Source organism: Spea bombifrons, chromosome 11 (assembly GCF_027358695.1).
Source record: "Spea bombifrons isolate aSpeBom1 chromosome 11, aSpeBom1.2.pri, whole genome shotgun sequence".
NCBI classification, from domain to species: Eukaryota; Metazoa; Chordata; class Amphibia; order Anura; family Pelobatidae; genus Spea; species Spea bombifrons.
Genome location: NC_071097.1, coordinates 18173560 through 18245648, shown reverse-complemented (window position 1 = coordinate 18245648; position 72089 = coordinate 18173560). Strand labels below are relative to the sequence as shown.

General features: G+C 40.1%; 4 protein-coding genes across 4 annotated transcripts; 1 reads left to right on the top strand and 3 right to left on the bottom strand.

The window, feature by feature from the left end:
* Window positions 1–3149: 3149 nt before the first annotated feature.
* KIFBP (kinesin family binding protein) lies at window positions 3150–8172 on the bottom strand. Its single transcript, XM_053451060.1, has 7 exons — window positions 7765–8172; window positions 6920–7018; window positions 6375–6454; window positions 6004–6187; window positions 5265–5358; window positions 4591–4703; window positions 3150–4256 (listed from the first exon to the last, which is right to left on the bottom strand). Exons 1-7 carry the CDS (start codon window positions 8155–8157, stop codon window positions 3384–3386), a joined length of 1836 nt encoding a protein of 611 aa, XP_053307035.1. The 5' UTR covers window positions 8158–8172; the 3' UTR covers window positions 3150–3383.
* A 4616-nt stretch (window positions 8173–12788) lies between these two features.
* On the bottom strand, window positions 12789–21444 carry DDX21 (DExD-box helicase 21). The gene is made up of 17 exons (XM_053451058.1): window positions 21287–21444; window positions 20755–20877; window positions 20007–20207; window positions 19711–19887; window positions 18915–18990; window positions 18573–18748; window positions 18310–18427; window positions 17620–17805; window positions 17060–17205; window positions 16330–16482; window positions 16066–16227; window positions 15532–15651; window positions 15107–15180; window positions 14524–14683; window positions 13682–13816; window positions 13365–13409; window positions 12789–13221 (listed from the first exon to the last, which is right to left on the bottom strand). The coding sequence occupies exons 1-17, from the start codon at window positions 21338–21340 to the stop codon at window positions 13003–13005; spliced, it is 2325 nt and encodes a 774-aa protein (XP_053307033.1). The 5' UTR covers window positions 21341–21444; the 3' UTR covers window positions 12789–13002.
* An 11575-nt stretch (window positions 21445–33019) lies between these two features.
* STOX1 (storkhead box 1) lies at window positions 33020–50512 on the top strand. The gene is made up of 4 exons (XM_053451054.1): window positions 33020–33463; window positions 47257–47409; window positions 47521–49723; window positions 50299–50512. The coding sequence occupies exons 1-4, from the start codon at window positions 33166–33168 to the stop codon at window positions 50453–50455; spliced, it is 2811 nt and encodes a 936-aa protein (XP_053307029.1). The 5' UTR covers window positions 33020–33165; the 3' UTR covers window positions 50456–50512.
* A 2385-nt stretch (window positions 50513–52897) lies between these two features.
* CCAR1 (cell division cycle and apoptosis regulator 1) lies at window positions 52898–71583 on the bottom strand. The gene is made up of 25 exons (XM_053451073.1): window positions 71437–71583; window positions 69052–69169; window positions 68277–68455; window positions 67575–67619; window positions 66666–66698; window positions 65089–65282; window positions 64693–64807; window positions 64379–64577; window positions 63570–63699; window positions 62696–62857; window positions 62283–62508; window positions 61942–62055; window positions 61286–61452; window positions 60434–60644; window positions 59419–59502; window positions 58858–59043; window positions 57999–58190; window positions 57683–57913; window positions 57323–57431; window positions 55807–55898; window positions 54679–54825; window positions 54448–54568; window positions 54140–54325; window positions 53547–53752; window positions 52898–53082 (listed from the first exon to the last, which is right to left on the bottom strand). The coding sequence occupies exons 2-25, from the start codon at window positions 69125–69127 to the stop codon at window positions 53029–53031; spliced, it is 3459 nt and encodes a 1152-aa protein (XP_053307048.1). The 5' UTR covers window positions 69128–69169; window positions 71437–71583; the 3' UTR covers window positions 52898–53028.
* Between the last annotated feature and the right edge of the window lie 506 nt (window positions 71584–72089).

The window sequence follows — 72089 nt, the reverse complement described above, 5'->3', positions numbered from 1 at the left end:
TAGTATTTTTCTTTTTTTAGGGGTATTAATTGTTCATATACCCATTTGGGCACTTTAGGGCCAAAGATTGAATAATAAGAGTTACGTTTTATTGGGATACACATATTCCTGAGTTTATGTATCATTATTCTGGGTTAAACCCTAGTGTGCTCTTTTAGGCAATTTGTTTGGGTAATTGTGATATGTTTCTAGATGACACTTTATATGGTTACCAACATACTGTTGGCTTAAAAAAAAAATAAGTGAAAAAGAAAACAAAAAAGACCAGCTTATTAAAGCAATATAAATAAAGAAAATAGTTGAAGGTGATCACAATGGCAATTTCCCATGTATCTGATCAAAATCAATACGGGTGAACAGTTGGTGGGGCTGAATGAATGGATAACCTAATTCATATGAGGTGTAATGTGTGCATGGCACAGTATCTTCACCTATAGCTTATATATTCAGAGCAGATATGGTACAAATGCAGTGATCAGCAGCAAGATTCGTTGGTTATTAAGGTGATTGTTTCCACTTGACAGCAGAAGTGCTCTTCATACATAGATACATACATAACCCTACGATATCTCAGATCATATCCTTATATTCTTAATGCCGACACCAAGTATCCCACACAGTGCTGATGTGCTTCTTATTTGCCAGTTTAAATATTTGCATACAAAAAGCACACGCACGCAACAAGATTTAGAGAAGAAGCTAACGCCGCTGAAGAAACTGAAGCTTAGCTCACTGCGTTGTTGCTTCATGTATGTAACATTTTAATATTTTTATTTGACTGTTATACAAATATTAAGTAGCCTATGCAAAAGGAAAAAGAGAAATAGTCCAAAACATTTGATGATAAAAAAAAAAAGAAAAAAGGAGTCATTTATGTCCATGGAGACTGGGCAACACAAAAAACGTAGCAAGGGGAGAATGTAACTTCTAGATCAGGGGAAGAGGGTTCATGTAAATTATAATAGGTTTCAATCCAAGGACAGTAGTATAAATGATGGTTATATGTGACTTGGCTCCAGTAAAGCTTGTAAAATGTTCTTGCTAATTTCCCTAGCAATAAATCCACTTTTCCTAGGAAAACATAAATCTCTTTCAGGTTTCGGTGGCAGAAAGAAGGCAAAATAAGGTCTTCATAATAGTTGCTACAGTTACTTACTGTTTTATATAGCGCGCTGTACAATGGGTAGACAGGACATAACAAGTAGTATGTAACATAACAATATGACTTACAGAGACAACAGGTGAGGAGGGCCCTGCTCAAACAAGCTTACAGTCTAGAGGGATTTGGGGTGTATTACACAATAGGTAAAAGGTAAAAGTGCCACTGCTAGGGATGGAACAGCCACGCTAGTAAAAGTGTTGCAGGAGAGGGACTAGGAAGGGAGGGCTAAAGGAATATGGGAGAGTGTTAGTGTCCTATGTTAAACCATGATATGTTTTTCAATAGAGTCCTGAGAGTGATATGTTTATAACCACGTTTTATCAGGCACCCTGGCACCTCGCAATGGTAAATTTGGCCCTGCTAATATCTTTCTGGACCACATGTTGTCTTGTGATGTCCGCTCCCTCTTTCTAAGGCTGAGGTCAGGAAGCCAGAATTGAGAATAGTCATGGTTTAGCGGGTCTAACACAGGAGCAGAATAGCAATATTGTACACTGAGACAGGATACGCTATGCTAAACACGGGTGCAACATGGAAAGGAGCCAAATCCGAACGTGTTGCGAAAAATTCAGAGTTATGTCACCGGGGACATGTCTTCTACCAGCAGCCATCTTGTGCATGGCACGGTTGCGTGCAAGACAGCAACCGGTCACTGTAGAGGGAAGGCACTGGAGGAACCACCGTTCGTAGCGTGAAACAGCACAAAGCCCTACCCTGATGGCACAGCGGGGGTCCCTGCATCGTGGAGCCAGTTGGGAACCTTCTCCGTCCGCTCCATGGAGGAACCCACCCTCCACAATGCAGGTAGGTAACAGTCACCTTTTGTCTCTCAGTTGTGTTATGCTATGCAGTACATTGTATGTCCCGTTTACCTACTAGACAGTGCTGCAGAATGTGATGTATAAATCAATAATAAAATGAAAGTAAAGTTTTCCAGTCAGTATTTTACCCTTAACATGCAGCAGGAACAACCAGTTTTTTGTTGAGATGCCCAAAGTGTAAAAGAATGGAGTAGACTACAGCATCGAGAAGACAAGAGCTAAAATGTCTGATTCAATGCCTTTCCCAGCTGTCTCTGATAACAGGCACCCTTTGAAATCACAGGGTGTTACAGTAACTGATGTTTATATACCATGCATGCAATTGGCTGCTACTACATCCACTGGAGTCAACGGGACCTCAGGCCCCACGGACTTCAATCCGGCTTATACGGTACTTCCGGGCTGTAGGAAGTCATCCAGGTAATGTGTTACATGAAACAGAAGTCTCATTTTCCAACTCGTTACTAGAAAGAGCAAGCATCAGATTGCATGCAGAAAACCATCCACTGGATTTCATACGAAATCAACTCCCAATCGGTGTATAAAAATACTACTAAATGGCACTTATCCAAAACGTGCATTGTGTGTGCACCATTACATGTTAAGATTGTGAGTTCCTGCCTTTCCAGGACAGGTCTACACACCAAAAACAAAGTTAAAGGTGAGATTGCAACACACGCATCAGGGTGCATTAAATACATTATTATCCTGTTTCTATACATCTATAAATTGCAGTGACTACTTGGTCCATTTCTTTTGCGTTTTGACTTAATATTTTGTACAAAGTAAATAAAAAACTGAAATATAACAATCGGAAACTTTAAGAGGTTTATTAAAATATTAAGCAGCTACATTGACACATCACATTGAAATTCATTATGTTTCTCTGCAAAAATAACACATGATAAGTCTAATGCTCCATTATTTGTCCCCACATGCAAGACATGATTTAACTTAGGTAATGCAAATATGTTCTGTGCCTAAAGTGAACACTATGCATCTTTAAAAGAGGCAAGAAGAATGCAGAAGCATGCAGTATAGCCACAAGAAACCAGAGTATGCATGACATATAGAGCTGGCACAGGTCTTAAAATATTGCTGGGACAAAGACTGTGTGTGAGAATATTATATTATATATTTTATTTTTCTTCTCTACACACACACACAGCTCTGACACTGCCAACACAAGCCCATGGTTATATTTTTTTTGTCATAGACCAAAATTGATTATGGCTTTAGTTTTACAGCAGCCACATTATTACATGAAATTCTTTACAATCATTGCTGCTTTCATCCTTTCCCATTCTAGTATATGATGTGTGTGATATTTTAACTAGGGTATTGAGAGGATTAATAAATATGTCAGGAAATATTTTAATTCACCACCCAAATGCATTGCATTAGGAGGATAATTGCAGTCTTAACCTTTCCATTCTTGTAGGAAGAAGAGCCACCATTTCCTTACTAAGTTCCAGTTCTGTTTCAACAGATTTGATGGCTTCTTCGTATTTTTTGCAATAATCTACCAGAAACGAATAATAATTTAGAGACTTCTGAATATTTTCTAGCTGCTTCTTTGGATCGGTTGAAATATGCTTTCCATAAAGGCGTGCAATGTGAAATTTGGCCACCATGGCAGGACGAAGAACATCATCATCAAGTTTCTCTGGGAACTTCTTGTCTGGGTTTCTTAAGGAGTCCAAAAACATTTCATAATAATTAATTGCTGACTGGGCTAAAGTATTGATTTTTTTGATTGTGTGCATGTCCATCTCATCCAGTTTATTACCGATGGCAACTTTTAAATCCATCATCTCATAATACGTATCAGCCAACTCAAACTGGATCTGCCTGCAGACCAGGAGATAGTACTGCGGATTCAGCTCTTTACATAAAGGTTCTAACATATCTACCCTGCGTTTGTGCATTTTACAGCGCCTTTCATAATCCTCCTCAAAAAAGGCTAGAACCTTAAACAAAGCACTATGATCCTGTACAATTTCAATGTGATCAGTGACATGTCCGTCCAACTGGAAGAACTCCTTTGCTTCATTGATATAGTTTTGCCCAACGAGGAAAATCTCTCTTGCTTCTTTAAAATCCAGAGGGTATGAGCAATCAACCTTTTCTTCTACTGCCAAGATGGAATCATAGACATCACTTGATCCGAACAGAACTGCCTTCTTCCGACCTTTTTCTTTCTCATCAATTTCTTTTTTCCTTTGAGCTTTAAGTTCATCTTGAATATCCACATCAAGTTCGCCAATATTATCCTAGGATGAAATTAAGACGTATTTATTTGTAGCACGGCAAAAAGTACATTTTCTGTATTTAACACAACAGAAAATTGACAGCTACAGGCCACTTCTATACAATAACAGCTACTGTAATTTCAATGTCACGAAACACCTTGCTTAAGGAGCCAACAGATTGGCAAGAAACTGATAGGGGGGGTTTGGTATTTTATTTATTTATACATCAATCTTCAGTCTCTGCTGCCATCTATTGACTCTTTAATATTTTGTTATATGCCACATGTCTGTTAGTGTTTTTACCCCTAGTAGGAGCCATAAACATTCAATATTTGAAAGAAAAATGCAGTTTTACCTCAAGCTTTTTCCGTGCATCCTGCAATAAGTTCAGACAGTACTTGACCCAACATCTTGCTATTTCGGCTTTCTTTTGTCTAACAAGATCAAGACGTTCCTGTTCAGTCTCATCTAATAAAGGAAGGACATGGAGCGGTGTTCAAGCTCTTTGAGTCAGCTCAACACAACATACAGCAAAACTGTCAGTCACAGAACATTCAGCCTGAAATACTGAAATTCTCCTTGTATTAAACATTTAATTACAAACAATATTTTCTTACATACTAGCAGTAGACCTGCATCCCAATGAAGATATAACAGCGGATGAGAATGATCTGGCTTAGTGTTTGAATTGCCTTCCAATGCCAAGTGTACATCTTAGACAAAAAATACCTAAGGATTTTAATGCAGCCTCGACAGCATATCTGGCATCATTTGAAGATACCCTGCTTTATGTTTCATGATACTTTGCGACCAGATTTCTAGATACTTACAGAAGGATAAGGCCTATGAAAGTTGGACTTTCTGGGTCTACACACAATCTGACCCTTTCTATAGCCTAAATATAAGCATTTAAACTATACACTTCTTGTCTGGAACTTGTGCAACCTTTGTTTAAAAAAATACTTCCCTATCGAGCTAAAGTATATACACACATCGAGCTAAAGTATATACACATCGGGTAAAACATACTTTCTTTTGCAGACTCGGGAGAAGGGACGTGTTCAGCTTTGCTAAAGATGACATTCGCTGCGGCCAGGCAGTGTCTGGATTCCATGAAGCATTGCTGTGGGGCAGGAAAAAAAATATATAAAAATCAAGACGGTTAATAAAAAGGTTTCTAATAACAAATCTCAATTCCTCCTGAACTGACACGCATAACACTAAAACACTTCTCAGACCAGAAGAAATAAGGATGCTACTGATAGGACTCCAAAACTACAGAGATCCACAGGACCAAATTTAAAAACCAAGATAGATTTAGATGAAGATGTCTGTGCATCACTTATGATGACCAGATGTAAAATGTGCTACAATTTTCACCTAAGTTGAGCAATTTGCAGACCTTAATATATTATAATCAGTCACCATTGATACATGGATAAAAAAAAACCAAAAGCAAATGATATAAAATAGTTATTATGGCAACATTAATTATTTTTATTCTTCACAATTGAAACTCCCATGCCCCTTGTATTGTGTCCCATAAGGATTCAGTTCCGTAGTGTATTCCCCGTTGCTTAGTAACAAGAGCTGATGAAAGGTGGTTGTTTACTTTTTAACTTAAATCGTTTTTGCTTTATAACGTATGGGTTTCCCATTATAAGGCAAAAGCTTAGTATAGCCAAAATAGAATGAGTCTCCCAAAGTTATTTTGTTTTATCTAAAAATAACCCCTAGTAAGGATGAGAACAACGATGGGTAGACTTACCTTTCCCAGATAGTACTGGGACAGCGTGGCTGCGTTGATTGCCCACTCCATTGGATTGTAGCCATCGTATTCCAGTTGTCTCTGCAGTGTTGTGTGACAGTACTGCGCAGCCTTCTCATCCTGTTTCAGGTGTTTGTAGACTTGGGCTAGGTAGTACAACGTATGGGTGTACACCCTCTCAAACCTGAATTGACATGTCAAGTAGTCAATAGAAAAGATTAGAGTGTGAATGCAACTATTTCTATAGATATTTAAAGCACAAAGCTAAACACATACACACACACACAAGATTTTAAGCACGGGTGTATTTAGAAGTGATGCTTGACACACATCGGTCTTCATGCATGGTGCAGCACTGAGGAAATACTTACCTTTTTGACCGCTCTTGTTCGGTAATCTTTTTTTCTTCAGGTGAGAAATGTTCATCTGGTTCCATAGGGGGTTTGCCGATCTACGAGAGATAGTCAGATAGGGCAGGCCGTTAGCATGAACAGTGTCAAGCTTTGAGAACCATGCCTAACGGCCCCTTTAATTTACCAAGCCTTGGCTTTCATCAATATTTTTACGTCAAAAAGCTTAATAAACAATGTTTGGTATAAAAAGTCTGTTAAGGAGCACCGGCCTCATGTTCCCCCTTACATTCTACACCAGGGGTGCCCAACCTGCGGCCCTCCAGCTGCTGCAGGACTACATCTCCCTCAATGCTCTTTCAGCTAAGGGGCTGGCTGAGGAGCATGGGAGATGTAATCCTGCAGCAGCTGGAGGGCCGCAGGTTGGACACCCCTGTTCTACACTATTTTTGAACTTTGGGGGCAAGAAAGGTTTTTCTTTTAGTGTATATTTTCTAGCAGGAGGGTCATGAGGTTTATTTATTTATTTTTATTATTATTTAGTATGTTTTCCCCTTCCGACTCACCTCTTTCATATACTGATAATACAAGGACTCGGCAGATTCCAAGTAAGCCTGCGCCACTATTATCTCTCCTCGGTCGGCCCAGAGAATTCCAAGATTATTCTGAGAACAAACATGTTTTTGTTATTACACATTTTCTACCTTATTGTGCAGTTACCGCATACTTACAAATACGGCATTTATTAAATCTGAAAACGGCACAATCTGGTTAGAACAGATCCGGAGCTACGGTCTAAGCATAACTTGCACACTCTGGTCTCAATTAATTGAGCCACAAAACCACGCAAACTGTAGAAAAAACCCAGATTATGAGATCATCTAACTTTGTAACCGATTGCTACAAAGCGGGGGGGGGGGGGTGTTACATGTTATCAATGAATGTTTATTATAATCAATATTTTGTTACTTGAACAAAAATAAATCACGGAAAAACAAATATTAAAGTGAGACAAACACGTTTATAAAAATAACAGATTTATATGCACTGAGCGGTTTCATGCATTACTAGATTATGTACGATGCTGCGTCTCCATGGTAACCCTGCGCCCAATGCTGCAGAATAAAATACTGCATAATTTTATCAGCGCAATGAAAACGGGTTCCCCACACATACACATATATATACACACATATACATATACATATATATATATACACACACACACTCACCAGGATGCATATTAGATACACACACACACATTATACATCTATAAACACACATTGGGCCGGGATGCATGCATACATACACATATATATATATATAACACAAACAAACAGACAGACAGACAGACAGACAGAGGGCCGGGATGAGCGCACACCCCGCACTCTCGCAGTAGACGAATACCCACCTGCGCCTGGATGTAGACGGACACGCACTCCTCCGTCAGACGGTACGGCTCTAGGATCTTTCCGGTCCTCACCAGATGTTCCTCCCCCGCAGACATCTCCTCCGTCTCTGTATGATTTACCCCGAGACGGAACTCGATTACCGCCAGGCGAGCCGCCATGAGTCGCTCCTCATCCCCCGCCGCTCCCTCCAGCCGCTCCTCTGCCTGCTGCCGCTGCCCGCCGTCATCCTCCTCTTCCCGGGGTCGCAGTAAGGCCCGCGCCTCCTCCAGCAGCTCTCGAGCCCGGTACTTGGAGCGATAGGGCTCATTCTCGGGATCGTTTCGGGACTCCACATCAGACGCAGTAACAGCCCGCTGATACGTCTCACACAGCAGCTGCCATCGGCCCGCCATCTTCCTACTCTGCTGTCAAATCAATGGCTCACGACAGGGAACGGAGCAGCCTGCTCACACACGACACAGCGCTTTACGGCAGCAGCCAGAGCTTCAGACAACGTAACAGCGGTTAGGGCAGGGCGCCTGCGGTACTGCAGATGGACGATTACAACTATGTATCCCCTGTCTTTATATCCGCCATAAATACGATGACCATTAGTTCTGACAAGCAATGTCTAGCCATTAATATTACTAAAACGGTAGGCCCTAGACCAAATCGCACCCCGGGGAGGAATAGTCACATTATACGGTTAATGTATAATACTGTGTTAACTTAGTATTATTACGACTTTTGGGGCTGAAAAACACTAAAACATTCTGAGATCTTAGCAAATATGGTGAAGAAAGGACCCAGTGGAGCCAGGAGTGTGACTAGGAACCACAGGGCCCCAGATTGCATCAGGGACCCCCAACTTCACCGAGCAACATGTCCCACAGTGCCACCTTTGCCCCAAGCAGCTTATTGGTGCCACCAAACAACCTGCCTGTGCCATCTTTGCTCCAGCTTGTCTGTGCCATCCTCCAACATACACTTTGGCACCTATACATACCAGGTGAAGCACCATTTCTCTGGGTCAAGACCCAAATCCTCCTTGACACGCCCCACTCCCTGCCCATTTTCCTTTTAAATGGGGGTGTTTCCGGCTGCCGTCATCGGGAACTCCCACTGACATCAGTTGGAACTCCCACTGACATCAGTTGGAACTCCCACTGACATCACTTGGAATCAACATCACGGGACCGCCCCCTGACGTCAGTGTGCAGTCCTGGCCGCTTCCTGCAAGGAAAGGCTCCGGAAAGCCGGAGCCCAGAAGTTCTCAGGTATGCACATATATACCCACACAAACTTAAAAATGCAAACACATACACACACACTAATTCATAGACATTCATGATCGCATACACTTATCCATACACATTCATGCTTATGTATACGCATAGAGACATCCTTGGTCATATGCGTACCTCCTCACCTCTCCTGCAAATGTCTGTCTGCTGCTCGCACAGCCTCGCTTTCACTGTGGGGTCACATGACACAACCTGCCAGTTAAAAATTGTTTAGAAAGGGCCCTTGTGACCTGAAAGAGCATGGTCCAAGTCAGAAGGGTCCTTTCTGAACAATGCCCTTGGCCTCCTGGAGAGTAGTGATGTCTGGATCATGAACGAATCGTTCATTTGATCCGGTTCTTTTTAGTGATCTGGATGAATCGGTTCACTAGACTGAACGATTCATTTGTAGCGGTTCAGTCTGTGAATCATGCAGCTGTAACCTGATCCTAGAGCTGTGAGTCATCTGCAGAGCACTCAGACACAGACTCTGGGGTCAGGTTACAGCTCATTAATTCACACAGGAACGATGACTCATAGAGTCAGAGAGTCGTTCAAAGAGTCGAATGATCCGAAGAGTCGAATGAACCGAAGAGTCGAATGAACCGAAGAGTCGAATGATTCGAATCTTACAGGGATCCGGATCTTACAGAGATTCGAATCATTCAGAGAATATTACTGATACCATACTTTTATAAATAAATACATTAATAATGTTCACACTGCCCCCAGGATTTAGATTCCCCTGAGTTTGCCCCCCTTTACCTATAACTGCACCTACAGTTAACTTTATTAAATTAATTAACTTAACCCTCAGTCATCAGCATAAAATTAACCCTTATACCCCATCAACCATAACTGCCCCTGAAATTAACCGTAAAGATCCCATTAACCATAACGGCCCCTGAAATTAACCCTAAAGACCCCATTAACCATAACGGCCCCTGAAATTAACCCTAAATACTCCATTAACCATAACTGCCCCTAAATTAATTGCATGTACTCCAGATAAATTGCCTAATAAATTGGTATGGTTGATGGGGTCTTTAGTGTTAATTTAGGGGCAGTTATGCTTAATGGGGTGTTTAGGGATAATTTAGGGGCAGTTATGCTTAATGGGGTCTTTAGTGTTAATTTAGGGGCAGTTATGCTTAATGAGGTGTTTAGGGTTAATTTGGGGGTGGTTATGCTTAATGAGGTCTTTAGTGTTAATTTAGGGGCAGTTATGCTTAATGAGGTGTTTAGGGTTAATTTGGGGGCAGTTATGCTTAATGGGGTCTTTAGTGTTAATTTGGGGGCAGTTATGCTTAATGGGGTGTTTAGGGTTAATTTGGGGGCAGTTATGCTTAATGGGGTGTTTAGGGTTAATTTGGGGGCAGTTATGCTTAATGAGGTGTTTAGGGTTAATTTAGGGGCAGTTATGCTTAATGGGGTGTTTAGGGTTAATTTGGGGGCAGTTATGGTTAATGGGGTGTTAAGGGTTAATTTTAGGGGCAGTCATGGTTGATAGGGTGTTAAGGGTTAATTTTAGGGGCAGTCATGGTTGATGGGGTTTTTAGGGTTAATTTAATGGTGAGGGTTAATTTAATTAATTTAATAAAGTTAGCTTAAGGTGCAGTTACAGGTAAAGGGGAATGTAAATCCTGGGGGCAGTGATTATTAATGTATTATTTATAACAGTATGGTGATATTCTCTGAATGATTAGAATGCCAATGAAGGCAGAGAGTCGTTCAAAGATCCGGATCTTACAATGATCCGGATCTTACAGTGATCCGGATCACTGTAAGATTCGGATCCCTGTAAGATCCGAATCTTTGAACGACTCTCTGCCTTCATTGACATCACTGGAGGCAGGGGGGAGGATTCATAATGAAAGGGGCGGGGCCAATCGTTAGTGTGCCTGCACGGAGTTACTGGAAAACAGTAACTCCGTGCAGGCACACTGAGTGATCCGAAGATCCGGATCATGAATCGGATCATTTCAGTGAACGAATCGAAATGATCCAATTCACTTTAATGATCCGAACTTCCCATCACTACTGGAGAGGTGGACCCTGTTGCAGTTGCAACCCCTGTAGCTATACCACTGAGTGGAGCTCAATGATTCCAATGACCAGCCCTGTTACCAAAAAGACATGTACAACCGCTGGTCGTTTTTAAAAGTTTATTTTCCACTTTTCTAAATCTGGCACTTCTGTAACTAAATGCAGCATTCCAAACATGATCCTAGCAGCAGTGACTTGTTCATTATTCACACTAAGCATGTGCCTAGGGGGACCTGGGGGATCCTGAACTCTAGGGGCCCGCATATGCACCCCTGGCTGTACTATGCAGGCTACCATAGCCAGGAGACAGGCACCATTAAGGGGTGGGGCTGGCTGTGTATGTGGGGTTGTGAGGGAAAGTGGCCAGAAGCAGCAAACCCAGAGCTCACCCAGTGACATCACACATGAACATTCTGTGCACATACATTCCTAGGGGCCCCAAAGGGGCCTAATATGACGTAGATTTCTATTAGTGTTAAATGCCCAAACCCTTTTTGCTGCTTTCTACACTGTGGACCACCCTCTTCTCCTTCAAACTTCATGCTTTTGGCCTCTGTGACACTGCTCTCTCCTGGTTCACTTCCCACCTCTCTGATCTTCAGCGTCTGTCTCCAGTAACACTTCTTCTCCCCCTCTCAGTGGGGGTACCCCAAGGATAAGTTCTAGGACGCCTTCTGTTCGCGCTCTACACTTCCTCACTTGGCAAACTAATCTCAACCTTTGGCTTTCAATACCACCTCTATGCTGATGACACCCAGATCTACCTATCCTCCCCTGATCTCTCTCTCCCTCCGTCTTTGATTGTGTAACCGTCTCGCCGCTGTGGATGTCTGCACGTTTTCCTGAAACTCGATCTCTCCAAAACCGAACTGGTGATCTTCCTTCCCTCCAATGCTAAGATTCCCCCGACTCCGACCTTTCGTTCACCCCCCCACATTGTCTGTCTCCAAACACTGCCATCACCATCTTAAAAACATTGCCCGCATCCATCTCTTCCTGACACAGCATGCCACTAAGGCTCTTGTCCATGTCCTCATCTCCTGCCTCGATTATTGTAACTCTGTCTTAGCTGGTCTTCCACTTAACCGTCTCACCTCTCTACAATCCACCATGAACGCTGCTGCCAGACTCATCTTCCTCTCCCCTCTGTCAGTCTCTTCACTGGCTGCCTGCATGCTTCAGGATTAATTTCAAAATCCTGACTTTCAAAGCCCTTCATAGCGGTTCCCCTCCCTACATCTCTAAATACACTCCTAACCGGTCTCTCCGCTCATTCGACGATCTCCTTCTATCCTCTCCTGATTTCTAGCTCTCATACGCACTTACTAGACTTCTCAAGGGCTGCCCCTATTCTCTGGAATGCTCTTGATGACATCACTGGCATATATATCCTTAGCCCTTCCACTATAAATAATAAAAACCTGCTATATGGGACTGTGAGAACTCAAAAGGTATTTCCCATGTCCTTGGATAAAAGGATTACAGAACTTAGTGTTTAAGGGACATTTTTCCCCTTTCAGAACAGGACCAGAATGGGGATTTGAATTATCAGAGGTAAATAAAATGATCTATAGTTGGCCACACACGCACTACTTTTGCAGCACGCAGCCATGTGTGTATCAATCGCACATTAGTTGACATTGCAATACCATACATGTAAAGTACAGTTTGCACCAATGCTTTGCATTTCCAATATAATTTTAATTAGCAAAAAGTTTTTTTAGTTTTTTTTTTTTATTGAGGGCTTGGTACACAGCTTGAAGCATACAAACACTGTGGTGATGTACAATCCAAGTGTCAGAAACTGCATAAAAATATATATATGAAATACTTTAATAACAGTCAGAGGTTGCAATATAACTCAGGGATCCTGAAAATGTCAATATAGAAAAGTTGTTTGTGGAGTTTTTTCTTTTTTTTTCTTTTCCTTTATCTACCCCTTCTAAATCCTCCACCAGAACTTCTTCCGCGGCCTCGGTCTCTGCCTCTCCCAGATGAGTTTCTTCTGTCATTTTGTCTTCCTCCCCTGCCTCCTCGACCGCCGAAGCTTCTATTTCTTGGTCCGCTCATATCTGCCCTTGACGGCTGTAATGCAGGCAGTTCTGTTGCAACTGAAAACTGCCACCGTCTGGAGTCTTGCCACTTTTCCTGGGGTGGGAATATTCATCAATGTTCAACACAAAAATAATCCTTTACATATATAAACACATACGTGTATTATATTAATCCGTGTATAAAAAAAAAAAAACCAAAAAAAACCATACATATAATTTTCCGATGTAGAGACCTACCTGCATTTCTTTAAGGGTATCGGCTCGGACATCAAAACACACGCCCTGAAAGAGCAAAAAACAATTCAAGCATGAAAACACTTAGCGAAACATAAATATTAACATATTTTAATGTTTATTTGTTATTTTTCTATGTACTTTGTTTTGAAGCAGCATAGTCTAAATGCTCTCATCAATATGTTATCCAGTATAAAGAAAAAAAGCGACATGTAACAACCTGCATCAGAATCATTATCGAATTACTATGTTTTTGTAGACTAGAAAATCATAACATGGCTGCCACACGGTTCCCTTAAATAATGGGTTATACTCCTTACCATAGAATCTTTCATCATGCACATTCTATGAATTTTAGAATCAATTTCTTCTCCCATTTGTTCTTTAATACATCTCCAGGCGTAGCTCACAGTATGAATGGCTACGGAGCTCTGTAATATCACCGTTATAAAGCCCTAAAACACAAGTTACATTTGGTTAGAGAAACCCCATCAACAACAATTTAAACAACCTGCTAAACCACTGTGTTCTACATAAACAGAACACACCAAAAGCACAAAGGCCTTTAATATCTTGTCTTTACCAGTAGCAGGAAATGATCTGCTGCTCGTGGTTATTCACTCATCCTCACGTTACTACAACTGACCTCACACAATATATAGCTTACTTCCAAATACCAGGAATAGCAGCTACATTTATGATTAAAGAAAGTGAGGATCAAAACACTGCTTTTGGATACAAAATAGGCACAAGATCCATCTTTATTTTATTATAGGTATTTCCCTCGACAATAAAGCAGGTTGCAGGTTTATTGAGGATGCGCTGTATCTGGTTCACAGACATTCAGTTCATATTCTTTAATCTTCATTTCCAGGGATACTTTCTACACTAAGGACTGCCGTTTTTAAGCAAGTATAAACATTTGTTCAACCATGCTTCGTCTTTTGTTTAATAAGAAAATAAGTAAAAATTAACCCCTTAATGACAAAGCCCGTACATGTACCACTTACACCATTGGAAGGCTGTTACATTATTCGACAGCATTGAGCCAGCCATGTTGTAACGTGGTTAAATCTTTAACTGGAGAAGTTACTATAAACACATGTGCAGCAACAGGAATGTAAACATTACACAGCCAGTAACGGGAGTGATCCCATCTCACCGGTTCCATGTTGAGAAGAGACCGCTGTGTGATAGATGATGCTCCTGATATATGAGCCAGTGCTGCCGCCAGAGCATTCAGAGCTCCTTTCTTCTCAATCAACTCCTCGGCATATCCTTTAAAGTGCTCAATTACATCTGCTGGAACAGATTCCAAGGATCTAGAGAAGGCAATCAATGTTAACATAACAGTTTTGCATGAATATAGTGTTCAGGTTGTTTGCTTACAAAGGTTTATTTGGAAAGTTAAAAACAATGATTTATCTGAAATTAGAAAGTGACAGAGCAGCAGATGGGTTTTTCAGAATCTGTTGTGATGGTAACAAATTGGGTAAAGCAATTTAGTCTGATGCAAAATCTACTGGCGCTCACATCCAGTGCCAAACAAATCAATCATTATTTCTCACTAATCAGAAACGGGTGCCTTTTCATGAAAAGCACTTCAAAACAGAATTTAATAAGCCACTGTACAGCGCAGCAGAATGGGGTTGTGCTATACAAATATTACTAAAAATGTATTATACAGGAGAAAAGACTTGTTATGCAACTAAAATCATTTAACAATTAAATTGTACAATAGTTACCTTATTGCATCTTCACTTGATGACTTTGCAACATTTAGTAAGGAAGGAATGCCTACATGTTTAAATTTAATTCCCTAGAGAAGACAAAGGCATAACACGTTATTATACGCTTAGAAGCACAGGCGTACATATAAATATTCAAAATGTGCATTTAACGTTTATCTGCAAATGAAACTCTCCTCCAGATTCACGTGTATTTAAATGTATCTGCACTTATGGAGGATGTTTAGGGAGGTCAGAATAACACGGATTTCCATGTTCCTGACCTCGCACTGACCGTTATGAAAATCTAGAGCAATAGTTAAAGCTATCTTGTGTTTAGTTTAATGTCTATCAATAAGCAAAATAAAAGTATTCTTTTACGGAATATTATACCCAGATAATATAGCTCTACACTCCCAATGACTACAGCAAATGATCCATACCGTACTCCTCTCCACATTGCGCAGACAATAGTTTTCTCTGGGTTCGTAAAGGGATATACAGATTCCTGTGCGGCCAGCCCTTCCAGTTCTTCCTGAACGATGAACATAAGCATCTGCTTCCTGTGGACAAACATGAAAAAAAATTCAACTTTGATGAAAAAACAACAAAAAGCATGGTCTCTATCTTCAAGCAGTATTAATGCAATTGGTTCAGATTTTTCAGCAGTATGGCTTAGCCTTTCATAATGTATATTAAATTTAAAAAAATTATACACCATACTGTGATATTCAGATTACTCAGTAAAACTATAAAAACGTTAAAGAAAAAAGAAAGAAAAGATCCTTCAGGAGAAGTGGTATAAAAGGTGCTACATCATTAAAACCTTCGGAGTTTCACTTTCAATAAGAGAGAGAAAAAAAAAGAAAAAACATTTCTGAAACCAAGAAGCACAAACTTTCACCCTATTACCAATACTTCAATACAAAGTGGCAAGAATGGCCATTAACTGAAAAACACAAAAAATAAAGCCTCACCTTTGGTGCGGAATACAGGATTACTAAATCAACCTCTGGAATGTCCAAGCCTCGAGCAGCCACGTTGGTAGCTATAAGGACCTGAAAGGATCCCTGTCTAAAGCCTTTCAAGACAACTTCGCGTTCTTTCTGCTGGAGGTCCCCATGCAAAGGTTTGGAATTCTGAAATTCGCAAGGTGAAAACAAATCATTCATTAAATATGTATTTTTGACATGTACAGCTAAAATGGAATGCACCTTTGAGAGTTAATAAAATATGCAAACCTGCTTTAATGAGCTGCAGTTTGTTGACAACTCCTGAGCCTCTATCTTAGAATCACAAAACACAATGGTTTTCCCTTGGTTTCCACTGTAGACTTGAATGATATCGCCTAGAATGTGCGCCTTTTGGGATCTTGTACATTCAATAGCCAAATGCTGTAAAACATGTAATCCAATATTAATATACATAAGAAACCAGGTGCTTATGAGAATACAGCAATGTTTACAAAAGATTTAGTCACAAGTTTTTCAGAGCGCCGTCATATTCCGCAGCGCTGTACAATGGCTGTAAAAACAATCTGGATTTACATCAAAGCCTTACTTATTTAGCGTGCAAGTCATGCATAAAGCACAAATTAGCCAATACACAGACCACTAATAGGTGATGAAATACAACAGCATAATGCATAAACACTGCTGGTGGAATTGCGGATATGTGCAGTTCTCCTATGTTCTCTTTGCGTTTGGTGCCGTTAGGCATGATGCCTTGGGGCAAACTACTGCAACTGAAACAGAATGGACTTCAAAGGCAATGCTAGGTTCCCACATAACATCTGGAACCATTCTATAGCGTCTATGGATTTAACTGCAAAACCACTAAATATATTTGCCAGTAAAGAGTGGAATTTTGTCACAACTATAAAAATTTCAATTCTTTAGTTCTTCTCAGCAACATGTATAATTAAAGAAGCTCTTGGGCGACACACACACACACACACACACACACACTAACCTCAACAGTGATGGCAGCCTTTTGACTCCTGTGTCCAATGAGGTCAATCTTTTCATATTCCTTTTGCATATATTTTTTGGCTACGTTGTACATCCAGTCAGGACAAGTAGCTGAGAAGAGCAGGGTCTGAGGATTTTCGGCGGGATCTATGAAATACAATGGGACAAATTAAATATTTTATCCTTTCCATTGGCATATTCTTGAACTATTTAAACAGATTTAAGGAACCAGTGTTTTTCATGTAAAAATCATAATCAGCAACATGGATAATAATTGATGTGTCTTGTTTTGTTTAACAAGTATTTAAAAACTGTTCACTACATAAGCTTTAGAGCTGGTCATCTGTGTTCCTTGTATAAAGCAGTTTTCTTTGACTCTGACATCTTAAACAGCATCACTATAGCTGTGCCAATGAAAGTGAATCGAATGAAGGAAAACAAATCAAATTAAGAACACCAATATAGTTGTAAATATAATCTTAAAAGTTAGTCAGTTACATATATATTTGGTTAAGGGCAATAAATTATCTAGTATAATAACCATTACTTGAACAAACATACCTTTTGTGTATCTTGCGGACAATATTTCCTCTACTTGTTCAGAAAATCCCATGTCAAACATCATGTCGACTTCGTCTAGCACCACATGCTTTAGAGCGGTTAGGTCCAGTCGATAGTTCTGGATAAGATCTCGTACGCGCCCAGGTGTACCAACCAAGATATCAATTCCATCTTTAATTGCAAATACTGAAAAAGAAGCAATGAAGGCATGAGAGTTAGGAGGAGAGCAAGGAGCTACAAACCAAGCACAACATTAAAAGAAGTATCTAGCCTAGAATACTTTAATAGAATGGCGGGATGAAGAAAATTAATGGGGAGAAGCGAACGAAGACAGAAGGCTGAAGAACAAGCGGAACTGTGGGAAAGGAGAGAGCACAGGGAAGCGGTCGGTGGAGAAAGTAGGGAGACTTTACTTTAAGTCACAGGTTCCACAGTCCTGTTAATCGAGGACTGGCTGTACATAGGTAGGGTGAGCTGCTGCAAAATTGTAATTGCGTATTATAAAAGGAAGAAATTTAGGGTACAGCAGCTAGACTTATAAAAGTCACACTTATCATTAAACTATGAGTGCTGTGGGAGAGAACCTGGTTTGATGGCCATGCCGCACAGTTGCAATGTATGTGGTGCTTTGGTATATGGACCATTCACTGGATGGAAATACAGACACAGATAGCTCTCTGGCACGCTCACCTTGTTGTTGATAAGGTGTTCCTCCGTAGAAACAGCAGACCTTCAACTTTTTAGTGATGCAGTGGATTTCATTTGTGATCTGGATGGCTAGCTCCCTGGTGGGAGTGAGGATAATTACCTAGATAAGAAGACCAGTATATTACTAGTGACACATTTGTTGATAGCAATAGGTTATCGATATGAGTTTTTTTAACCCAACCACACAGAGAAAATAGTTTCATGGTATTCTAAGGACTGCACAATTACTTTTTGGGTATCAGTACCTTAGGTGTTCTTCCTCTGACCAGCGGTTCCTTGCTCTTTAACTTTTCAACTAATGGAATTCCAAAACAAAATGTTTTTCCGGTACCGGTGCGGGCCTGGACGACCACATCTTTGCCACTGTAAACAGTGTGGAATGTCTTGGCTTGAATAGGGAACAAGTATGTGACTCCTTTAGCTGTAGGAGAGAGAAACAAAATTGTCTGGAATGTTTTTACACGGCACAAAGAACGCTATGATTACCTAAACTGTAAAACTGTTTGTTATGGTAAAAAAAAAAATCCAGCTATTTCCAACAGCAGCAGAAAAACCAAAATGCACGCAGTGTTACCAAAAGATTTTACCTTTCAAATTCGCAATGGTGTCCTCGCCAATGGGGAAGTTAGAGAATGCACCTTGCATCTTCTCCAGGTTAGTTTCCTATATGACAGGGGGGGGGGACACAAAAAACATTTATCAGGAACACAGATACAGAAAGCATGGCCCAATACGTTTAACCCCTTTAAGCCCTGTAGGCATACAGGACATACCTGTACATTTTTACTTTATTGAAGGGACTTCTCCCTGCCCCTTCACAGGAAATAAGGCTGTCTAAAGACTGCCCAGACTCTCCCATGCCGGCAGAAGATAGCATTGATGTAGAGCGATATGCAATATTAAATATAAAAACTTTATAAAGAACATGGCGATGTCACCATTACATTTTTATTATACATATATTTTTATTATAGACAGGGTAGTATGTGAAGGATGGATGTGGCACTTAAACAAAAAAAAAACAGCTATGCATGTTGAGTATTTCTGTAATAAGGGGATGTTGCCAAATATAAATTGGGTCACTATTAAGCAGTGGCAGCACACCATACTGTGTAGAAGTATTCCTAGGTGGAATACTAGTTTTTTAAAAATAACTAAATTATGTATATGTCTATGATTTTAAAATATGCCCCTACTTATGAACAAAACAATGTATAATTTGTGTGGATAAATCAAATATGGAAAAGGGGAATCATGGTTTAATCAAATTAAGGTATGTAAAACACTACGTGATGGAAGAGTTGAACTGTTACGGAACGTACATTCTAATTATACCACTTTCATCTACAAAGCACATCATGACCTAAAATCTTCCTCCAATACCTCATCATCTGATTTAGGTTCTTGGTCAGGCTCGTTTCCGTTGCACTCAGGGGTTGTAGGAACCAATTCTGTCTTCCTTTTCTTGGATGATGGCTCCTTACTATCAGCAGGCTCCGCAACATCATCTTTGTCAGTGTTAGCCATTTTCTTCTTTTTAGCCTTAGGTTTCTTGTTACTCTAAAAAGCAAGTGTAGTGTCATATAAAGCTTGTTTCAGAACGGAGCAGTCTCACCCATAAAATACATGAAGGATAGAGGACTGCAGTAATCGCTTTACTGAGAGTCTCTGATATTTACCGTCTCGACATCTATTTCCAACTCAGGGGTGTTTGCTTCCGGCTGTGTTGTAGATTCTGCTTTGCCCTCTTTTTGCTTTTTCTTTTTAACCTTCTTTGGTGTCAGAGCATCAAGATCTTCCTGCTCCGTATGACATACTTCTGCGGTTTCAGAAGGGCTTTCTTTTTCAACAAGCTTCTTTTTCTTCTTCTGTTTTGGTGTCTGTGATATATTAACAATACAGCAATTATACAGTCAGACCTTTGAATCTGGCACAGCATGCAACGTACCTACCTAAATGCGAATTCAGTCACACTTCCTAACAAGTCACGAATTGTCACAAAAAGGCAAAATATGTATCTATTTCTGACAATACTTTGGCTTCATGTATGGCGATTCTGAAACCTGCTAGCAACATCTCTTAGCGTCCAAGACACAACCATGCAAAAGATGCTTCAAGTAACCAAACCTACATAGAGCAAATGGTTTTGTATCCTACTTGTAACAAGAATATTACCAAAACCTGGGGAATTCAAACATTCTTCTGACTACTTAAACATATGCAGCAGTTAAGACTCCAAAGCATTACATGAGTAACATTTATGAAATGTTCTTTCCCATCCAGTGTCATATTTCTCAAGCATGTTTATAAATACAATACCTCCGAATAGTTATTCTCTTAAATGTTTATGAAAATAAAGATACATCCAATCAAGACAGATCTAACAAAATGAACACACTAACACTCATCTGCATCGAACCGGCATACCTGATTGTTATTAATCTCGCCATTTTCCAGCAATTCAGCTTCTTGCTCCAAATCAAGCCCTTCTGTTTCCCCATTCTGCATCTTTCTCTTTTGTTTCTTGGATATGGTGGTTTCAGAGACTTTCTGGATAAACAATTCAAGCATTTATATAGATTGTGAATTAAGAGACAGCTTTATAAACCTATTTTAAAATTAACTGGCATTGATCAATCTGGTAATCGGACTATACATTTCAGTATACAAATAAAATGCGCTTTATTCGGGTTTACATTTAAACAATGGCGCTACAGGTAAAGTAACACGGCGCATATGTGATTCCGACCATACGTGAAGTCTGGTACTAGACGGACGTGCTGCAAAATTCCACGCACATAATTTAAAAAAGTCGATCCCAGTGGTAATAAATACCTTTAAATCTATTTGTAAACAAATAACCCACGCCACGAGTTATTTACACCGGCGTAAATAGGACTAACAACCGCTTGCTTCTATACGGCCCCGGAGGGCGCTACCGCCGGGATTACACTCTCACCTTCTTCTTGCCTACTTCACTGTCCATTGCTTCGGTTTTGAGTTTCCCAGGCATCGGTAATAAGCTCTCAAATGTCTCGTACCCAAGAGAGGGGAATCCGCAGCACACCACGCTACTGGAGGCAGCGTGAAAGGAAAGAGGAAGCAGACGTCACTTCCATCGCCCACTTCTTGGCGTGACGCACATCGGATGCGACCAGCTGGGAGCTGTTCCGGTTTTCGCGCTTGCAGTGTCGTAGAACTTGTCCGCTGCCGCGTGATGTGTAGCGACTCTTAGGACCGTAGCGAGCACGGTTTTATTCTATAAGGATTGACTAGCTTCTTAATTAAGCTTTTATTTTCATGCCCTCCACCATTCAATACGCATAATTCCCCAGCGTGCTTAACAGTGGGCTAAATATGCACGGTATATAAATTAGGACAAGTAGGGCCTTTAGAAACCAAAAATATCGGCACGGATATGTAAAAAGGTCTATTTAACTAGAAAAATGAGATTACAATCCATAAAAACAGCAGTAGTGTTTTTATGTAGTCGAGGACTATGTTCCTTACATTAACTGTTTGAGAAGAAAGAACACCATGTAATTAAAACTTAACATTAACCCCTTAAGGACTAGGTATTTTCCAGGATCAATGACCGGAGAGATTTTTTTCATTTTTGATATGTGGCTGTTTGAGAACAGTGATGCCACTCATGCATGGGTTTGTCGGTTTGTTTGGGTGTAATAGACCACATTTGGGGCTCACTGGATGTTTCTCAAAGTCACTTAACCCCTTCGTGACATAGGCTGATTTTACTTTTTGTACCCTTTGTGACAATGGTCGTTTTAACATTTCTGCGCTGCTCGTGTTTAGCTGTAATTTTCTTCTTTCCCGTTTACTGAACCCACACACATTAGATATTGTTTTTTTTTTTTCAGGACAAGAAGGGCTTTCTTTAAATGACATTGTTTTGATTGTATCATATTATTTACTATTAAAAAAAGTATAAAATATGGTGAAAAATTTAGAAAAAAATGACTGTTTCTAACTTTTAGTTGAAAAATATTTTGCTCATCTATAAAAGGTAATGAAAAAACCTGCTAAATAGATTCTACTATTTGTCCTGAGTTTAGAAATACCCAATGTTTTTATGTTTTTTGCTTTTTTCTACACATTATGGGGCAATAAGTACAGGTACCGTTTTGCTTTTTCAAAGCCATTTTTTCCAAATCTGGTAATTCTTCCCCCCATGTGCCATTTCGGGTATATTTGAAGCCGGCCAATGCGATTTACCCCATCAAGTCATATATTTTTGAAAACTAGACAGCCCAGGGTATTCCAAATGCTAGTATTTGAACCCTTTCCAAGCACTAATTCTACCATCAGCCTTTGTCAAACTTCATGGTAGTATTTTTTTTTTTTGCATTTGTTTTTTCACACACATTTTACTTCGGGTATGAATAAACAGGTTCTGGTATATGTTACTATCATAAAACACCCCAATATGTGCACAGCGATACCTCACATGAATGATTTTGCCTGGCTGTTTGGGGGCAAAAGGGCCACATTTGGGGCATGCGCATTTTTCAATGTTGAACTTTGGCATTTGGGGATCCACTGTCCATGCCCTATTTGGTACATCTTTGAGCCGGGCCATTTCAGTGTGCCCAACAAAACCATATATTTTTGAAAACTAGGCACCCCAGGGTATTTTAAATGCTGGTATTTTAACTCTTTGCATGCACACATTTTACCACCAGAATTTTTTCAAAGTTTGCTGTAGTATTTTGTGTGTATTTTCCCCCCACACACCTATGTTATGTATGAATTTACAGCTCCTGGTATATGCCGCTGTCACACGACACCCCAATATGTGTTCAGCAACATCTCCTGAGTACAACGATACCCCACATGCATGGGTTTGTCATTTTTTTGAGGAACTAAAAGGCCACATTTGGTACGTGTGCATTTTTCTAATTGGAAATTAGATGTGTGGCCATCCTTCCCCCCGTGTTAATTGGGACATTGTTGAACCCGGCCAATTCAATTTACCCCATCAAATCATACATTTTTTAAAAGTAGACACCCCATGGGCATTTAATATGCCAGTATTTTAACTCTTTCCGTGCGACAATTGTTTTAAGCTAATATGCTAATTTTAGAACTTGCTCACAAAAATATATTTTTTATATATATATATATATATATATTTTTTTTTTTTTTGCCTTCTTTTTAAAAAAAATTTAACATTTTTTTTCAACTTGAAGGTTCCCCTGATAGTGACATCAGTGGGAAATTATTTTTACATTTTACCTTTTTTTTTAATATTTTTTTCTAATTACTATTAATTTAATTAAATTTTTTAATTTATTTTTACTAATCACACTGTGATTAGAAAGCTGGGCTCCATTGACTTGCATGGTTGAATGCAGTACCTGTATTCAACCTGCAAGTGGAGCCAGAGTTCTCTAGAGGGTGTCGAGACCATCTAGCGAACTTTTTCATCTTTATTGTTTTTTCTCTCCGGAGCGGTCACAGTCCATCCTGGGGTAAGTGTTTGGTGTCGCTGGATGCCTCCTGATTGAGGCATTCCAGCAACACCATTTAAGTTTAGGAGGTGACCGTTGATCCCTTCCTAAGCGCTTTTAAAACGGGCCCCGGGGAGGGGCCAGAGATGGCCCCTAGTGCCGATCGTGGCGTTGCTGAATGCCTCGAGGTCGAGGCATTACTGCAACGCCGTTTGGGTGCAGAAAGCGAAAGTAGATCGCTTTCTGCACCCGTTTAAAGACGTGCCGGTCCTGGCACGTCAATTGTCGTAAACGACATGTTTTTCCGTGACGTGCCCGGACCGGCAATTGTCATCAAGGGGTTAAATCCCATTTCTTTCCTATTCTGATTATCTGTTTTAACTGAAGCTAGTTGTCTTGACCGCGTCTAAATGCGTAACCCCTTCAGTCCCCTATGGACGTACTGGTACATCCAAAAAACGCATCCCAAGAATCCCCTATGGACGTACCGGTACGTCCTGCCCTTCTTGCAGCGGCAGGGACACATCGCTGCAGCTGCACGGGAGATCAGGCTGTCGTCTGCTTCTATGGATGCTGCAAAAACACAGCGATTGCGGAGATGCAGCTGTTTAACAGGCTTTATCATTAAGGGGTTAAATGCACTGAGTTGCTGCCATGTGATTGGCTGATTAGCTATTTGTGTTGACAAGCAATAACCCATTGTTACATCCAAGGTATTCAGAATAGCATCTCTGAACACACAACACGTTGAACCTTGAAGCAGATGGGCTACAGCAGCAGACCACGTTACCTCATCCATCGTTCTGGCTCTTTCGCTGGCAGGGGAGCTGAGACGCAGCCCGCGCTTTCAGCCCCCTGCTCGTTCCGTCGGTGTGAGCCGCTGTAGGGTCCGTCCTGCTGCTAGATGCGCGTCCCCGCAAAGATCGAGGGATCTTGACGGGGCGTACGTCTCAATGTCATGAGAGCTGTTCGCGCAATACTCATGAATATTCATGTCGCTTCTTTTTTCCTCCACCCCCTAATTAGGTGGGTAGGAGGATCTAATAGTGCGGAGGGATATTTAAGCTCTCAGTTGGCATTACACCTTTGCCTGTGATAGCGCCTTATTGCCTACACTAGCGTTTTGACCTGCTTGTATCTATTGGTTCTTTGACTTCAGCTTGTTCCTGACCATCATTGTTTGCCGTTTGCCCTGACCTTTGCTTGTGACCCCAACCACTCTTTTGCCTGATGCTTGGAATTTATTATTATTTGAACCATTTTATGTTACAGATTCCGCTGTCTTTCTGCTAAACGTCTCCATTGCACCGGTAGCTGAGCTCTCCATATCCGCTAGGGGCGCCTTTTCCAATTTCTGCAGAAAGGATCCACGGCCAGTACTGCCACAGTGACAACGGAAGACCGTTGTCTAGTCTGATGAGTCTTGATTCCTGCTGCAACATTCAGATGGCAGGGTCAAACTTTGGCGCAAACAACATAAAAGCATGGATCCATCCTGCCTTGTATCAACGATTCAGGCAGGTGGTGGTGTAATAGTGTGGGGGTGTTTTCTTGGCACACTTTGGGCCCCAATTGAGCTAACCATGTCCATCCCTATGACCACAGTCTACCCATCTTGTGATGGCTACTTCCAGCAGGATAATGCACCATGTCACAAAGCTCACATCATCTCAAACTGGTTTCTTGAACATGACTCCAATGGTGTCCACAGTCACCAGATCTCAATCCAATAGAGCACCTTTGGGACGAGTGGAACAGGAGGATTCGCTTTATGGATTTAAAGCCGACAAATTTGCAGCAACTGCGTGATGACATCATGTCCATATGGACCAAAATCAATGAGGAGTGTTTCCAGCACCTTGTAGAGAGTATGCCACGAAGAATGAAGGCTGTTCTGAAGACAAAAGGGTTCCAACCTGGTATAAGCAAGGTTTCCTAATAAAGTGACCAGTGAGTGTACATAAACACTAATATTTTAGTTGGTCCCCCCTTTACAGCTTTTTTCTGGGGATACTTTCCACAAGATTTTGGAGTGTTTCTGTGGGACTTTTTGTCCATTTGTCTAATAAAGATTTATTTATTTTTTACTTTAGGCACCGATCACTGATATCTTGTGCCACGCATATATTGAACACTTTTTTGTTTTGTGTTTGCAATTGTTTGATATGCATGAGCGCATATTTGAGGGAAAGCTCAAAAGGTTAAACAAGACAATTTTTCACAGCCTTCTTTGCTCATATTTACCGAGGGTGTCAATATTAGTGGAGAGCATTGTATATCAGATGCTTCTGATTATTTGACAAAAAGTCTTATTGGGAGAGGTTCTGTCCTAGAATAAGGTTATGAAAGCCAGGGGTATTGTACATTAGTTAAATAGAAAGAACCTGCTGAGCACCTATCTTGGGTAAAAAGATCACCCATCCCACAGATACAAAAAAAAAAAAATTGTAACCAGCTATAGTTTGGTTTTAATAATATTACAAATAGCATCAAATTCCAGTCTCACTATTATGGCTACAGCTAATTGAAAATGGATGAAATTAATGAATATTGATATAATGACATACAATAATTATGCTGCTTTGATAAATCAAGATATGTGTGTCCACTAATCTTGGGTAACAATGTTAAGGTGTATGCATACATTTATCACAGCTGTTACCCATTGTGAAGGAGATGGTTGATTTTGGTCTTCTAATTCTGTACCAAGATACAAAGGGGAACAGAAGTAACCTAGTGAGAATCTACTACCCATGGACAACCTCACCTGGCATAGTACTTTGCTCTTAAAAGAGTTAGTGTAAACTCTACAGCATTTTATATAGTGGTATTTTTTATACTGGAGTTAGATGGAGTATTGTTAGATATTTGTTTGCCTTCTTAAATATTTTTTTTTTTGTTGAACAAAGTAGTATACATAAAGTACTGATGTTATGGTCTGGCTGCTTTCCTGCTCACAGCCAGGGCTACACTGCTAATGCTAATTACAGCCTGTCTGGGTTGCCATGGCTACACATGGCCACTTTTGCCGCAGCTCCAATTTTGGCACACCCGAAACCCGACCTCCCATTCATACTTGAGGTCGATGCGTCTGAGTCAGTAGTAGCGCCCTCCTGTCTTAACGTCCTACTCCTGAGTGCCAGTTACACCCATGTAGGTACTTCTCCTAGAAGTCCTGGGGAATGCAACTATGAAATTGGCCACAGTGAGTTGCTGGCGATAATACTCGCTGTCAAAGAATGGAGGCATTTTCTTGAGGGAACCGCTGTACCAATCCTGATCCTCACAGATCATAAAAATCTCACTTACCTGTCCGAGGCTAAACGCTTAACTCCAAGGCAGACCCGTTGGGCGCTATTTTTATTCTGCTTTAATTATGTGGTCTAGTACCTGCCGGGGACCTAGAATGTCCAGGCTGATGCACTGACAATTCTCGAATGCTAAAGAAGAGTATCCTCCTAGTCCAATTATTCCCTCACACCGAGTACTGGCTACCATACGTACCAGCATAACTTCTCCCCTCGGGAACAGAATACAGGCGGCTCAAGTGGATGCATCTGTTGAAACTCCCTCTGGGCAATGTTTCGTACCTGTGAACCTTCATACCAAATTACTTTCCGCCTCTCATAATACTAAGTCAGCAGGTCATCCCGGGAGGAACCAACTTCTCCAGTCGGTTTCCTGTGTCTTCTGGTGGCCATGAATTAACAAAGATATTGTCTTCGTAGCAGCCTGTCCAGACTGCGTGTAGACTAAATCACCCTGTCACCTTTCAGTGGGCCTTCTCCAACCTATATCCAATGGTGAGAGGCCATGGTCACACCTCGCCATGGATTTCATATACGACCTTCCACTGTCGAGCGGTAACACAGTTATCCTCGTGGTTGTCGACCGTTTTTCTAAGATGATACACTGCATACCATTCAAAAAGCTCCCATCCGCTAAGGAGTTGACTACAGTCTTTATCAAGGAAGTCTATCGGCTACACGGGGTTCCCAAAGTCATAATTTCTCACTGGGGTAGCCAGTTTGTTTTGAGATTTTGGAAGGCCTTCTGTGCTCAACTGGGTATCCAATTCTACTTCTCTTTGGCCTACCACCCACAATCAAACGGTGCTGCGGAGAGGGCTAATAAATTGGAGCAATTCCTGCGGTGCTACATCTCGGACCATCAGAGCAACGTGTCAGATCTGCTACCCTGGGCGGAATTTGCTCATAATAGTGCAGTCTCAGCCTCCACCCGATTATCCCCTTTCATGGTAAATTATGGGTATCAGCCCTCCGTGATTCCCGATAATTTCACTTCCCAGGGGATTCTGGCACTGGAGGATCACCTCTGACAGACCCCTTCCACATGGGTGCAGGTCCAGGAGGCACTACAACGCTCACAACTGTGTCAGGAGCTCCAGGCTAATCGTAAATGTTTACCCGCACATTCAGGTAGGGGAGAGGGTCTGGTTGTCCTCCAGAAATCGGGTGCCCTCCCAGAAACTGGCTCCCCGTTATATGGGGCCTTTCCGTATCCTATGATGGATGAACCCTGTGGCTTATGCCCTGGACCTTCCTTCCAATATGCGGATCCACAATGTGTTCCATGTCTCGCTGTTGAAACCTCTGGTTCTCGCTCCTCGTCTCCCTTTCGGTGTCTGTTGACAACCATAAGGAGTTCAAGCTCCGTTCCATAGTCAACTCTTGTTGGTTCCGTGGGAAGCTGCAATATTTGGTCCATTGGAAGAGGTACGGTCCCGAGGAGAGATCTTGGGTTTCAGCCCCAGATGACCATGCTCCCGCTCTCCTTCGTTTTCCCCTCAAACCCAAGCCCTGCCCCACAGGGAGGGGGTTGTTGAGGAGGGGATACTGTTATGGTCTGGCTGCTTTCCTGCTCACAGCCAGGGCTACACTTCTAATGCAAATTACAGCCTGTCTGGGTTGCCATGGCTACACTCCTGTGATTCAGCCCATTGCCCAACCCACAGCTTGAATAAAAATTAATTCACATTAAAAAGTGGCATAAAACATCCTGTAACTTCCGCTTGGTGTTGTGGTAGCTTTGCTACACTCCTATTGCATATAGTTCGTATGGACTTCCCTCCTGTTTTCATCAACACGCACGAGGCGTTTCACTCCAATAGCTTCTTCTGGTATCCGCCTTACATCTTTGATATAAGTTTATTTGCTTATTTTTTTTTATTCTTTTCCCCACAACTTTATTTTTTTGTAGCGCTGTCACTAATTACCTTTGTTATTTCACGTTACTTTTGGGGTAACTGGCGTTTTACCCTCAGTGATTCAGCAGCACTTATTACGTTTGTTCAGCGCTTCACCTAAAGTCACTTATTTGTAGTTTTTGAATCAATGTTCAATCCAGTTTGAACTTAATCCTCAAATGTTGTCTTCCAGGAGGGCTAAAGTTGGGTACCTCATCTCCCTTTTAATCGGCAAAGACTTTGTATATAATGCTTTCTTCATGGCGGCTTTCCATAAAACGTTTAATGTACCCTGTAAAGCCACCAAAGCCTCAAGATCAGTGGCTGTGTAAGCTATTGAGTTTAAGACTGTTGCTGCTGAGTTAACCTGGTCTAGTGAGGCTCGCATTGCAGCGTTTTATGACAGCCTGTCTGAACGCATCAACTCTACTCTGGTCGGAAAGGTCATTATTGCAGGTCATCAGAATCAGGAATCTGCACACACACCACAGGAACTCAGGTGCTTAGCTGTGCCAGGAAGGGCCAGCTCCCCAGTAAATCAAAATAGAAAAAGGCTCCAGGCACTCAAGGGTTCCACTCAGGCAGGTTTATTGAAGGAGAAGGACAACAACGTTTCGAGTTTCGACCTCACGATGAGGTCTTTATCAAGTTGGTCTTGATAAAGACCTCATCGTGAGGTCAAAACGTGGAACCCTTGAGTGCCTGGAGCCTTTTTCTATTTCCATTATTGCAGGTCATGTCCTAATAAGGTGGAAAAGGGAGCCTTGCCTGACTAAGCTTATGGCTGCTCCCCCTACTGGAAGAGATTGTTTCCAAGTTCCTGACTCTTATAGAATGGAACAATATCAAAGTCTCTACATCTGCCAAGCTTGACTCAGTAGACGTAGGCTCCTTCTTATTCTGATGGACACCCATGCATCCTGCTACCATTACCCAGCAAATCTCTTTTTTACTCATCTGTGTGAGATTGCTACATCAGGAATTTCATATAATGTTGTTGCATTGGTTTGGACCTCCTGTGGCTGCAGGTGTACAATCCCTCCATCAATTGGCAGACTAGTTAAATTTCTGTGCTTCACAATGCCAACAGAAAGTCTTTTAAAGTCTATGTCTATTTTCATGTCACCAAAATCAGGAATCTGCACACACTCCCCACAGGAACTCAGGTGCTTAGCTGTGCCAGGAAGGGCCAGCTCCCCAGTAAATCAAAATAGAAAAAGGCTCCAGGCACTCAAGGGTTCCATCAGGCAGATTTATTGAAGGAGAAAGACAACAACGTTTCAACCTCACGATACTTGATAAAGACCTCATCGTGAGGTCGAAACGTTGTTGTCTTTCTCCTTCAATAAATCTGCCTGATGGAACCCTTGAGTGCCTGGAGCCTTTTTCTATTATGTCTATTTTCATGTCAATAAAAAAAAAAATAAGCCAAGGGACTTCCACCCCATCGCCTCTATGCTTGCCTGATTGAGCTGCTCCCTGGTACCACTGTTGTTGCCCTAGTCTCTCGCTCTAGAAGAAAATATTAAAAATAACCTTGAGAGGTTTCATTTGTAACTGAACTTCTCCTGCAGGTGCCGGTTTCTTTTTCATTTCCAAAAAAGATGGGGGATTGAGACCATGCATCGATTACCGTGAGCTTGACCCTCATACAGAGCTGTTTAACCAACTTCATGACTCCATTTTCACTAAGCTACATCTCAGGGAGGCATATAACCTAATTCATATAAAGAAAGGTGATGAATGAAAGACTGCCTTTAATACTCACATTGGACACTGCTAGTACACGGTGATGCCCTTTAGTAATTGCAACGTGCCTGCCATGTTCCAAGAATTTATAAATTAAATATATTGTGACATTACCCTAAGGTTTCTAATTCATGACAAATTTTAGAATGGCCTCAACCTTAGGTCCTCTAACTGTTTCTAGGATTTGTTAATTATCCAAAAATAATTAGGAGCTTTTCTGAGACCAAGACCCCCACTCACTCCCATGACTAAGAAGGGTGCAGATTGTAAACATTAGTCTGAGAAAGCAAGCGTCTGCTCAAATGATCCTTTGCCACCACACCAGTCTTAACCTATCCTGATGTTTCCAAGCTCTTTGTGGCAAACTGTGCATGTTTCTCTAAGCAATTCTCGTCTATGGTCTGCGCTATTGAATCATATGTTGAAGTTCCAGTCTAAAGTCCTAGTCCATAGATAATGGCCTACCGGCACTATGTTTGTTCTGGAACCAGAAAGGTCCAATATGTTAGTATGTTCCCATTCATCTTGCACCGCGGGACATCCTTGTGTTCAATGCAACATCATCGCTACACATTTTTGGCAATCCCACTGTAGAGGATCTCTGGAAGCTTGTGTTCCCTGTGCCACGGATAAAACCTCTCTTGCCAGACCTACTGTACTTCTTGAGCCTCAGATGTCAGACTAATCGTTGTCATAGACTTGCTCCTTCATATACAAGGGGCAATACAGCATGGCTCTCAACCAAGAACAGCCATTGCAAAGGTGCAGAGAGGCGTGAACTTACCTCAACCCCTTGTTAGGCATTTCAGGGCTGAAGAACTGAGTGCTTGTTGGTGACAGCAGTCGTGACTGCAGTAATCACATGCACAGAAATGCAGTTGATCTGCTATAGGCTGACTGCTCTGGTTATGGAGTGGTCAGCTAGAGTGCTAACTTAGCTATCGCAGCAACATGGGACCATTTTTATAGTCCCGAGGGGCATCTGTTCATGATGTGTCTGGCACATCAGTGCTTGGGAAGGGGTTATGCTCGAATATCTCAGTATATCTGTATATCTCAGCCCCAAGTCTCTAAAGATGCCCGGCGCTTCCTTCTTGAGACAACATTTTTTAATTTACCATTGGTTATTCTGCAGCACTGGCTCATTGCTCTTGCCTCCCCCATTTTAGTTGGTGCTTAGTAGCGTGAATAGTTCACATGACCACCGGGGTTGCAGAACTCAAATTCATGTGGCCAATAAGCCAGATATGGAGTCCAAGTAAAAGACAGCTTAAAAAAAAGAGCTGTGAAGATTCTTAAGCTAACTGAAAGCTGATTGAAGGAGGTGCTGAAAGTCCTTTAAACCGTTTCATTTAACTTGGGAGTTTAACATGAATAGTCGCCTGCCCGCGATCTTCTGGTACTTTTCAGCAACTTGCCGCCTTGCGATCTGGAATCCTCCTGGAGCTGCAATGAGGACGTCACACGCAGCATATTGCCCAACATCATTGTGTAAGGACAAAGGCTGCTAATGGTACTTTGTGCCCCATATGGAAGCTGCGCATTGCTTTAAAGGCTGCTGGCTTTTTTGGCAATAGGCGGCTTCACACTTGGACCTTCCAGCCTAGGCCAGAATATGTCACCCGAGATCCCGCCACCAAATAAATAAAACAGTAGGAGTTTCCCTTTAGCAATTGGGCAAGAGCCTCAGATGTTTTTGGAATCTAGCATCCTTCCTGCCAGTGATAGAATCATTGCGCCTTCCCCAGCATCATCAGCTTACGCTTTAGTCCAGCACACCCTCAGCGTACACCCTCGGCGTACACCCTCGGTGTACACCCTCAGCACACCCTCGCTCTAGCAAACAAAATACCTACCCTGAATACACTGGGTAAACATATCATAATACTAGTAAAGTACGCCGTGCAGGTAGTTAGTACTAGCGCACCGCATAGAGTATGAATGCGCTCTGCTAACCGGGTATCTGTACATCATTATTTTAGTAATTGTTTAGTAATGTTTTTATTGCCCGGATTTGCAGCTTGGATCAGAGTTTTTGGCCCCATTGTGCCTGCATTCAGTCCAACTCCAGCACCATCTGCTCCAGCACACTTTTCCCTTAGAAATCATATTACACTCTCACAAGCAGCCCCCCTGCCCGGGTCGCGTTTCACTCCCCCTCCCGCCCGCCACACACCTCATGCCTCCTTACAGTACTCCACTGACCAAGGTGTTTAGAAAGGCCCCGCCCCCTACCCAACCACTATCCCATTGGCTGCTCTGGGAATGATTGACACGCGAGGAGTCTTCCCCGCTGCTCGAGCTGTTCCCCTGGCACTTGTGTAATTGATACGCGTAAGGTTTCCCCAGGCGAGGGCTCCGGTTGCAGCAGTTTTCAGTATCCCATGCGCGGATCGGCAGAGCTATAGATCCAGCATGTCCCGGGATAGGGTGGTGGAGTTGGCCCCCAGCTCCCTGGCCTTAGTGCTGAGCAGGGTGGACGTTACCGGGGAGGAAAGGGGCAGCCAGATCTTCCAGGACTTCCAGGCTGCTAACGCGAGGTGCTTCTGGAACAGGAGGCTGGTCCGGGCCATGTCGGAGGTATCGTTCCAGGGCTGGTTGGAGAGCTGGGTGCTGCTGGTCCAGGGGCACAGCTCAAACCTGGAGGTGCTGAGGGATGCCTGGGTCAGGAGAGCTCTAAGACCCCCGCGGGGTTTCCGTATCGTAGCTCTGGGTGAGTACACAGTAGGGTAAAGTGTTCTGTCTATGGAGCTGACCCCATAGAAACCAGGGGGTTATTTATTTATTTATTTGTTTTGCCTTCTGAGTTCTGCACCTTTACTCGCTAACACGGGACCATTCCAAGTTTACTCCTATCCCATGTTGACTTTATTATTATTATTATTATTATTATTATTATTATTATTATTATAAATCTTTCTTTTTATTAGCCTTCTTGATCATTGTCCATAGTTTAGCTCTTCTCTCCTAATCATTCTTCTTTCTCTACATGTTTCGTCTTGCTTTTCTTCCAGTTTCTTGAATATTTATCACTACAGCTGTATTTGTTGTTTTGGAAAACTTCTTTTCATGATGAATCCTGGTTACAATTTATTGCTGATGCCTCAATGAGCTCAATGTTACTTTTATTATACAATTGTTACATTTCAGTCCTAGAGCCAGTAGATTCCTAGCTTGGGAATAAGTCCAAGTCCAACAATAATGTCATTAACAATAACATGAACATTAACAATATTAGCAGCAGCATACAGAAGGCCCTTCTGCTCTTGAAAATGACAATGTGAATATCGATGCGAATGTTGATGTGGATGTTGATGTGGATTGAGACAGAATGGGGGTGACTGCTTGTACAAGGAGACATGGATTGCAGGGAAAGTCACATTCAGATGGTTGTAGCATAAGGAAACAGATGGTTTCTAGTGACAGTGGGGTAGCTTTTAGGGGAGGGAGAAGCAAACATAAACAGAGATTTAAAGCATATAATAAGGACCGACACCACATGGACCAAACATGCAGTGTGGATGAACCTGGATGAGAGGGAGACATAGTGGGGCTAATGCTAGATCTTTATATCCATTAGATTGAAGCATAATGACCTGGCATGGATGTGTACATAGTCCAGTATTAACTGCGGAAGTTCACTTTTCATGGGTGAACATTAGCTACATTGTTGTACCCTGATTTTTATACATTTGTGCCTTTGCATCCCTATTTCTTTTTACTACTACTCTTTGCTTTATATCTGGCTGCATTGCTCGCTGATTCCCTTACCTGTGCGCTCAAATCTTTAGTCTTGCTTCCATAAAATGCCTTTTTTATAGATCCTTGGTGACTATATTTTACTTTGGAGTCTATGCACTATAGCAGGGATTGTCAGCTGAGTTAACTCCTTGACTTCACTTTATATTATGAATGTCCAACCCCAGTTAACCTCTCCTCCAAGAAGAGTTTGAGTGGCCCTGTATAATGTGTAAATAAATTATCCAGATATTTTAAAGTTTCCTCACCCAATGAACAATGCGTTATATAGGGCAGCTCAGCCCTATATGTTGGCCCATCATAATGAATAGTGAAGGAGTGGAAACCACAACTCCTGCATACTCTCCCTTTTGTGAATAAACTTCTTTGTTGAATTCCCTGATCGTAGCCACTGGGTATATATGCTTGCCAGTTACTACATTTATTATTTAGGAATGCTATTGCCCAGCAGCTACTATTTTTGCAGTCCCTTGCCTTATCTCATACTGAAACCATACCATACTGTTACCAGCCATTTTGGTACATTGCCCTTACTGCTGGTTACATTTTTTTATTTACCAACATAGGCACACATTTTAAATACAATTTTTAATAATATCAGTGATAAGAATTATACTATAAGTAAGTAACTGTGCAATGCCATCTCAAACTTATTTGTCTGTAATTGGATTTTGGGTACTTGTAGTGAGCATTCCTTACATTATCAAGGGTAATGGCCTCTTGGTACTGTTCTTGTTTCATTATGATATTATTTTGAAAGTTTTTCCCCTGCATGTAATAATCTGTTAAAGGGACACTCTGGCCATCGTATGCACTTTAATGCTTGTAATAACTGAGTGGTCCATTTACATTTTCCTATCCTTAGCGCTATGGCTTATAGGATATGTGGGAACACATCGCCAGCCATGCTTCAGCACTGGTTCCACCAGGATTCCAAGGAGGTCTGATAAGACCCCCTGTGTGCATGCCATTGAGGGCTGCTCTAAAACCATTGTTTATACAAATCAAAGGAATGTGTATTATATGCATCTTTCATTTACACATAATTGTATATTTGAAATTGTGTGGTTTCTTTTCTTTAGCTAAAATGTTGTTGATATTGAGCTCTCAGACATTGCATTTATCTCCCCAGCCTACCACAGTTATCACTTCTTGCTTTCTTTTCACCTTCCACAGATAAAAGATAAATTATTTTGTTTTGCTGGGGATCACATGACAGATATTGTGGACTAAGGTCTTAAATTAGAGTAGACTGCCCATCAAAGGGAAGACAATCATGTTCAGATGTGTACAGTACTCAGCACCGTCTTGTATTTTGAACAGTTTACAAAACAGATCTTCAGAGATGTGGATGTTGATACATTTCATTACAGGGTTTTGTCATGTTAATCCTGTGGGTGATGCTATCATGTTACAAGCAGACACATGGCAAGCACACCCAGAGACATAAATCCACTATCAGGGCTGGCAGCATGCATTTGTTTAGTCGTTAAACTATACCTTCCAACCTGTAGCATACACTGAGAATTTGTCATTCAGTTGACCCATGGTTCTGTTTCACGATTAACATTCTATGACATTATGGCAGTGTTGTCCAACTTTTCAATACCAAGTAGAGTAAAAGACTTGTCTTATTAAATTATACAATAAATTTGTACCTTTGGGTTTTTTGGCCAGATGGGCTTTGAACGATAAACCTTGAGGTCTTCAAGTAGACAGATGGGCATCTCTACAGAAGAGAGTAAGGGTTGGTTGGCAATGTTTTAAAGTTCACACAGTTTATTACACCTACGTGTCTGGTAGCTAGTTTAATAAACATAGTTTACTATGCCTTCAACTTGTCTTTAAATCTAAGGGAAGACCAACGTAGAGAAACGTCACTTTCTTTAAGGCCTGGGATGAAAGGCGTTGGTTTTGTTTGTTTATTGAGGCTAAATTTATAACAGGTTAATATAAATGTAATTGAAGCCGCAGTGCTGATCTCAGCTTTGTTCTTGTGTATTCAGCTGAGGAGCTGTGAAAAGCTCCAATATACCTTTGCAATATGCATTCTGATAAATAAGGAAATTGCCCGGCACTTTGCACAAATACTTCATGTGTGCAGACTGTACAAAAGTGGGGGAATTAAATGAAGTTCTTACAGGGATCTGTGTTGCACCGATGACTGAAATAACACTACGATGTGGGGGTTGGGGGAATAGGGCTGAGATGAGATCACTGCGAGTAGCTCACTAAAAAGAACAGTAACACCGAATCTGTTCTACTATTGTGAAATACTTTTTTGTTCTAGGTTCTCATTGTATTAAAATATTCTGTTATTCGATATGTGATGTCTTTAAACATACAGAACCAATGATTCTACAAGAGCCATTGTTATTACAGGACAAAAATATAGCGAACAAACCCCTTGTACCCACAGACCTCTTCCAAGGGTCAACATATGTATATGGACTATTGCTTGTCTCTCACCGATATCTCTGCAATGGGATTAGAGATCCCCCAAAAATCTGGGGGAGAAAGAAAATCCGTACTCCCAGTCCCATGTCTTCATATACCCATGTTTAGAACAAATTGGCATCAAACCAAGTCATTCCTCATGTGAACGCCATGACCAAGATTCATACATTACGTATTTTCCAAGACCTTCCTTTTCTACACAACACACCAAGAAATGTCTAAACCAAGCACAAGTATTAACTACTGTAGCTAGTAACATGGCTTCCCATCTCAGGATTATGTCCACATAAATCCATCTTGTGACCATACTTAGTGTCCTCACTTCGTAATTATCTACCACCACCTGTTTATGCTGAACCTTGCATTTGCTTCCCATATGTTCTATAATTACATTCCTAGAGCAAACATGTGGATGCCCTCTAATGTTAAAACAGATGTCACTAAAACTTGACATTAATCGTAAGTGCATACAAAAATCATTGTATGTCACATGTATGGTAAGCATTTAGAAACGTCTAAATGGATTCAGCCAAGATATTTTGTTAATGCTTTGGGCTTTTTGGATATCTACACTAGCCACCTCCAATTTCCTGCCCCAAACTACAAATAAGGAGAAGCCAATAAGGAAGATGGGAGGGTGGATACATTCCCCGATATATCATCTTGGTGATATATCATAAATTGGTGAAAGTAGACATCCTAAAATTACAAATGTCTTAAAACTGTCTGCAGTGTATAAACTGTATATCAGATTCTGTAGATGGCAGGTCAGCTTTAATACCGTCCATATTTTTACTTTTGTTTTGTTTGCCTTGCATCCCTGACTATGACCTCTATATTGTTCAATAGAAGACTTTGGAAAGAAATGAGGGGACAACTATATTCAAGGAAAATGTCTACAGATTCTTTCACTCATACAAATTTATAGACAAAGCAGGGTGTCCACTAATGTTATAGGAAAAGGGACTCCTTGTGGAAAGGATAATTGTTTTCAGTGAGGGCCGTTAAGATGTGGAATGCACTGCCGAAGTGTTTTTTGTGTGGATTCACTTAATATTGAAGAAAGGCTGGCTGCGTTTCTAAGAAATTAACTTATTCAGCTTTATGTTTGCCTTTGGCGTCAAGTTTTTTTGTTTTGTTTTGTTTTTTAAAGGCTTTGACACAATTTTAGACATCTTACCCTCGTCTGGATGAACAGAAATGGTGGAGTTTTTTTGTGTTTTTGTTTTGTGTAACCTATGTAACTATACAGTTGCCCTTGCGTAAACAGTCCTGCTCTTTGAGATATTTGACTATATGTTATATAACAAACTGAGAAGTCACAAAAAAAAGTTATTTAAAACAAAAATATGGGCTACGGGTGAAAAGCTAAAGATATTTTCTGGAACCCCTGTAAAAAGCGCTTCTAGTAGACATTTCCTGTTTATAATGACCAAATCATCTTATTTTCTTTTCTTATATATTCTTTTATGTAGTTAAATATATAGGGGAGGCTCCCCTCGTCAAAAAGCAGAAGGAATTATAAGGCATGCAATCACTATAATTTGGGTCTGGAAATTACACTGGATAAAGGAGAGCCTCAGTGTGTCCCAGTATAATTGTAAAAATATGCTAACCAAAGTGGTGACCTTTTTGGAACAGATTGACCTTGTACCAACATTCATCTCTGAAGGGAATGGGTGAAGTGTAAATATAATTATCGTGATGTTAACATTTTATTTCCAGAAACATTCCACAGAAGACCTACATGCCCTGAGATTATTTCAGAATGGCTGATGCTTCTTGCTAATAAAATGTGATATGTTTTCCTTCAACATGTGGTTTGACTCTTTCACAGCGTTTCAATATACCACTTTATTGTAAAAAGAAAAAACGTAACGGCAACTGGGGATCAGATGTGTATATTTTACATGGCTGATTAAAGCGTGGTGCTACTTCTTTCAAATACCCTGTGGGAAATGTTATATTTATATCCTTGGTGTTTGAGAGAGTTCTTCAAAACAACGAAATGTGCAATTTTACAACTGCAGACGGATTCTAAGAATCGTGTATTTAACACACTGGGAGTTCAAAATCTATGCAGACTAAATATCGCTCAGTATCAAAAGCTGAAGATTCAAGACTATTAAAAATAATACATATATATATATATATATATATATATGTATATATGTATGTATGTTAAAGGCTGTTCTCAATATCTGTGTACCAAAATATTTCTTCTGATTTGCAAGAAATATTTATAAAACTACATTATTCAAACATTCTAAACTAATTTCAACCCTTCTTATCTTAGTGAGTATGCTCAGTAACAAGATCATTGGGTATCTTTCAATCCATTGTTTGAGTATTCAAAGAGAAATCTTGACAATTTTGACAATGAGGTCAATTAGCATGTTTATAAGGCATGAGTTTGGCAAGTAAATGTTCTTTGAATGCCTTCTATTCTTAATCAAATTGAGATCACTTTTAACATATATATATATATATATATATATATATATATATAAGGTGTGAGTCACATTACCAATACATGTTACTTCATAGTAGAATTATGTTAAACCAAGTAGGGCAATTGTTTTGTTGTTTTTATTTTAGGTCTATAAAAACCTTTAGAATTCAGCTTTGCGGAGTGCTTCAGGCTTTTTGTAGAAAGAATCCCCTCCAGTAACGCGTTTTTGCAACCGCACTACAGATAAGGATTGTTAGCCATAATTCTTCACACAGAGAACAAAAGTCAAATGTGCTTAATGGTTTAGTTTGCTGATTTATGTAATTGAAGGATTGTTTTCCTTTTGTCTTTGCAAACCTGTTTTTCTTACAATACAATAGGACATCGTCCACACCATTCTGCAAATACCTGGTCAGAAATAGACACGTCAATGGAACAAAAAAAATATCCTAAAGGGAAGTAGTGCAGATCTTTATCTAGGTTGATGTCTACTGAGTTTGTTAATGTGGCCATAGAGTGTCCCTGGTGAACTGCTATTTTTCACACCTTCCAAAGTCAATTTTATTAACCCCTGCTTTTCAAGTCTTGAAATCCTACATTTAGAGTACACCTGCAGTGCTACCTTTACTTGTTTTCACATTGCCCTTTCTGAATGGGAATGTCTTTCCATCTATATAGACCACGTGGCGGCTTGGTTACAATTGTACTTTGTGTTGGAGTGACGGGGTGTGTATATCTTGAATAAATCCTTATTTCCCTTGTAGAATTTTGGTGTATTCAGTTTCAGAAAGCTGGTTCCTGGAGCTCTTAATTTGGTGTATACCTGTGGTGTGCATTTCCTCAGGGTTTACAGCGAAAGCATTACGAGTATGTTGACTGTGGTGCCAAGGTTAGGTTTAGTGAATGATAAGTATCCTGATTGTCATGGAACTTTGTTGTGAAAGTGTTAATTAAAACCATGCTGAGCCTTTGATGCACACCTTTTCATATATGTTTAATGCTTTCATTAGCACTTCTTTGGTAACAAACCTGACTATCAACACTGATCATCCTACAGACTTAGAATAATACACACCTGTACACAATAAAAACTATTTACACTATTAAATTATTCAGAAATACATAAACCTTACAAATAAACAGGAAATACAGTTTCCCCATTTCCACGGGTTTGTAAAGAATAGATCAAATGGTGGAATTCAATCCAAACATTTTTAGTTATTTGACCATTTGGAGAGCAGTCGTTTCCCAACTGCTCTTCTGCCAGCAAAAGGTCACACACAGGTCTGGCTGCCAGGATAGGGTTTCAGGCACATGGCCATTGGGGTTGACATTAAATCTCAGTACAAAAAGAGAAGTGGAGCTTGGTGTACAAGGGCATCACACAAGGGGATTTTGAGGTGGGCTGGAAAGCCACAATTTCTCCTCTAATTCATACATCCAACACATCCCTGTTTTGGTATTAAATGCATTTTGTCTGGTGGTCCCAATTTTTGAATGTCAGAATGAAGTTATTAGAAAACCAACTACCATAACAGTCATTCTTTGGACAGTTTTGGTGGGTATGCTACTTAAAAGTTTCAGGATGGAATTTCAGGGTCGAAGCATTGAGAAAATGCATGACCAGGGCTATCATGATATTGTTTATTTTCAGTACCTGGATTATAATACATATGATGTCCCCCCCCCCCAAATCCATTCTGATGCACCCTTCCGTATCTCATTTATCCCCAAAATTCTCTCCTAACCACCCTCTTCAATTGGGTCGATGCCTCTCTTCAAGCATATTGGCTTCTTCCCACCTTCTGCACCTATTTTGTGGAATTCCTTACCTCTTTAAGACTCTCCCTTTCTTATTCCAATTTAAAATGTTTACTAAACCCACTTATTCAGAACAACATACACTCAATTTTCTAACAGCTACAACATGCATCCCAAAAACATGTGTTCCTTCAAGATCTCCATGCCGCTGCCTTCTCATGATCCTCTGTATAATCAGATCATCTTTGCCCAAATAGGTACTTACCTTTCATGATTTTGTAAATGTTGTATATTGCCAATTTAATGTTAATTTATTAACATTTTAATCATGGTTATAGTGTTAGCCAATCTGTGCTCTAAATAAGTAAATAAAATGCAACGGGATCAGTTTACTTTGTAATATTAGCTGTCCATTCATCCATTGTAAAAATCCATTAAAGCAACAGCCAAAGACAACCACACAATTGTGTATTATGTATATTTGATTTTGTGCTGCTTACTATATGATCTCTGTAACCTAATTCCCTAGAACAGCAGTGTCTGTATTTTGTTTAGCACAGCTGTTCAGCTATACTTTTCTTTGTTTGTTTTTCTTTTTTTTATAGTATTTTATTGTATTATATGTTTCTATTTAGGAAATGATAATCTCTAAGGATCTGCACTGTGTGCAAAGTGGTTTTGATTGTGAATGCCACAGCTGGATGACATTTGTAGACGATACAATGGAATGCAGAGCAGACTATTTGATCTTTACATTATGCTAGCGAATACACATTGATAAATATTCTTATATCACGTTCTTACTTGGTGAATAATGACTGCCAATTAGGTATATGGTTTGTTATTGTATGTGGAAAGGCATTCAAAGGGTTGCTATTCCTTTCCTTTTCACACCCACCACTTTTCCCTCAAGAAAAAATATAAACTGTAGAAGTAAAACCACAAAGTACACTTTGCTGCCTTTCAGTATTTGATGACCCATAGCCTTTAAATCATGTTTAAATTACAATATTATAGTATATTTTCTTAGCACAAGCATTGGAGATACTGGATCATTAACACAAACTATTGACGCCATCCGGTTTAGCTACTGAAAACATTGCCCATATATTACAATGAATCTGAATACACCTTCTGATTAGCCATATTATATATATTCTATATATATAAAGTAAATCTGTACTACTCAAATATATACCTAATTTTTCTGTGATCCTTTTATATATGCTTGCAATTGATTAATATGCAGTACATTTCTGTATTAAATTACATTATGGAATGTGGTTGGGCAGACTAGGTGGGCCGAATGGCTCTTATCTGCCGACACTTTCTATGTTGAGGGTGATCTGTACGATAAAGTGTGATCGGTGTGGCTGAGAGTGGTGTGTACATTATATATTTGACGCAATAAAGGGAGGTTGATACGCAAGAGGTTGTCTTTTAAAATGGAATGTTAGTCCAATATTGCTGTATCGGTGAAGCTTCGCTCCTTCACACTGCAACCTGATCAGGGGCTCCTGTCTGGCTGATTCACAGCACAGCAGCTGTTTTTCCCTGGCTGCTCTCTAGTCTAGACAGATGAATTGTCTCTGCTAGAGACAACTTCCCAACGTAGGGATGGTCCAGCAAAAACGAGGACGAGTGGCAACCCTGCCTCTAAAAGGGGGTTGTTATTAAGTTAGGTTTCTCGGCTAGTGTTAGTTACATGTTGCTTAATACAGCAATGCTATTGAAGTTTGTTCCTGCATAACCTCTTATAAGGCAGAAAGTCTTGCTGGGTGATTAGGGATGAACTATTGAGTGATTTAGCACAAACAGCTCGATACTTAGGGTGTTTGCCATACAAATGGTTACTATGCCCCTACCTGAAAACATATTATGCAAAAACTAAAACTGATCTTTAATAAAGGTGTCTGACCACTAAAGGTCCTTCCATTTGAACACTATCACCACCTTGTATTATTAAATATATACCAGTAAAATATACCGCCCCATAGTGTTTGCTTGTCTTATGTTAAACAATATACTTTAGTTAAGTGTATTGTTCAGTGTGCTAATTAAAGGCTGTATCCGTGATTGTTTTGTGAGAAAATCCTGTTCTTTGGCCATAATCATTATTTAAATAAATGAATAAGGGTTTTATAAATGGGATTTCATATAAAAGTGCCCTGCACCGCTAACCTGGGCGTCTCATTTCATATAAAAATAAACATAATCCCCCAAATTCTCGGTACATTTTTTCCTTTTTAATAAGATTTCAGTAACTTCTTTGCATTTCTTATTACATATAGTTTAATGAATCATTTGGTGTGCCATAGTGCGTCATTAAATTGGTTGCTAAAAAAATTGGGGCAACCGTACAAATGCTTTTGTTATATGAGGTTAGATTATTTGAATAATCTAAATGTGGTTCCTTGTAAATATCACACTCAAATAACATTCCCTTTCAAGAAATCTAAACCATTGTAAGCATGAATACCCCCATACAAAGTTACAGTATGTAAATTACTTGGACGAGATCCATGCTCAGTCAAACATAAAACCCACTGATCTGAGGCTTGCCTAGCGTACTAACTGTCCTTCTAGGTAACATGTTTACAATTCAGTGTGTAGTAACGATGTCCCAAAACATGTCCTTATTGCGTAACTTTACAGTGCTTTTTGTACAAAAGTCACATTTTGCCAGAATCCTCTAAAGCATTTAATGCACGCTCTTCTACTGCCACAAATCCACAGGGTCTTTTTTTTCTGAGCCGCAGGTCCTCAGGCCATTTGGTGTGGTTTTTATCCGGTGTGTTACACAGGAATACATAAACGTCTTTGGGGTGGTAAAGCCGCAGGAGGCCTGTCTCTGCTGTTTCCAATCTCATTTGGAAACTTTCATCTGTGCTGCTGGCTGAAGCTCAGAAAAAGTCAGAGCTGTTGTTGGAATTGTGCTCTAAGCATGTGTTTCATATAAAGCTACTACATATTGAGGACTTTCCATTTATCTGTGGCAATGCACATAGAAATAGTGGGTGGGGGAACCATGGGAGCACCTTTGGCCAAAAAAAGGGGTCCTTAGTGGCTGTACGTGTTCCATTTCTACCTACTTTATCCATAAATTGCCCTTTTCCCCAACATTACTTGGACTGTATGTTTTTTGTGAATTGGTTACAGTTTCAGTTTATAAGATTCAATTATATATATGTTTTCCTTGTCAAGGCAAAGTAGGACTTGCAACGCTTCTTAGAGAAACAGAAGCACCAAATGCTGCAATTAGGGAGGAAGGGAAGGGCTTAATTTGGACCACAGCTGTTTTCTCATTTACAGAAATGTAAAGCATGTGGCGGTTGGGTCCAATGAGCAAGTAGGTAGCCTTGTTTTGCTTGCTGGTAGGAAGCATAGTAGAGGAATGAATGGGACCCGTTAGTACAAATGTGCATTGGGGAAAGGAAGATAGCTTGAGTTCCATTCTGTTTAGTTTCTTGGAAAATACATGAACCATGCACTGAAATACAACAAATCTATTCTTGTGCATGAGCTTAGTACACATTTCCGAGTATACGACATGCAATCCCTTCCATACCCCTCATTCATTCAGAGGTACAATGTAACTTTGCTGTTCTACTAACCGCTAGAAACTAAGGTATATTGGTTGGGTTTTTCCACAATATTGTTATAAAGCAGATTTGTTAAACCCAATTGCTTTTATCATCAACAAATTCATTCATTTCACCTTATTGGTTTTGCTTTTCATTCAGTTTAATAGTTTGAAAGCTACTTGGTTTGAAACAAGGGACTAACTTACTCTCTGTTAAGCTACGTTTAGTGGCATTTGATGGCAAAAACCGCTAAGGGAATTTCTTAGCTGTCCTAAACGTATCTCCCATTTCAGTGCTGGATTAAGGGATTTGTAGGGCCAGAGCTGAACATTTTGATTGGCCTAATTATGGTATTATACAGAGAAAATGCGCTAAATCCCTAGAAATAGTAATTGGACAGATGGAGCCTTTATAATTTTGTAGTGTATGGAGGAAAGGGGTCTTGATATTGATGACCATGATGAGACTGGACTTTGTATGTGGGTGGCCAATGACCTAAGCAGAATGCATGAACGTCTGTCAAATAAACGTCCTTTTATCTTCTACTTGCAATCTGTGGGGTTCACATAAAAAAGGCACTACCTGCAAATTGCTTACCTCAGAGAAGGGCGCTTGACAATCTGTGCTTGTCAGCAGGAGGGAAGGGAGGGCCTTTCCTGTAGAGACCTCCATACAGGGCCGGCCCGACAATGGAGCCGAGTGGGGCAACCGCTCCGGTGCGGCACTTTTGAAGGGGTGGCACTTTGCCGCCCCAAGCCCCCTTTTTTTTTTTTTTTAAGCGAAAGAGAGAGAAAGGGGCGCCGAGTGGTTTTCGCTTAGCAAGCTGTCAGAACCCGCGCGGCGCCCCTCTCTTTCTCCTCTGCGGCGAGTCTCCCTTTTCGGTCTCAGTGCCGGCTTGTAATGCTGAGTGCCGGAAGATTACCTAATTTCCGGCGCTCAGCATTACAAGCCGGCACCGAGACCGAACAGGGAGACTCGCCGCAGGACTGCTGAAAGGTAAGTACAAGGGGGGGGGTTAAGGATAGATAATGGGGGGGGGGGCGGCAGGGACGGAGGGCGAGAAAGGGTAGATAAGGGGGGGGGCAGCATTTTAAAATTCGCCCCAGGAAGCATTTTGCCTTGGGCCGGCCCTGCCTCCATATTAAGACTCATGTGCTGCTTGTTTCGAGACATCTTTCTTTTCAACTTTCTCTGTTCCGTTGCCCTTAGTAAGTAAAGTTTACACGCACCCCCTGTTAGTTTACCAATGCCAGACCCAACAAGATTAAACAAAACCACAACAAAGCAGAGTGAAATAATGGAAATCTGAAGAGCAGGACATTCATGTGATTGCTCTTACCGGCTCAGAAGGGTTTTAATAAATGGCATTTCAGATAAGTGTCCTGTAACCAGGGCGTCTCTTTTACTCACTACATGTGTAGATTTCATATAAAAAGAAACATAATCCCCCAAATTCTCTGTACATTTTTAATAAGATTGCAGTAGCTTCTTTGTGTGTCTAATTACATATAGTTTAATTAAATTGGTTGCTAAAAAAGTGGGGCAACCGTACAAATGCTTTTGTTATGAGGTTCCGAGGTTAACTTCCACAATTGGTAGCTATCAGAGTGAATAGCTTTGTGGCTTTGGATTGCCCTGCAGCGAGGAGGATCTAATAGCTGCCTGCATGTGTTATGACGTGGGGTGTTAGGTTGTTTACATCTTCGCCTAGTTTACTTGGCTTTTTTCAGGACATTCCTGGCTCACTTCTTTGGGCGATTGGGTTTCACAGCTCACATAGGTTCACACAGGAGGGAAGGTATCTGAAGTTTGTCTCTCTGTACTTCCTACAAAGCCTGTCCCTTGATTTATGCACCTGAAAGCTGTATCTTAGCAACCGTCCTGCGTAAAAGGAGTTTGGAAAGTTCTAGATAAACAGCCTTTGTTGATCTTTACAAAGGCAGACTGTAAAACAAAAGTCAGAGGTAATTTAACAGCCTTGGAGAGATATCGGTTTGGAATTGAAAACTCAAATGGCTCGAGGATTGTACATAACGTTCTCTAAATAAAATACAATGTTTAACGTTCAAACTATCCTTTCACAATTCACACACCTTACATATCATTTAGAATGATAAAAAAATACGAAACGTTCTGTTACTTTAGGCAATTCGGTATCTGTATCCGTGTCTGAAGCATTGAAACCTCCTGTACAGATCTATATTAGACGTATTGCACGTTCCGTGAAGGGATTTATATAGCCCTAAAAGCAAATGGGAGCATATATAAACTATATGACCAAACGTATGTGGGCATCTGACCATCGCACCTATATGTGGTGGTGGTGGGGGGGGGTTGACACAGAATGATGCATTGTTTATATTATGTAGCTCAGTGAAAATATATTTTCTCACATTCATTTGGCAATGAGCAATATTCTGCCCTTCACTATTTAAGTATCCCACACTGCTTGATCCACGGTGGGCTATAAATTTCTCATTTTTTCTCTTTCAGGTGATGTGTCGCCAGTACACATGACTCCTGCCTCCCAGTCTCAGTTCATTCCTCTGGCTGAAGTGCTTTGCTGTGCCATTTCTGATATGAACACATCTCAGACGGTAGTGACTCAGGAATCTCTGTTGGAACATCTGGTTAAACACTATCCAGGTATTTACAATCACGCAGTTGTTTGTCGTTCTCAACCATGTTCAATTCTTGTTATACCAACACTGATATTTGATGATTAAAAGCATTTAATGTTAATGTTCTTTGTCTTAGGAATAGCAACTCCATCACAGGACATTCTGTACAGCACACTGGGAACACTCATTAAAGAAAGAAAAATCTATCACACAGGCGAAGGATACTTCATTGTCACGCCACAGACTTACTTTATCACAAAGAAACCATCTTTGGACACTAAGTGCATTGCAGCAGAGGATAACTTTGTATCACCCCCATCTGTGACATACCTCATTAGTATGGAGAGCTGTGTAGATTTAACCAAGGTATCCAACCAACCATCAGTATCCCACTGCAGGTCTTGTAGCTGCTTTTCAGAACATTCTCTGCATACCATCCTAGGACAACAGTCAATTAATCAGAGCAGTGAAAAAGCCCAAAAGGTCATCAAGGAACCAAAACCATCAGTTCAACACCAAGCTACATCTACGTCACGGGACTACCATACATGTGGAAAGTCCCAAGTTTCACTAAAAGAAAAGGAAAAGTGCAGTAGGAAATTCGGTATCAGTCTTTTTTGGCGCAATGTCTCCAAAAAAGAAAAGATGAAAAAGGAATACTCAACCTTTTCTGCTCAATTTCCCCCAGAGGAATGGCCTGTGAGGGATGAGGACAATTTGGATAATATTCCACGTGATATTGAACATGAAATAATTAAGCGCATCAACCCAGTTCTCACTGTTGACAACTTAATGAAACATACGTTGCTGATGCAAAAAGCCGAGGAAAAGAAAAAAGTTTTTAGTAAAGGAACATCAACAGATATAATAAAAACCAAACATGGACCTAACGTTAGAGGGAACTCCAAGAAGAGAAATAGCCGGCTTTCGAAATATCACAGAAAACTGCAGTTAAACAAAGAGAAAAGCAGAAAGGACCCTTGTGCACTCAAATCTGTTTGTGCCGTAAAGAAAGATGTAATGACTACAAATGGTATAATGGTTAGGGATACAGTGTGTCCCATGCGTAATGAGGTTACCAAGCATGATATAATCTATAAAAAGCAAATTAGCAATCCTTTTGAGGGCGTTTTAGATAGAGGTACCTCAAGCACAAATGGGCGAAAGTCTTTAAACGAGATCAGGAGAGCCAGCTCCGGAAAGCAAAGAGATAATCGGTCAAGGTCTCTGGATTGCAAAAATGACGGTGGAACTAGATATTCAAGTGGTGAAAGACACAAGATGGAGTATGATACAGAGGAATCTGTTCTAGAAGAGATGCCACCTTCTGTTCTGGATAAAGATGACTTCAGGGAGTATCCAGTCAACTACCCACAATGTAGCACGTTGAGGATAGATGATAAGTTTAAAAATAACAAAGAGGGCCAATATTGTGAAGAAGCCAGTCATGCTTTTGATGAATTTCAAAAACAGGCATTAATTCCACCAGAAACAAATCCAGAACACGACAGAAGTAAAACATTTTGTAAAGGGACTTGTGGGAACAAGACAGTATCAATCAGCGATTCCTCCCAACAAACAAATCACTATAAATGTGTCCCTGTCTCAAAAAGTACTGTGAGGACCAACAGTGGGGCATTTGACAAGTTAGAGGCTAAAAAATCAAGAAGTTATTTATCCAGTGGTTTAGATGAATATACTGTGTTTTCTAGTTCTCAGAACCAGGAGCATACAGGTAAAGATCCAGCTATATATGAAAACATACTACAAGACGATGATGCTTGTAGCTCCGTCTACTTTGAAGAAGACACTGATGAAAACATCAAGATGTGTCCAACATTTGAATCTCAAAACTTGGATGCAGACAATTGGGATGTACACGAAGAACACATTACATCTGAAACTTCTCAAACCTGTTGGAACCATAAAATCTCCTATACGTCTCAAATGACATCTTTGGAACCCTCGCAGGGATACCATAATGCCGCTCTGCGCATAAATGTTTGTTCTGGTCAGCCACTGAAACAATATGTCCAAAAACATTCTGTAGTAGAAGGCGACACTGCTGAACATTTACATACTGCTGAAATAGTCGACGGCAGCATATTTGATTACTGTAATTCAAGTGAAGGCAACTCTATGGCAGAGACGATTCACACATCTGTTAATGGAAATGAGGAAAAACATGCCATCTCAGGGCAGCAGCCAGAGGAAATTAGAAAATGTTTTGAGCACAAAGTGAAGTTATTTAATTCAAAAAGTGGTCCACTGGAAACAAACCAACTGGAGAAGAATGAGAATCAAAGCACCACAGGAGACAGCGGTATTGAGTCCCCACGGTAAGATATAGTAATGTTTGTAATGCTCATGTTAGGCATGTGTACCAACATGTTCACGGTGTAATGTTCTGCTGCCCCCCCCCTGGCCTGTTGTAGTTTACTCAGTCCAGTAGTACCTACCTTTTGGAGCTCATCAAATTGAACTTATAGAACATCAACATCTGAACACTTTGGTAACAAATATTGACAAAAAGCATTTATAGTTACATTTAGTGTAATTTGAAAAGGTGGAAAAGTGCGGTTAAAAACCAACATAAAACTAACATTTTCAGTGAATATGGACTTGGTAACAATACATAAGCTTGTACTGCCATAGGACTGTTCTGGGACCTCACCGACCTATGGGGAAATCATTAAATGATGATCAGAGAGGTCAACGTGGGACAAACATTCATGGTTTACCATAACTACCGTTATTTTCCCTAAAATTATAGATGGTCCTTAAGTAATTTTATATAGAATTATACATTTTTTGGTATGTAAAATTAGGGAATCACTACTTTTTTATTATTAAGTTGTCAGGAACAAAGTTTAGTGCTCGGCCCAGACCATAAGTATTCTGTCTTCTCTCCTAGAACACGTATAAGTCTTGCTTCCAACAACTCTGCCATTTTGGAGAAGCTGAAGCAGAGAACTCTCTTGCAGAATCTGGAAATAAACAGCAATTCCAGCAAAGAAGAATTATTAACAGCTAATCAATTAAAACAAATCACACCTGCTGTGAATGTATAGTAGCAAAAGAGACACTTGCTGTATTTATACTCCTGTTGTACCTATATGTATATTTTTTAATAAAGTTACAGAATATTTTGATTACTTACATGGGGATATTTTTATAAAGATACGCATTAAATGTTCTACAAACGTGTCGACATCCTACAGCAGGCTACCTTCAGCTGTACACAACGGACGTACATGCTGAACACATCTCAAAAGTGGAGTAATAGCAGCAACATTTTTACATGGATACTTCAACGCATGCATCTGCCCTTTAATATGGCAGGACAATGCACCGACCGCTGGCATTCATGAGAGGGAGGATCTACGCTACTCTTATATGTGAAGCGATAAGAGGGGTGGCTGGAAACTTTGCTTATAGCCAGGTACAGCTTTAAAGATCCGTCGGCATGGATTACCAGATGCGACGGGCACATTTATTTAGCTGTGCCTCCAACTAAACATTGCAACATTCGTTTCAGACAAATGTAGAATTTGATGCCGTTAAACATTCTCATGGTCTTGACACTTACATTAAGATTCTAATGTATAGCTGTAACTGGGACAAAGTACTTTCTTTTAAGCTGCACCGCCAGGAGCACGGATTCAAATAATGTTTGCTTTGGACATTTCACAATGCAATTCCGGAATACTGAAAACTTGTTTTGTTGATTAGAAATAAGAATGGACTGCAACAATTATTTGATTTTCTATAATCAGGCACAAAGAAAGTAAACAGAGATCTGGCAATGTTTTTTTATTTGTTATACACAGCAATGAAGATAACGGTTAACATTAGCAGAGGGGAAAACAATCACAATATGAGGCAAAATGTGTATCAAAACCAACCTCCTAGCCATGCTGTTTGTAAGAAACAATTTAGATCCGCGCCGAGTTTGGCTACTGCAAACGGAGAGGAGCCAGGTTTGCTAAACAGTTTACAGCTACTAAATTTGTGAACCCATGCCTGTAGACCACCTGGCACTGACATACAAACTTCCGATTATATTTGTTTTACTATACAGTAATGTACTGTAAATATGTATATAAAATGTAAATATAATCTGTATATTGATTTTTTTTTATTAATAAAGTTGGATTGCGAAAGAAACAAACATGTACCAAAAGTCTATGGTTTGAATAAAAAATGTTACAAGTGCCAGGGTGAAGATTTTTTTTTTTTTAAAGGGAATTCCAAGTAACAATGCCTAAATTATCAAGCAGCAACACTACAACTTTGTATATATACACATGATTCAACTTGGGGGAGCCCCCCAGCTATTGCTGTGGGATCATGGAGTCAAAGGTTTTAGCCACCTTTGCAAAAATCGCAATGCGTTAAATAAAAGGGTCAACGTAAAAGATAAAACCTATTTAATTTTTTTAATTTTAGGAACCAGTGAAACAGGTTTAATCTCTCCATATTATTCCTTTTTCATATAAAAATATGCTGGGGGGAGGGGGCAGGAGATAAACATATTCATCGTCACTGTAGTAGTAAGCTTCCTTTTTTCAAAACTAAAATGTAGTCAAAGACTATAGGAAAAAGGCTGGGGATAACAAAAATGGTTTAATTTAAAGAAACATGTTATGTAAATGTATTACAGTTTCAGCGTGGGTCATTGCATTTATTTCTACTGGCTTTTTAAACTATATAATCATGAACACTGCATCAATTTGTTAGAGAAACCAAGTAGTAGTACAGGTAATATTTGCTTGAGAAAAACGCCTTAAATCCAATTAATTGCTCACAAATCTCTAACCTTCTGGCTGCTAGTTTATTGCTTGGTAAAACACTGCAGCATTTCAAGATATCCTGATAAAAGTCCCAAACCGGGATTTTTTTGTATTTCTGGTCATATTAAGTTAACGTTACATAGTTTTTGTATTTTTAGTCCTAGCGTGCTCCTACTGTTAAGTTATGCTGCAGCGGGCAAGGTTTTCTGTCCAAATAGAAAATATATATATATATATAAAATATATATATATATTTATATATACACTACCAAACTTCGGCATCACTTATATATTCTTGTTTTTGAAAGAAAAGAAAAAAAAAACCAACATCAAATGGATCAGAAATACAAAGTAGACATTGTTTACGTTGTAAATTACTACTGTAGCTGGAAGCAGCTGATTTTCAATCTTCATAGGTGGACAGAGCCCCTTTACCAGCAGCCATCACTCCTGTGTTCCAAAAACACATTTGCTAATCCAAATTAAAGTTTAAAAGGCCAATTGATCAAAAGTTTTTTGCAATTATGTTAGCACAGCTAGAAATGTCCTTGTTTTCCCTAAAAACAACTAAGTGACTCAATGGTAGTATATATATTTAATCTAAATATTTTTTGGAAACATTCAAATTATTCTAAACAATTATGCAATGCAATATTTCTACTCATCATAGTGCTATGCAACACAGGCAATCATTATAGATCAATTTACACATTCATAAAATTTTGTACATCTCTCCCTATTTCCCTATAAATAATAGGTATTTAAACAGGTAAACCTACACACCATCTCGCCAACCACACAATCACGCTGATCCCCTGATTTACACTATTTAACAACTTTCTGTTAGTAAGTCAAAGACTGGCTCCATTTTCCTTTGACTTTTGATCTTCTGATGTTGCTGGGTTCTGCATGGGGAAAAAAGGGAAATCAGAAAAAGTTATTTGGTGTCTCAAAAAAACTCAAAACAAAAAACTCAAAAAAAAAAAAAAAGCTTTCAAAAATTTAACAAGGGACAGCGGTAGGGAGGCATTAACCGGCAAGGGTTGCTGTGAACAATGAAATCAATTATATCTAATGGTTTCTAATTGCAGTTCAGAAGTGGGGTCACCGGTTTCATTTAACATTCTCACACTAAATAATGGGATATAGAAGAATACGGTTTCAAAAGAAAAGCCCTACTTGCCCTCTACAACAATATAAAATACGTGTGAGTATGCTAAATGAGAAATGCTGAAAATGCCGTCGTGCACATCCAAGTGTAATAATAGCCTTCGCCATTAAGGGGTTAAACGTAAACTCTCCTGTAAGCTCCAAGTTCGGTGAATATAGAACAAAGGACCTTGTAACAACATCTAGAATTTGCACGCACCCTGTTTAGAACCCCTTGAATCTCTTCCATGGCTGCGGAGAGGTTTTTGATGGTTTTATTGAGCTGGTGTTCATAAAGAGAATTTGTCTCTTCGGTTGCTTTCAAACTGCCACGCACGTGGCTGAGATTATTTTTGAATTCTTTCAATTCTCCAGACAAGTTTTTATTTGATGCTTCTAGTTGGGAAATGTTCTTTTCATCTTCCTCTGTGATCCAAAGAAATGCATGGGCATTATTTTAATAGTTGTATCGGAGAAAAAATAAAATAAAATACATACAATCTATTGAAAACACAACTAAGCAACATGAATTGGTGTTTACACAAGTTTTTAGCTGCACCTAACACATGCTGTGCTTTGTAGATAAATGTTCTCTGGCCCAGCAGGTAACTATAAACAGAAAATGTAATGGTTTAAAAGATCTTCAAGGGACCATTTCTCTTATAGTCAGGTATTTATAGATGTATGTATTGTGTGTAGAAACATAAAATAAACACAACAGTAGGCATCAGTATTTTGGACCTCATGGCTTAATGTTAATGTTCAGAAGCTCTTTAGATGGCACTGGAAAAAGTTTGTTCTGTTGTGTAGTACCTGTTTTAGCTGCAAGGGCCTGAAGTTGTTGTTCTAACTCTGATCTAGCTTTCTCACTCTTCTCAAGTTTCTGAAGGAGACTTCCAACATCAACCATTGCACCATTATACAGAACAAGACCACCATTGTCTTCTGTGGTTGAAACTCCAGATCCTGAAGCTTTAGACAGCAGAAGCAAGCGGTTACCTGAAAGAAAGTTTTCCACCATTAAAAAAAAATAAGTGTCTTACTGTTGGTTGTTAACAATCCGCAGAAAATTGTCGTAAAAAGATAAAATCAGCGCTCAGGCTTTTAGAGGGTTTTATTACCTAGAATATCTTCACGAAAGGGTTCTGGTTCTTCATGGCTTCTGTCCTCAGTACCAGCGTCCGTGAGTTTGCGGTAAAAGCATGATTCTTTGAGCAATACTTTATTAAACAGTTTCTTCACCTTCAAAATAGAACATACTTTATAAAAACGCAGACAGCACCCCCAAAACCTTCACAGTAACGTTATGAGAAACAACAGTATCCACTGTGCATAACTCCGGCCAAACATACCTGAGCACGTGAGAGATGCAGACCAAGTGTGTACATTATTTCTTCTAAATCTTTCTCTAGGAGGTAGCCACAGTGACTTTGGTCAAAGTATACAAAAGCCATTAGAAGATCTCGGTTTACCGTTACCATCTGTTTCTTCTCTTTCTCCTAATAAGATCAATGAAACAATTATTATATTATCAAAGCAAGAGTCTTAAGTACAGTAATACATGCTCCTAACAACTAAAATGACTAGGTATCCCCCCTTGGGGTCTAAGAATATAGAAAAAATTAAACTTAGCGCTGTATCTTCCCAAAAATCTTGACATGGAAAGATTTAAAATACTAGCATTTCAAATTCCTAAGGGGTGTCTACATTTAAAAAAATGCATGCTAAACTGGAGTGGCCGGGTTCAAAGATGTCCCAAATAGGGCATAGGCACAGACTGACCAAAATTTAAAAAAGTACACTTCCCAAATGTGGCCTTTTAGCCCCAAACAACCAGACAAGACCATGCATGGGTGATATCACTGTACTCAGGAGATGTTGCTGAACACATATTGGGGGGTTGTTTGACAGTGACATGTAGCAGGAGCTGTAAATTCACACCTGAAGTACAATTTGTGTGCTAAAAGACACAAAATAAATTACTACCAGAAAGTTTGACAAAGGGTGGTAGTAGAATTAGTTTGATGGGGGTAAATTGCATTAACCGGCTTTAAAGATGCCCCAAATAGCACATGGGGCAAAATGACCAGATTAGGAAAAATTGGTTTTGAAATAGGAAAACGCTACTTGTACTTATTGCCCTATAACTTGCAAAGAAACAAACATAACATTGGGTATTTCTAAACTCAGGACAAATAGAATCTATTTAGCAGTTTTTTTCATTAGATTTTGTAGACGAGTAAAGGATTTTCAAATAAAAGTGAGCTCTTTTCTCCCAATTTTTCATCATATTTTTTTTTTGGAAATAAGATAAGATAAAAAATGGTATCTGAAAAAGCCTTTCTTGTCGAGAAAAAAAAAAAAAAAATATATAACAGCTAAACACGAGCACTGCAAAAGGGGTTAATATAAATAAGTGTGATACATGAAAGTTTGCAAGACAATTTACTGATTTCAGAAGTTAGAGACAGGAAACATACCTTATCTTTTGGTAACCATTCTTTGCTGTACCTCCTGCTGTCTTTCTTGTCTTCACGCTTATCCTTGCAGCTTGAATCATCATCATCATCTTCTTAAAAATACAAAAAAATTGCAGATCTGTCAGCCATCTTATGTCATCTGTCATCCAAACTAAATATATGAAAATTGCTACTGCACAGCCCTCAGATCTCTAATACCCTAATTTCTTCGGTCAGATTACATGTATTCTGACAAAAAGCCGTGTGGACACCTCTCCTAATGACTGAGTTTAGGCGTTTTAGTCATACCCATTACTAACAGGTGTATCAAATCAAGCATATAGGCGCCCATCTCCATAGACAAGCATTTGCAGCAGAACGGGTCTTACTGAAGAGCTCAGCGACTTTAAAATTGGCAGTGTCGTAATCAGTTCATGAAATTTCTGCCCCAGTCCGATGTTCCTGCTATTATTGTGACGTGGAAGAGTCTAGGAGTAACAGTTTAGCCACAAAGAAGTAAAAATTACGCACTCACAGAGTTCCAAGCCTGGAAGCAACATCCGCTCAAGCATTGTGAGCGAGGAGCTTCATAAAATTGTTTTCCATGTCTGAGCAGCCGCACACAAGCCAAAAGATCATTATATGCAATGTAGGGCTGCAACTAACGATTATCTTCATAATAGATTAGTTGGCTGATTATTTTTTAGATTTATCTTATAAAAAAAATAAATGTACATTTTTTGTTTATTTAAAATAAACTAGATGTTAAAAACAAACAGCAGAATAAAAAAAAAAACTGAGAAAAAATGCATTTTTTGTTTTTATTTCACAACCTGCACCCCCAGTTATGCACATCTGAGCCCCGGCTTGCCCACACTGCCTCCCAGATATGCCTTATATCCCCCAGATATGCCACTCCGCCCTCCCAGATATGCCTTATATCCCCTAAATGCCTTATACCCCCTGATATGCCACTGTGCCCTCCCCAGATATGCCACTGTGTCCCCCCCAGATATGCTACTCTGCCCTCTGATGCCTTATATCCCCTATAAGCCTTATACCCCCCTGATATGCCACTGTGCCTCTGATATGCCTTATACCACCTGATATGCCACTCTGCCCCTGCCAGATATGCCTTATATGTGGCAGTGTGGCATATCTGGGTTATAAGGCATTGCAGAGGGCACTATGGCTTATAGGGGGATAAGCCATAGTGCCCTCTGCTATGCCTTATAACCCAGACACGCCACACTGCCCCCCAAATATGCCTTATACCCCCTATATGCCAGGGTGCCCCCCTGATATGCCATATACTACCCCCTAATAGCCACTCTGTCCCCAGATATGCCTTATACCCCAGGCATGCAAACAAAAAGCACTTAAGTTCTATTAAACGCCGATTTTAAAAGTATCGAATGCTGCAGATTCATGTGGCAACTAATATTTTGTACGATTACAGCAGACAAATGATAATGATTTGTTTTCCAGTGAAATAGAAACACAAAAGCAATCAATATTAATAAAATATTATACCGACCATCATAGTCACCATCATCTTCTTCTGCTCCAATGGGTTCATAATCTTCTTGGTTGTCGTCTTCCATTTCATCATCATCTCTGTACTCCTCTTTTCTTCGGTCATCTCTCTACAATGGGGAAGGCTGTCGTTTTACCGTCAGTAAATAATAACTCTTGACCAACCTAAACATGCCGCCCTAATCCAACATATCTGATACGTCCAATGATAATATAAACAATTTATTTTAAGCCCTAATCAGATGAATAAAATGAGCTGCAAAAATGATCAGGAACATCAGTTTTGAGACATGCTTTGTGTGCTAATAATAAAAGTTAATAAAATCATTTCTACTGTACAACAGACTATAGTTAAGGGCACCTTTCGTTCCTCTCTCTCATCCACTTTTGACTTGTCGTCTGTAGATTTTCTCCGTTTGGGTTTTGGGTCATCCTCATCCTCTTTCTCATCTTTCTTCTCCTTCTTCTCTTCCTTCTTTATTTTCTTTTCTTTTTTCTCCTCTTTCTCTGGGAGGGCCAAGAGCTCCTTATAAATCCGCACTCCAAAATCTCTCTGCAGCATTTCATTGAAGAGTTCAGCAAATAGCGAGACCTAAAATAAACCCCAGTTTTAAGAAATTCTGTGCATAATAGGTGCAGTTCAGGTCAGTGCTAATGAAGAACAGGTAACCGCGTACCTCAAATGAGTGTTCCTTATTGTCCTCTATGCGGTAATCTAATAATACACTAAGCGACATGATGCTGCAGTCAAACTTTCCATTCTTGGCTGACCAGTTTGGGTGAACAATAATTGCTGGTTCGTCTGGTAAAATATATCTTTTTTCACGTCTTTGACGCTCTATATCCTCTTGGCGCTTTCTCTCCTCTTCCTATTTGGGGAAACACATAATAAAGTGCACATTGTATTCACTAGATTTGCCAAGGAGACCCGAACTTTACTATTTGCTATAAAAAGCCACCCCTAAAAGGTCCACTTATTTTCAGAAGGGCTTAGCTGCTCTGGTTATAACGCAAAATTAGATCAGGGAGACAGTGAGTACACACACACACAAAACACAACAATAACCATACATTATGCAGGGCTATCTTGGCTCCTCACGCAGGAGAGGCTCACACCAATTAGTCCTTCATAATGCTTAGGGTGGTAGGAGATTTTAAATGTTCAACTCTATGCAAAGTCATGGTTTACTGAATATTTCCACTGCAGAGGAAAGCTTTTCTGGTCTTACTATTAGCAGGACCAAGCCACTAGCATAGCACATGGAAACCACTTTAAAAATCAACATTCTTGGTAAATGATAATCCAGAAACCAAAACATATATATGAAGCCTGTCAAATGTGTATGATTCACTCAGACATGCACAAATATATGTCCTTTAATATATATAGCGGTTCAGATTAGACCAGTTGACAGGTCTATAAGCCAATTTAGGAGTCTTGTCTGTGGCATCAAAAGCTGGCAGATAAATCACAAGTCTTTTTGTATGAACGCGTTAAACGGTTATAAAACAAAATCAGCAGGAATAAAATAAAACCTCTTTGTCATCTTCAGACTTCCTTTCTTCCTCCTCTTCCTCTTCTTTTTCACACTTCTCAAGCTCCTTCTGTTCTTCTTTTTGTTCCTCTACCCGAAGCTGCTTAGTGAGACGCGCTATAAGCTGTGATTTAAGACCTTTGGAGCTGAGAGATCGGCTCTCCAGCTCCTTGCGAAGATCATTTACCTGTAAAAGAAACACAACGTGTCGACTAAATCGCAATTCAATCAAAGACTAACGTAGTAGCTGTAAAAAAATAAAACTATAGTGCATCAATATACTAATCACAGGTTCAAAAGAATATAGATTGTTTTGATCCTAAAACTTAGTTTAACAAGCACTGGGTCTTTCAAATACATCAAATGGCAGCCAAAAAAACCTTCCGGAATCGCAGGTAGCAATGCGGTGTAGAAAGGGGCAAATATATCAAATATATATGGGGGGCTATCCAGAATACCGTACAGTAAAGGCCATATGATGGCTGGAGTATGAAGTATTTCCACCCATTGAAGTTAAGTATTTATACTGGCCATATACTAAATCATTGTATATCGAGTGTACCTTCATTATCTTCGGGTCAAGCTTTGACCAATGAGTAGGATTACAAATTTCTTTCGCTTCTCCGTCCTCTTTGTCGTCTTCTTCCTAATGCAAACATATTATGAAATGTTTAATACCAGATCTTGAAAAGGTTATATTCTGTCACAGGTCCGTGCAAGTGGCAAGGTCACAGTTTGTTTTTCATTGTCTTCTCCTAAAGTTTTTGTTGAGGCACACAGACACAATTCTATCATTTTTACTGACCATTAAGTCAGTCAGAGCCAGATCTGTGAAACAAAGGATGATGAATAAAATGAAGGAAACCATGATGTACAGACAATCAGGGCTGTATTTTCCAAAGGGCAAAAGGGGGCTGCTGACCAAGGGTCCCTCTACCCACTGCGGCCCACAGCTGCTCTTTTTGCCCATTGACTGTCTGTCACAGCTACACTTTAGACTAGAGAAGGAAAAATAGCATCTACAGAGACAAGAAAAATATTGGAAACTGCCAAGGATATATCCAAGGTTCCAAAAACTGTCAGCTTTAGATATACAAAATAAGGAAAATCTGCAATAAAGAGCTTATGCTCTGTCAAATGGCCCTTCAGCACAGGTTTGCCAAGGAGACCGCTGGCATTAGATGGCCCTATGGATGCTGCATGGCTACAATGACTTACAGTTAACAGATGTAGCCATCAGTAATCTGGGGCTTAGCTATGAAAACAGGAATTTTCATACAATAGTGTATGAAGAATAGGGGCTAGCTTAAGTTTATAAGAAATCATCCAGTAACTAAGTCTAGCACAAATGCACAAAAACCAAATGGGAAAAAAAAACAAAATCAATTTGAATTTTTAACATCATTTTCATTCTTTTCCCCACGTTAGGAAGGAGTTTTAAACATGGGATTGACTACACTGCAGACGAAGCAAGGCGTGTTCTTTTGAGGTGTGTGTTTAGTGTGTGCTGTGCTTTGTGCCTGTGTTCCTGTGCCTGCGAGAAGCGGAAATAGAAAAAGGGGATTAGCGTTCAGTGCCTGTTCTCCATCAGTTTCCTTGCGTTCACCCTGAAGCTTGTCGGCCAGCTGCTGCTTGTATCCACGGCACAGGTTTTCCCACTCTGAGCGTGTGGGAAGGCAATGCCAAACATCCGGGAAAAATAAAACCACTGTCTCCACATGAGCAGGAACCGTACGCCCCTTGTGGGTCTCCTCAGGGCGATGGTAGCGAATCTCTGCAAAACGGTACCTGTCGCAAGGGAAGAAGCACGTTGGAAAACCAAAATCTGTAATGCACTTAATATAGAGCCTAGTTCACTTGTAGCATATCAAGAACTGCTAGCTGAGGGCTGTCTACAAAAAAAACAAAAAAGCAATAATAAAAGCAATTACATATGCCATATGTTTTCTTCAGGCAAGTCAACGCATTGTTTAAAAAGCAATAGAAAATATTTAATATAAACGTCAATAAGCAGAGAAATATACAGTTACAATTTGAGATAGCTTAGCACACGCTAGATATTAGTCATTAAAGAGTGTGGTCCCTTTAAACAACAAAGCTTGAAATACCATTAGAAAACACGGCCAAACATTTTGTTTTTAAGAGATCATAAGATGATTCTTCTTTGACGATCTGCAGCTGGGCATGAAAAAAAAAATAAAACTTTATAATACACAGTAAGAGTTCATTGAGAATAATCAATACATACAGAGGAGAGTTCCACTCCATTTTCAAAATGAAAATGTTCTACATTTGGCACCTGAGGAGTTTCAGTTTTAATGTGGCCCGGTGAACAGGGGCAATTTCATAGATCCATAGGGAGATTCACAGAGCTCCAGAATGGATGACGAGGAAAGAGAAGCAGTCCCCGCTATTGGGATTGTACTTACCACTGGGTACACAAGCTCAAGTCAATGCCAGTCAGAGCCTTACAACAGCGGACAGCTGTCTTGATCAGCACCGATGGGTCTTTAACTGGGTCAGGTCCATCTAGGGAAGGAGACCAATGTCCTCCAATCGCCATGGCTTCATCTTTACCTTTCATTCCCACTAAAAACTGTAACAAAACACAAAGTTTATGAACGATATTTGCAACCATAGAAAGTCTTGTACAGATCATTACACTGCCTGCATCCGGCTACGACCCAATACTGAGCATGGCAGGCATAGTTCCCTCTTATACCCTCATCATATTATCTTGCTCTGCCCTCATTAAACCAAGCCATTGATTCCACATTCTGCTGAAATTATTGAAAAACAACATTAAGCCAGGTTGTCATGATCTATAAGTTTACATCACATTAGTTGCCCACAGAGGCAATCACACAAAGGATACCTCTAGGTTTCAAATACCATCTAAACACAAAACTAAAATATTTCAGGCAACCAACGGTGAAATGCTTGAGACAAAACCTGTGGCCAGAAATTTATAGTTTAACAGATCCGCCAACTTTGCATTTTGACGAAAAGTCTGAAAACGCCCACCCCAGAGCAAAAATTCTAAATAAATTAAGTTTTATATTTAAATACTTATTCAGATTGTTACCTTAACAAGTCTTGCTGGATGCTGGAATCCTTCCCTAACCTCTACGGGGTCCTCTGCAAGGGCACATGACTTATGATACAGATCCTCCAAAGAAGGGCTTGCCAGCAGCATAACCTAATGCAAAAAATGTTTCACAACGACATTAACAATCTGAAAGTGCTTACTTTACACAGCATCTTATTAACTTATCAAATGTATGAAATGATACACAATAACCATATTATTTCATGTTTTAATGACTACATATCTAGCTTTTGTTAAAGGGAAACCCCTTTGAATGAATGAATGAATTGTGGTCCACACGACTTTAGGTACATTTCCTGATTTCTCTATGAACCAACCTTTGCGCTGTATGTGTGATCTACATCCGGAGGATCCAGAAGGGCAGTGTTTTTCTCAAGTGGGTCAACTTCCTTGTGCATTACATAAAAATTGCTGTAATTCCCAAGATGAAACGGGCGTGCAATGGGAAAGGCTTCTATCCATGTGAACTGCGCATCAAAGAAATCGCTGGGAATGTAGAGATTCTGATACCGCCGTCTCAGTTCCATAGTGTCACATCCTGGACTGCATATGTAAAACAAAATAAGGTACAACTAATGAACAAGGACACATCCCACTGTAGTCTTTCCCCTAATGGTAATGGTAACAAAAAGCACCATAAAATTGGGGGGGAAAAATACATTGTGTTTAGCCCTTAAATTTCAGTGATTTGGAGCTGCAGCAGAGAAAAAGGGAAAAAATCATAACGTACCAATCTAGAGAGAACTTGGAAAACTGAACAGTATAGCGAGGAGTAACTCGTCTAGGTCTTCGCGGGGATCTCTCTCTCTCACGACGTGGTGATCTTTCTCTTGACCTTTTTCTGGGAGGCGATCTATCACGTGATCTGCGCCTCTCTCGGTCTCTCTCTCGGCTAAAACCAAACGAGTGACCATGAGTTTTAAACAATAAATCAAAAAATGGTAAAATGAACTTCATGTACAGCAGCCTGCATGTCCATTAAACGATTAATGCGAAATCTAATTAAAATGGATTACTTTTCTTGTGTTATACCAAAAGCAAGTTGATAGTCCACATATGGGTCTATTCACTGAAGGGAGAGCAGACAGGAGTGTTTTGTTCCAGCTGCTTTACTTCACTATACATTATGAAGATGCAACTGGGGTGAGTTTCGGCTGGTGCTGTATAGAGCGAGATTTCACTCATTGTATTATGCATTATACAGGGCCAGCTCAGTCCTTCTTGCTGGTGACTCTTGACTCTCTTGATTTACACAGGCGTCAGGATAAAAAAAATACCTGTGCTATTGGAATCGTATAACTAGATTCCTACCAACTAGACCAGCAGTAGAAACTCTGTGATGGGTCACAGAAGCATATGTGGCAATTTAAAATGCAGTGGACCTTTCCAGATAAGCGATTTCCCCATAATATCTGTACAAATAAACACACTTAACAGCTATAACAAAAGTCTACTAGATGCTAAGCATCCAAGCATATGCTGCTTCAACAGTTTAAACTGCTGGGAAAAAAACATAATTATCAGAAATTTTTAAATTCTAAAAACTAAATTTTATTGAATAAATGAGGCCATGAATAAAACAATGCAAATTGACACAAACATACTTCCGATCATCTTTCCTACTGGATACTGAATCCCCTCTATCGTTTCTCCCAGAGAATCTGGAGGGTGGTTCCAATCGTCGAACGGGCTGAGGCTGAGACACAATACGAACAGGAGTTTGCAATAACCCACCTGAAGATGAAGAAAAAAAAATGGTGTGTTGGTGGAAGCCGCACCAAAATTGATATGACATCATCAGGAAAATAATTTTCTTCTTGATCTCGGCAAGGTCTATATCTTGCATATTTGATGATCAGCTGTTTAGACCCTTTGAACATTCTAGCTGTTTATCAGAATGCACCTAAATGATTTAAGCCATGATTTCTTTTCAAAATACCTGCTCTTTAGAATAAAATTGATACGGGCTATCAAGATAGATAAAAGGTACACGCCAGCTACTATATGCATTTATGATAGCAGAGACATCTCTGTAAATGTTTGTGATGTCCCCTTGCAAATCCATGGGGGGTGTCTGTATTTCCCCTTTTTTTTCCGCCCCCAGCTGCCCCGCGCAGAAGATTTGTTCAGCGAACCCAAGAATCATTGGACAGAGGAGGTCCAATACATATGCATTCTTCGTTACCAGATATATTAAACAGTCCATTTAAGTGCGTGAACTACATTTAACTTTTTAAATGAGGCACACAAATCAGGACATTCTGTTCTTTAAGGCTGGAGAAATAATAAAACTTCATCCCAAGAAGAAATCATTGGCTGGATACAAGCACCTGCTTGGAAAAGGATGATGTGCTACACAAACTGGATATGAAAAATATAAAAAGAAAAAAAGAAGTATAAGAACGCCGCTTACCTTTTTGCTGTGGTTGTTGTAATAAAGGAGAAGGCTGTGTCTGAAGCAGAGGAGTGAGAGAGGCAGCCGAGATCTGTGCCTGCAGAAGAGTCTGTGCTTGTGGAGCTTGCTGAGACTGCACCCCAAAAGCAGCTTGCTGTGTGACAGGCTGCAGGACAGCTGGAGGGTTCTTCAGAAGTGGCTGCGCTGGGGGTGGATTCTACAAGAGAACAAAAATCCTGTGTGAATACACGAGTGTGACCCCCCCCCACCACCAAAACAAAAAAGAAAAAACATGGAAAATTGGCCGAACTGTGAACAAGGTGCTTAGCTACCTGGTTAGGAAGAGTCTGTATCCTTTGGGCGTTCCATTTGAATGGCATGTTAGGATTATAAGTGGCTTCAACTAATACTCTGTCTCCAACCTGTGGGGACTTCCCTTTAACAGCCCTGTGATTTAAAAATAAAGGGGAAATAACATATCACCACCAAAAAGGATCAAATAAATGACATCATAATAATTGTAGCAACGTAAAGTAAAATTCAAGCAGTAGTTGAAAAGCCCTTTAACTGAAACACGAGACTAACTGCTCATTTCCATGAAAGGCATGATATGTGCCCATAACATACCCATAACTACACCTAATCACAAAACCGTTATAATGACCAAATTCGAAATAAAAAAAGTAAGTCTGAACTATTGGTAATATATATTTTTATAAAATACACACGTGAGCTGAAAGAAGACATCTTCATCCACGAATCCAAATGTTTCATGGAGTTTGGTCACGACCCCGGTGAAGACACGCTGCTTCTGGGTTTGGGTTTGTTGCTGACTGGATCGAGGGGTTGGGTACGAGACGGTAATTTGCGCTGCCTGCTGGGGTGTAGACAGAGCGAGACTTGTCGGCAGCGTGACGGTCTGCTGTAAAACAACGAGAATTTGTGAGCTTCAAACAGCTTACATATTTTAATTGAAAGGTGTCTGATTGTCTAGACGGCAGACACACTAGGGATTCGTCACTAAAGCAGAAGGCTGCGGTTTTGATTCACCTGCTTTACTATGCATCATGAAGGGCCGAACCTGGAAAGCTTCCCTAGTCAAAAAAATGATTAGCTGGCTCTTTATAATGTATGCTTTAAATAGTGAGGTGATCTTCAAGATACACAATTTCATTCGGCATTATAGAGGACCAAGCAAGGACTTCTTGCACAAGAAGCTCAATAGCATTGGTACTTTATAAAGGATAGTGAACAATGCAGGACAAACCGGTGCTGAGAAGGCAAGGAGTGTACTGTAACTGACAAAACATCTGCTAAGTCCCACTTTAGTGAATAAATCCCATAGTGTGTACCAGGTTTATATATGTCTAGTCTAGTTATGATGTCCACACAGCCTGAGGAAACGGATGCCCTAGGGAAACCACTTCGTGTTTCATTTCTTTGTAAGGCATACATTCCTCTTAAAATGACAGTAAGGAAATACGTGTGTATATTTTAACTTGTTAAATCCTTCATGACGTTCCATGCCGTCATGAAAAAGTGTCCCAAAAACCTAACGCGATTGCATGAAACGCAATAAAGAGCAATGCGTTCTCAATGAAAAAACATGGATAGTTTGGTGTGGAGAAAAAAAAATGTTATGGCTCCGTTTGCAAGGGATTGGTGACCAACTGGTTGCATGATAAGTGTCCAGACGCTCCTAGGGAAATACCCTGGGTTTTCATCTCTCTGAAAATATATACTTTTGTGTGGTTATTTTGAAATGGTGGGCTGCTAAACAGTCCCAAATGAGACAAAGGCGTCACAAGGCGTTCCATTGTGTGCCCTGTAACTTCCAAAACCCATAAAAAAAACAAAACATATGCATATGGGTTATTTCTGTAATCCGGATATGCGTCGGAATATATTTTGGGGGGTTTCTCTGCAGCTACACGTAATCTGTGAAAACAATCTTAAGAAACACTGAAACTCAACGGAAATGAATGTTCTAGCTACTTGTTCCAGAGACTGGTGACCTAATGGTTGCATTATGTGTCCAACTGCTCCTTGTGAAATACCCGGTGTTGTCTTCTCTCTGAAAATATTTACTTTTTGTAGGGGTATTTTGAACTAGTGGAATAAAGGGTTTTCATTATTTTAATGTTTATTTATACATCGAAAACGATATCAAATGGAAGATCTGGCCTTTGAGAGAAAAAAAAGTTATAATTTGTGTGAGTGCATTAAAAATGAAAAAAGGAGACTCCTGTATTGCAAATATTATATATTAGAGGCATTTATACATTTTTACCCACTAAACACTCACCTGAGTTAACAAGGTTTGTTGAGGTTGTTGTAACTAAAAACAAAATAAAAAGGTGCATGTCTTATTAATACATCTCAACCATCTTCTCTCTATAAGAAAGTGAAATCTATCTTTACCACTGGGTGAACTATTTCAGCAGGTTAATGTTTTGTAGAGTATGGCTTTATTTAATATCTATGTAATACACAGAACCCCGAAAATAAGGAAAAAATCATGATGCGTACACTTCCACTGTGTTTTCTACACTAATCATTGTAAAGTCTGTCCCCGATGAGCTATTCAGCTCGTTTCCTACAATTTTGCATTTGGGAAATTCTGCAAATCAGGATTTAAACGAATCAGGGAGGGACTTCTTTACACAAAAGAAGGGAGCACACAACCTAAAAAAGCATAAAAAACATTTTAGATTCAGATTCCCGGGTACCAGTCATTACTACCGGGTACCGTCACTACTTCTAAGTACCCCAAATTAGCGGAAGGGCTGAGGAATATTTGGCCTTCTATTGTGACGGAGTTTCCGATACTTATGCCTAAGGGTTTGGGTTTAAATGCAAAGAAGTCCCATTGATTCAGCTCTTTGGTAAGAAATATAGCCAGGAACTCACCAGACTTGGGGTACTTTGACGTCGTGGCCAATTTATGGCAATATAGCGTGTCGGAATCTCCAATATTGATTCCTCAGATGTGTTTTTTTTTTTTTTAAATGGTATTTGCTGGGTATGGATTCTTAACATACCAAATGTTTGTTTTAAAATCAGCAGCCAGATATTGTGCAGATTTGTAGCTAAAAACAATAAGTATCCACACTACGCAAGGTTGTGTTAACAGTGCAATGCTTTCCTACGTCTTTATTTATTATGCACAGTTGTATTGCAGGCAATCATACATCTCAATTAACGAAACACAAACCTGTTGCTGGACGCTGTATATTGTCTGCTGGGGCTGGGTGTATTGCTGGAAAAAAAAATGGCAAAAGTCATTTATATTTAACACCATGGAAACCGTACCATGCAAGCTTAAAAGATTAGACTACTCTCTCATTTAACAAACCTGTTTTTAAAGCGAACCGGATAAACACTACATAATTTTTTGATACATTTTGTGTCGGCTGTAATCGCAGTCCACCAGCAATACAAACATTAAAGATGCTGTTCCACCATGATGAAATTTAATTAAGCTCTCTTGTAGGTAAAGCAAGTAAGCATCAGAAAATGTGTAATTTTCTCTGACTATATTACCAAAGTAAGCATTTTGGTCAGTTTCTATGGCAACAGCCTATCATTGTCTGCTTTTGCCTTGCATGATAATTAAGTATTCCCTGAAAAATGGCATTTTACATGATTAAGAGTTATTTCTGTGTAGGGTTTGTACGTTTAATAGTACAAGTAATTATATGTCTACATCTACTTAACGGTTAGCTCACACTGAAAGAACATCCACTCATAGATAGGCGACGAGTAATGTGCTTTAATGTCGCGTATGATACTGCACTATGGTAGCATATGGATTTGTAAATACAAGAAGGCATAACAATAATAGAACTTGTGTTTTCTAGCTATTACACGTATATAGGATAGTGATTTGGATATGTTCTAGCGTGCCGGAGATTACCTGCTGGAGAGCAGCTGCAGCAGCGGCGGCCGCAGCTTGTTGTTGCAGAGCGGCGGTTTGTGTCAGCTGGTAGTTTCCTGGGGATGGGGTGGCGAGGCCGGCAGCTGCAAGTGCCGACTGTTGAGTGTAGATTGTAGGTGAAGCTCCAAGTAAGGATGGCTGCTGGACTCCTAGGGGTGCTAACAATAAGGCATTTTGACCAGTTCGGCTATAGCACAGCTTTACAAACCATCACAATGTACAAATGATTGACTGCAAGTATTAATGCAATATGAGGGCACTGTAGCTGAAGGTTCCATAGCATCCTTTCCTTCTGCTGAGGCACATCAACTTGACTGTGGCTGTTAACTAAATGCTAGGTTTAAACATGTTCATGATTTTTACAGGTTGAGTATCTCTAAACCAAAATTTTTGTTTCAGATAAAGGAAATTCAGATTAGGAATACTAACGACTGGAGGGGACACAGAAAAGAGGTGTCTGACCTCTCCAGTTGTCAGTAGATCCTTCTCTCGGGCTTCTCCTTGCTGTCTAGTCGATAGTTCAGGCTTCTCCCCGCGATCCTAGAGCACTTCTGCTCCAGAAAAGAAAGCGCTCGGTGGGAAGCATGAACAATGACGACAGACCGGATGCAAACGGAGCAGACACGGGTGAGAAGACAGATACGTTATTCTTAGTACTTCTGGTCCGGGGATACTCAACCTGTATTAACAATATACATCTGTCATTAAGTCAACACTAGATTTGAGAGTGTATATCAAGCGAAAACTACTTTACCTGGTTGTGAAACTGCTGTTGCTGTGAACTGGGTAGCCCAAGGTGGTGGGTTCTTCTGTCCTCCAAACTGAGCCATGATGATCAGTAAGAGCTACTTTTAGACTTCTATAGTTGTAATCTACAGAAAAAAAGGTACAATAATTTTATAAGAGTAATTAGATATTGGACTGGATACTATTTCCTATTAACCACATCTTTATTTGAATGACATGACAGTTTGGAAGATGGGGAAGGTTGATTAATAGCTTGTTAGTCCCTCCCAACATATACTGTGTCATACTCTGTTTATAGGCTACTGGATAACCCTTGATAAGTCACTTTAACTTTCTAGTGTATCTTCTGAGCCTAGAAAAGCAGAGAAAAGCGAGAGTCGTTTACACAAGCTCCTTTCCTTGTATTTTTTTTTTTTTTTAGTTAAACAAGAAGCCTTACTTTTGACTGAAGACTCCAGAGTCCATATAGAATAGATAAGACTGCTTGGATCCAGCACTTGGAAAATCCCACCCAGAAAAGACTTAAATTTAGTAGCGTGACAATTCAATACTATAATACAAGGCTATGTGCTTGATCCTGGAGTGCATAAATACACTACTGATAACTGGACTGAGACCCTGTCCAAGACTGACAGCTGAAGCTGACTGCCATAAAGAATCATTCACATGCAAGGTGAGAATACAACCAAAATACCCCACCTCCTACAAACGCTATTAAAATCAAATACAATTACATATACATATATATATTTCATGAGATGCCACATTTAAAGATTATTCACTACATACTGCGCTGTTAACATGCATCACAAATGAATATAGAAAACAGAACATTATTACAACAGGCTTATTCACTTTGCAATGTGGCTTTATTGTAGCAAAACACCATGTATATAAAAAAGGTATGTTTCAAATGTTATTTTAGAATTTGTTTAAAGGAGCGCTCCAGCCCTATTTTCATGATAAAGACATACCAGGGCTCTCCCAAGTGGGATGCAGAGTTCAGGGTAACCTAACTTTTGCGGTGACAATATCACATGACTGCCGTGAGAGCTCTGTATTGTTTCATCATGACTTCCCAGCAGCCAGAAGTGGTTTTATCTGGGCTAAAACAAGATTTGTGAAATGTGATGTACTTCGTGCATGTTTTACCCACCTTTTCTGTGATTGTTCTCTGTATGTATGCATCTCATTGTACATATTATTTAATAAATAAAATGCATGCGATTTCTGCATCAGAAGCTCACTGGGAAGGGACCTTCATAAAGTATTGTGAAGCCCAGGTGCTGATGACTCTCCTTTTTAGTGAATAGACCCCAGTGCGTGTTTAGGTAAGGAAAGTCACAAAGTAGCACATAACAATTGCAGCCTTAATAAGTGTAGATAGATTTTTATTGTAACAAAATGGAACAAAAATGGCACGCAGCACTGTGTTTTATGCTAAGGAGATTTCCCCCTAAGGTACATCCCCTTTAAGATCTCTTGTCATATTGTCCATGGAGTATTAAATTTAACAGATAGAAAAAAATGCAATTATTTGAAGAAAAAAAACCCCAGCTCATTATCCTTCAGCAGCAGTCAAACCTGTGTAATCTGTACCAAGCCCAAACAGATCATCATCATCATCATACCGGACTCATGCTACGCTAAGCTAAGAGATGAACCGTGTGAGGAAGTCAGACACAATCAGCCATTAAAAGTGCCATTGGGACTTACATATAATGGTGTCACAAGGACACAATAGGCCCCAATGCCTGGAATTGCACCTGCTGTCTTGTGTATATTGTGCATCACTGTGCTTGAGAACATATGGGTGCTTTACAAATGTAAAAAACTTTATTGTTAGCCAGTAAACGACACCATCCATCCCCCTTTGTCATCCAACCATTCCCTGATAGAAACAGGTCCTGCAAGGGAAGTGGACGCATAACCAAGGCAACATTTAGCAGGCTAGGGAGCGGTGGTTGGTGCCTATATAGATACATACACACCAATATATGCATATAGGAGGTGGCTTGGGGGGGACCAAAACAAACCCAGGCCTTGGCAACCTACGTAGTATGAAGTACCTTTTAGTGGGTTAGTTAGATATATTATTTAGGGTGTCTTCGCAGAGTATAATATAGCGGAAGATGTTAGGCGCCGGAAGTAGCGCGGCGGGGGGCATGATAACCAAAGCCCACTTGACTCGTCCGGCCTTAAAATACATATAAACAATCTGCACATGCAGCCTGCCTATTCCCTTACAGGCGTCGCTGTTGTCGCACTGTTATTGTTTGACGTCGCGGTGTCACGTTAAGGTATGCCCTTCATCCTGATTATCTCCTCACACAAGCATCGCCAGTAATACCGCATATCCGCAATCAACGCAAACCCGCACACATTAACTCACCGAGATCCTCTGATATCTGTCACCGGGTCCATTTCATGCCTAGTATGTCTAGGTCAACACAATGCGCATGCGCAGAGTGCCCTGCGCCACCACGCAGCTGCCGTCCAGCCGTGTTTACGTTTCATCCATCATTTTCCCCCATGCTTCGTTGATCAACCTACGCCCGTACGTCTTGCATACGTCATGCGTTAGCGCGAAGGCATCGTTCGACTTGGTTGGTTGTGGGAGTTGTAAACACTAGAGTAAGCACCCGGTGATGCAATCTAGGAATATTTTTTTGGAAAATAAAGTAGAACTGTTTAGCTTTACTCAAAACCACTGTTTATTCTAATTCTACAAGAACAGGCTTAATTTATATAAGTAATTTGAGGTGTTACAAAAAACACATGCATGAAAATCAAAGGCAAGGTTTCATAAACATCAGGTTTTCAATCCAATTCTTCTGGGTCCCTTCTTCCTTCTGGGTCCAGGGCAGCCCCCATCTGGGACAAAGCATTGCAGTAGAGCTTGTACACACGGGAGGCACTTTACGTTTGAGCGGACGGGGTAAATTTGTTTCTAGACAGACGAAGAGTTGCCACATTTCCCAATTGCCATTCAACGACAGTTACTTTGACGAGTGCATTGCATCAAAGTTATGTTTGGGACTGGTG

Bases quoted from the DNA above. Each gene is read 5' to 3' on its own strand.
- KIFBP (XM_053451060.1), bottom strand. From the start codon at position 8,157: ATGGCGGGCCGATGGCAGCTGCTGTGTGAGACGTATCAGCGGGCTGTT. The intron at 6,188-6,374 runs GTAAGTATTTCC...ATGTCAATTCAG, and splicing joins GAACAAGAGCGGTCAAAAAG to GTTTGAGAGGGTGTACACCC. The intron at 5,359-6,003 runs GTAAGTCTACCC...CCTGCCCCACAG, and splicing joins CCCAGTACTATCTGGGAAAG to CAATGCTTCATGGAATCCAG.
- DDX21 (XM_053451058.1), bottom strand. From the start codon at position 21,340: ATGCCTGGGAAACTCAAAACCGAAGCAATGGACAGTGAAGTAGGCAAG. The intron at 20,208-20,754 runs GTATGCCGGTTC...AATATATCACAG, and splicing joins GCGAGATTAATAACAATCAG to ACACCAAAACAGAAGAAGAA. The intron at 13,410-13,681 runs GTAAGGAGTATA...TTGCTCTTTCAG, and splicing joins GCATGATGAAAGATTCTATG to GGCGTGTGTTTTGATGTCCG.
- STOX1 (XM_053451054.1), top strand. From the start codon at position 33,166: ATGTCCCGGGATAGGGTGGTGGAGTTGGCCCCCAGCTCCCTGGCCTTA. The intron at 47,410-47,520 runs GTATTTACAATC...TCTTTGTCTTAG, and splicing joins TCTGGTTAAACACTATCCAG to GAATAGCAACTCCATCACAG. The intron at 49,724-50,298 runs GTAAGATATAGT...CTTCTCTCCTAG, and splicing joins AGCGGTATTGAGTCCCCACG to AACACGTATAAGTCTTGCTT.
- CCAR1 (XM_053451073.1), bottom strand. From the start codon at position 69,127: ATGGCTCAGTTTGGAGGACAGAAGAACCCACCACCTTGGGCTACCCAG. The intron at 57,432-57,682 runs GTGCCCTTAACT...TCCCCATTGTAG, and splicing joins ATGAGAGAGAGGAACGAAAG to AGAGATGACCGAAGAAAAGA. The intron at 54,826-55,806 runs GTATGTTTCCTG...TGATCTTATTAG, and splicing joins AATGGTTACCAAAAGATAAG to GAGAAAGAGAAGAAACAGAT.